This window comes from Aedes aegypti, unplaced genomic scaffold, assembly GCF_002204515.2.
Source record: "Aedes aegypti strain LVP_AGWG unplaced genomic scaffold, AaegL5.0 Primary Assembly AGWG_AaegL5_hic_scaff_929_PBJ_arrow, whole genome shotgun sequence".
NCBI classification, from domain to species: domain Eukaryota; kingdom Metazoa; phylum Arthropoda; class Insecta; order Diptera; family Culicidae; genus Aedes; species Aedes aegypti.
The window spans coordinates 336-72,424 of NW_018736633.1; the positions used below are offsets into that span (position 1 = coordinate 336).

General features: G+C 37.9%; 2 long non-coding RNA genes across 2 annotated transcripts; both read right to left on the reverse strand.

The window, feature by feature from the left end:
• Positions 1 to 3,674: 3,674 nt before the first annotated feature.
• Positions 3,675 to 14,083, reverse strand: LOC110681447. The gene is made up of 2 exons (XR_002503203.1): positions 13,329 to 14,083; positions 3,675 to 3,899 (listed from the first exon to the last, which is right to left on the reverse strand). It is a non-coding gene; the product is annotated as an uncharacterized LOC110681447 (long non-coding RNA).
• Positions 14,084 to 64,333: 50,250 nt separating this feature from the next.
• On the reverse strand, positions 64,334 to 64,958 carry LOC110681448. The gene is made up of 2 exons (XR_002503204.1): positions 64,887 to 64,958; positions 64,334 to 64,825 (listed from the first exon to the last, which is right to left on the reverse strand). It is a non-coding gene; the product is annotated as an uncharacterized LOC110681448 (long non-coding RNA).
• Positions 64,959 to 72,089: the final 7,131 nt, after the last annotated feature.

Genomic DNA, 72,089 nt, shown 5'->3' on the forward strand with positions numbered 1-72,089 from the left:
CACATGCTCCGTGAAGCAATTTTGAAAGTGTAGCTCCCACTATCGCTCTTTGACTCTGTAGCTTTTACACGTACTCTTTGTTTCTCTTGCTCCTGCTATAGCTCTTTGACTCTCTAGAGCTCTCTAACTCTAACTTTCATTTTTTGCCTCTTTAGCTCTCACTTTCGCTTTGTATCCAGCTCTCTCTCTCTCTCTATGATTTAACTCTCCTTTTTTCTCTTTAGCTCTATAGCTCTCGCTTTCGCGCTGACCCTCTAGCTCTCACTCCTACTCATTAGATCATGCTCCCGCTCTTTGTCTAATTATCTTCTTTGAATCTAGCTCTCGTTATAAAACATTGGGTCACTAGCTTTCATTCTCGCTCTTTTCCTCTCTATATCTTGTTATGGCTCTTTGGCACTCTAGCTTGCAATCTCACTCTCTGCTTCTCTAGTCCCTCTCACTCTTTGAAGCTCTCGCTGTTTTTTCTCTCTAGCTCTCAGTCTCGTTCTTTGCTTTCGTGCTTTACACTCACTCTTTAGCCCTCTATTCCTCACTATCGTTCTTTGTCTGTCTCTCTGCCTCCTGCTGTCACTTTTCGACCATCTAGTCTTAGCTATCACTCTATGATGCTCTCGCTGTTTTTCGCTCTAGCTCTCTAGTCTAGAGTTTTGCTATCGTGCTCTCGCACTTGCTCAATGACCCTCTGTCTCTCACTATCGCTCTTTGTCTGTCTGGCTCTCATTTTCCTTCTTTTTCTTTCTGGATCCCGTTCTAGCTCCTTGGCTATTAGCTTTTAATCAGGCTAGACAATTGTCACCGTCAAATGGAAACTAATAGAGGCATCGTCATCGTCATTCAACCAGCGTCGGATGACGATTCACCGCAGAAATCCGATCACATAGGCTCGGCGTCATGACGAACAAATACGATTCCTTCGTTACGGGCGAATCGAAGTTCGGGAGCACTGAGCCAACTTAGAATATGAAAAAAATTGAAAATAATAATAAAAAACCAAAAACAACAAAACACGTCTGAATTCGAACCAACGATTCTCGGAATCGTCAACTCCACGCGCTTACCAACAGAGCTTTTGTAGAATCATGAGGAGAATGAATTCATTTTCCAATACAAGCAATTAGGGAAGATTCAAATATGACGTCCATCGTTTTTCGAGATTTCCTCCCCCCTATGTTACGCTTTTTCCAATACTAATACATGCACTGTCACACTTTCGTAGACACCCCCCCCCCTCCCCCAAATGATGGACGTCATATTTGAAATGACCCCTTATGTGATGACATTCATTGGTTGGTGCAAAGCAAGTGAATATACAGTAAACGCCTTATCCTAATGGGTAATGGTAGACGCGATATGCGAAGCGAAGCGAAAATTGCACGGGAAGGAATAAATTATTGATAATGAAATGTCAAACTCCAAAGAATTTTTGCGTCGCTTCGTCTACGCTGGCCGACAACTAAGGGTAGCAAGCGGAATGAAAAAAAAAATGCTCGTTGCGATTTTAGATTGAAGTTAGTCGTGCACTCTTTCGTCGATGACGAGACGACGACCTGCCAGAGCTATTATACTGGATGACGATGACGTGACGGATGACGTCACCAAACTGTGAGAATCTGACGATTGTCTGCCCTGCATTTAATCTCGCTCTTTATATCTCTAGATTTCCCTCTCGCCTTTTGGCTCTTTACCTCGTGCTCTCGTGTTCTCAGCTTCTCAGTCTTTTTGACTTTCTAGCTCTCACTGTTCGACCATCTAGCTCTCAATTTGCTGTTCTCTATCCCTCGCTCTCTGTGTGTGTTTCCCAAGTTCTCGTCCTTCTTATATATTTCACTTCCGTTTTCTTTTTTTGCTCTCGTGCTCTTGCACCCAATCTTTGATCCTACACAAGTAACTATCTGCTCCAACCGCAGGCACTATGTCAGCACCGCTTTTCAAGTTCCCCCAGCTCTTCCGAGCTCGTTCTAGCTATTTCGCTCTCTAGCCTTCAATCTCGCTCTTAGACTCTCTACCTCTTTTTTTTGAGAAAATTTGACTTTTTCTGCATTTTGTTTTAAAGATTTTTATTTTAAATTAAAAAAAAACTAGTACTGATATCTTAGACTGCATAACGAATAACTTTGAATGTGCTTGTAATTTTTCATATAATCGAAAGCCTATTTTCGGTTTTGGGGTAACTTTGATAACGGGTATGTAAACATATGGAAATCCTCGACCAAACTCCTGACTGACATCATTGTGCTTGGAACTGGATCGGGTATGGTGATAGAGAAAATAGAATCCGTTTATTGTATTAAAATACTGTTTTAAGTGTTTTAAGTTGAAACAAGCATAGTTCTATAAGAATTTGCATAAAATTATATTTTTGAAAAGATATTGATTGATTTTCGTGTTTCGACATTGAATTCAATATAAATCAATCGATTTTGGAATATAAATACAGTCACCCCACAGTTATGGATCAGCTAAGGGTCAGTTTTTAGAATAAAATATGATTACAAATCATGGTGACCTTGTACAAAACAAATTTATCCGCCTTACAATGCCGAACATAATTGTTTTCGAGAATACATATAAAAAATCGCGTTTTTTTTACGAAAAAGTGTCGATTTCGAAAGAAATTTCAAACGGATCAGTGGAACACGAGGGTTCTTATTATGGATCAAATCGACTCATATTATGGATCAGAACACTATAAAAGCAATTTATCTGTGAAGCAAACGAATAGAAGAGTGCATGGTGACGTCACGAAAAATTCTCCTTCTCTGTCCCTCTTTCATCACGCTCAATTGACTGTCCTGCTCTTTGACACTCACTGCTGGAATTGTTTAGATTTGTTTTATATGGAGTTGACATTCACTGCTGGAATTGTTGACATTTTTTTTATATGGAGTTTCGAGGTTAGGTCAGGCGTGCAACGATCTATAAGCCATTTTATGAGACGTTTCGAATCATACACGGAGACGGAATTCAACTCAATTTTGGGTTGTTTCAACGCAATACCGTAGTTGAGCCCAATAACTCAATTTTGGCTAAATTTCCAAGGTCCCCACTAGGTAGTTTGGCTTTAATTCCATTAGAAAAATATACTCAATTTTGGGTTGATTTAACGCAAAATTGAGTTCTTTCGACCCAAACATAAGAAAAGTTGCATTTACCCAAATTTGACTTATTGGGCCAAAGTACCCCCATTGGGTAGATGCAGCTTTCTCTATTTTTGACAACATTCGTGTGGGAGAAAGAGAAAACCTAGAGATTTTGGGTTGAAACTATAATCGATATACTTACACAGCAAAAAAAGTTGTTGAATATTACATCGAAACTGCTGCAACCAAGTCATTCCCTCGGTTGTGTGATATTACACAGCCCGACGTACTCGCGGGCTATTGGTGTAATGAAAGCGACCGATGTAATTTTCCCGATGTAATATATTCGATGTACAAAATACGATGTAATCGATGCGGTGTAATATGAAAACTATGTAATCTTAGCGATCCCGAATCCCCCGTGCGAAATAAAGCGATCCCAAATTCTGCTCAATGGTTGATTAAATTGCTTTTTAATCTTTTTTCGCTTTTTAATAATGTTTATGATGTTAAATCGGGTTCAAAATTTTTGGAATCGATTAAAGCAATTTAATCAACCATTGAAGGGAATTTGATGGTAGTAAGATAAGATATGTTTCAAACAAAAAAATAAGTTTACATTATTTATTCTATTTTTATTGAATTAAAAACGTTTAAATAATGCAGTATAACGACTGGAGCGCTTCAGGTGATAGTCCGAGAACCCGCAGTGGACAGAGATTAAATTCAAGCCTGCAGGCTCTTCAGGTAGAGATTAGTTTCCTTCAGCCAACAGTGAAATAAATCGCAGAGCTCGTTCAACTTTTTCGTGCCGATCTAAAAAAAAACAAAATAATATATTATTGAATTGTACATATACATATATAAAATTAAATATACTACAATAGATCGATATATAATAAACATTCGAGGTAGTTGTTTAAACGGAAGTTCTATTCGAATGTTTTACGGAAATATGAGTTTTCAAAGTTTTTTCTTTGCTTTGGGGGACTCTTAGATGCAAAGATTCAACAAACCCTCTGGCAAATTTAAAAATTCTCCTGGTGTTTTGGAAATTCTTGAATTTCGTCGTCTACTTGCAGGTATTTCGCAAGGGATTTATCTTTTGGGCATTTGGTTGAAATCTGTTCCAGGTTATTTTTTTCTTGAAAAACACTTCGGGAACTCTACTACATTTCTCTTCCTTCTTCTCCTGAAATTCTAAATCTAAAAATAATTTTAATATTCTCAAAGACTCTCAAAAATTCCTAGAAATCTTTAGTTTTCACCGTAAATGTATAACAACTTTTAATATTTTAAAAAGACGCAAATGTTAATCTAGAAATATTCAGTCTTCTCGCATGATTCGTAAAAGCTTTGAAATTAATGTTTGGTTTTCTACGACAGTTTTTTTAAATCTGCAGTCTTCATTAACTATTTTAAATGTTCTAAATTCATTTGATAAGTATAAAGATACTGGTGTTAAGGAGTTGTTTTTTTATATTTATCATAAAGATCCTCGTGAATTTCCCAAAGGAATACCTTATAGCTTTTATCGGGAGATTGTGCTTTTTCCATGAGCTTCTTATAAAATTACATGATGGTTTTTCCTGACATTATAGAATTCCTTCAATATTTTCCACAAAACTTGCTTTTGACTTTTTCCCTCAATTCTTTCAGAAACTTTTCTAGATGTTCCACGAGTTTCTCATATATTTTTAATGTACTTTTATCAAATTGAATTTATATGAATATTAATTTATGAAACATTTCTGTTATTCATCCAATGTTTTTCTGGATTTAATTATGTAATTCGAACCTAAAGTTACTTTTAGAGTTGTTCTTCTAGAATTTATCTAAATTTTTTTAATGAAATTGTTCCACCTAGAATAAATAAAGTAGGGAAAGTGTACCAGTTATGACCATAGTTTTTCCCTATTTGGCCATATGTGAAATTTCGATGACTTTCGCATTTTTAATCTTTTTGAATGTTTTAACACCAAGATATATCTTATATCTTACTGCTAAAACACACAAAACTTTTCAAAATGTGGAGACATTCAAGTTATCACGTATAGCGAAATAGGGAACCACTATGGCCATAACTGGTACACCTACTCTATTTAGGATTTTTTTGTTTTCTCCATAATAGAATAGAGGAGTTTTTTTTCAATCCTGTCAAGCGTTCCTTTTGGAACCCATCCATGTGTTTGTTTCCTTTTCAGGTTGTATAGCGATTTAAAAATCACAGGTTTTCGTAGCTTGATCGAAAAAACAAATTTTTCTAAGTATAGCACAATTTCATTGCTTTTCAATATCTTAATTATCACTTTATAAATGATTATAGTTTATAAACTAACTCATGACTAAAACCAAGATCAGTTCAGCATCCTACAAAGTTTTTTAAGGATACAAAAACTATATGACAATTTATAGATATTAGAAATACGAATCCTTCAGAATATTTTATTTATAAATCTATATTCTTGAACATCCAGAAATAATGTTTTACGATTTCTCCAATAACACAATTTACTTTGAGGAGAGGAGAGTGTAGTCTGAAAAATATAAAAAATATGACCGCGTGGATTATGGACGGACAACTTATAATCTGCCACGAATATTACAAAACACAGATACTGGTGACTTACTGACCCAGGAATATGAATCAGCGAAATTAGAACTTTCCTCCAATTTCTCCTGTAATTACTTGAGAAGCTCCTTGTTAAATTTGTTCTAGAGATCTTGATGATTTTTCTTCAAGGAACTAATGAGACATGCTTTCTTTAATTATTCCGAAAGCATCTTCAAGATTTGTTTTTGGAATTTTTCAAGAATACCTTTAGGATTTCTTCTAAGAGTTCCTTATGAATTGCTTAAAAAGATTTTTTTGAATTTACTCAGAATTTGAGGATTTTTTCAGGGATTCCCCAGGATTTTTACAAAGATTTTATTTTAATTTTTATTTTTTTTTATTTTTCCACAGGCTTCAGATTTTTTCTGGAGCTCGATGTAAAATTGCTTTCGAACTTGATCAAGATATTATATTTAATTTCTTTCTTTATCTTTATTTGAGTGGCTTTTCGCCCTTGGCGAGTTCGCCAAAAGGTTTTCGTTTATTAATTCTTCTCAAATTCCCAGCAATTCTTTCAGGAGTTCCTCTTGAAATTTTCCCTAGTAATTCCTTTTGGATTTTTTTTTTCACAATTCAATTAAGGATTTTTTTGAATACCTCCAGGAATCCATTCATAGTTTTTTTTTTTAATTCAAGATATAAGAAATTGTTTGAATAGGTTTTTCATACAATACCCTGCAAGTTTTTTTTATTTCTTCCAGGAGCAAGTCCATTACATATTTTGTATGAAAATTTTCTTGAAGTCTAATTGTTAATACCTTATGAAATTGGTTTTGGAGAATACGAACTAAAACTACTCATTATCAAATATTTTCAGAAATCCCAGAATATAATTCAGAAAATAAATATAATTCATGCTTTCAAAAAACGACCACACTGGACCCACATAAAAGAAGGAGAAACCAAACAAAGATATTTTTTTATAAACATTTCTCAGATAATCCAACTAGACGTTTCTGTAAAGATATTTCCTAGAGCTTTTTTAAATTCCTCTTGACATAACGATAAGTATTACAATATGTTTTTGCATGATCTTTTCTTATTTCACCATCGGGTATTTGACCTAAGATTCGTTCAGATATTACCTCGAAAATTTCTTCAGGAGATCATTCAATGTTTTTATTTACAGAGCTCCCAAGCAAATCCTTCAAAATTTTCGTTCAAGATACCTTTGGGAATTAAGATCCTTCTTTAGAGCAGTGATGATGTGCTATAGCCATGCTGAAGGTAACTGGGTTTGATTCCCGGTTGGTCCAGAATCTATTCTTAACGGTAATTTTTTTTACTTTCTAGGGTATCTTCGTACCTGTTATGAAACTTTGGAAAATAAAGCTCTTAATAATAAACTTTGGAAGTACTCTTAGAGCGCTAAGCTGAGAAGCAAACTCTGTACCGTAGGGATGTTATGTCAAGAAGAAATCCTTTAAGAATCAAACCTGGTGCTTAGGAATAATTCCAGAAATCCTACAACAGGAATTTCTTCAGGAAGCCTTCCATGAACTATTTCAAAAAATTCTCAAGAAAATCACAAGCCCTTCAGGAACTCATCCGTTGATTTTCCTAAGATTTCTTCCAAGATTTTTTGAAATAATTCTTCTACAAATACGATTTCTTAGAATTTCCTTTACAATTTTCGTTATGGTTTTCTTTAAGATTTTAACCAAGAATTTCTCTAAAAATACCTTCAGATTATGTTTCACATAATTTATCCAGGAATTGTTCCAAAAATGTCTCAGATATTTCTGAAGGAAATCCTAATTTAATATCTGTTGAAACTTCTGAAGAATTCCTAATGAACTCCTGCAAGAACCTCATAAAGAAATCCTGGATTCTTGAGGAAGTTTGGAGGATTTTCGAGAGCTTTCTAAGATAATTATTGAAAATAATCAATCAAATATCTGGATTTAATGTATCCAACTGGATTGTCTGAAGGAACTCCTTGAAAAATATCGGACGGAATACCTGAAGAATTATTAACAATTTCTGTATTGTTTGCTGGCATAAAGTCTTTTGAAGAATCCATGGGAGCTTTACTAATCAATACACATTTGAAAGTACCCGGGAGTAATTTCTTCATGAAATGCTGAAGAAATTCCTAGAGAAATATCTGAAGGAACTTCATGCGGAATTCTTGGGCCGCAAAATGGTGAGTCGACAATCAGGAAGGAGCGTCCAACACAGCTCTGGTCCTCACAAGTTCCTACCTCGCGCTTCCACGGGTCAAATGATGACAAAGACCGCCAGCTAAGGGTTGCGTACTTAGCTGGTAGTGCAGCCTGGGCACTGTTGTCCTTCTGAATCAGCTAGAGTGAGGAGGTGCGTTTTGAGCGTCTGTACACCAGGAGGTGCGGCTCAAACAGCGTCTGTTCTGGTATCCAGCGGCTGAGTACGAAACGCTGTATCACGTCAGCTACACCTAAGATGGCAGTCCCATCAACATGATGTAGGTAGCGCGACCCCGGTAAGGTAGCATACCGAAGTCATTATCCACCACGAAAATGGAGAAAGAAGAAGAAACGAACGTTATTTTTGGCAACCGACCTGGCAACGAAATAAGGACTATGATTGGAAACTCGGTACCTGGAACGTCAGGACCTTAAATGAACCTGGACGAGTGAGCCTTTTGGCTCGTGAATTGCGAAAAGTTGGCGTGTGCGTGGCTGCTATTCAGGAAGTGCGTTGGCTAAGATCTGGAGAACGTGAATTCAGAGCGGTAGACCCCGTCGCTAACACCGCTTTCAAATACAACATCTACCACAGCGATGGCGAAAGCTAATGGGGATTTTGACGGTTCGATTGGCGGCTTACCGCCTACTCGCATTTCTACCTTTCAACAATAATTATTTAACACAAAACTAATATCAGATGGGCCGCCATTCTGTGGAGTGGTGTGGCCCCTTCCTTTCCTTGTTTTCTTATCTTTCCAGAACAACCGAAATGAAGAAGGAAACCTCCAAGCCATTGTGGAGAACATTTTGATTTTTTGATTACATTTTGATTACATGGATAATAATAACTACTTACACCCTGACAGAACTGCCTATCTCAAAAATAGGTAGAAGGGCGGGACGATGGTGCGAGCCTACCCACTCTGTCATCGGTGTGCCATTAAAGTAAATCCAATACAAGAATGCAGTGCAGAACCTCATAACGCCTTTTTCGGTAAACGTGGGGTTTATAGGGATGTTTGTGTAAACAACGCAGATTGGCCATGGCTAGGGGGTGCGTTGATATTAGCAGATTAGCAGATTAGCAGAAATGCTGAAGAAATTCCTAGAGAAATATCTGAAGGAACTTCATGCGGAATTCTTGGTATAATGTTGTATAATCCTGTATAATGTTGAAGAACTTCTGGAAGAGTTCCTAATAGGTTTCGTAGAATAATCCCTCGAGAATTTTTGAAGCAACTCGTGGAAGAAACTGTAAATGAATGTTTAACGAAATGATTACGAAATGGCGGTATTATTATACGCAATTAGGGTTGTTATGTATATTATTATAATTTTTATTATTAGGAGAATTCTAAGCTCAGGCTGATTCAACTGCAATGAAATATCCAAAAGAATTTCTAAAAAAATCCGATTTTTGATAGAATACCTGCATAAATCTTTGGAATATTACCTAGTCTCTTAAAAAAACTTTACACAAAATCGAACTCTTTTGTGTTATTTTCACACATTCTGAAATTCTGCTTATTTTTTTTCGAACTTCACGACGCACAGAGGTCGTTTTTGACAGTCATCAACTCATTTTTTTATATAACCGATCTGAGTGTAGAGCATCAACTAAGAAGCAGTAAGAATATCTGGAAAAATAACTAGAGGATGATCCCTAGAAAAGTGTTTAGAAGTAATCACTGTGAAAGTTTCTAAATTAAGCGTTGGAATGTTAAATAATTCTAGGAGCAATTTTTTTCTAAGCAATTCTTAAGAAAATGGAAACAAACAGAAATAGAATATGAAAACGAATTCCTGGGACAAATGGTGGAGAACGCCAAGCTGAGGGTTATGGGTTTGAATCCCACCAATCGAGGATGTTTACGTAAACGAAATTTTCTCGACTCACCAAATGGTAATCTTACAAAGGAAGCTTTGAGTTATTAACTGTCTGTGGAAGTGATCATAGGAACACTAATCTGAGAAGCAAGTTCTGTCTTTGTCGGTACGTACACACTTAAATTATTTTACGGATTCCTGTAAAATCTCAACAGCTGAACAGTTCGGTGAAATAAATTAACGGAGTACGGTAAATTTTTACAGTATTCCGTGAAAAATCACCGGAATCCGTAAAACTTCGACGGAACTACGGTGTTTTATTTCACCGAACTGTTCAGCTGTTGAGATTACGGTGAAATTCACCGTAAGAGCTTAGTGTGTAGCGTCAGAAAAAAGTAGACCTTTTTTCTATAACATTTCAAGAATAATATCAGTAATAACAAACCGTCAAACATTTCCAGAATTACTCAGTTTTAGCAGAATTTTGAGAAGTTTCAAAACATGCCTCAGCGTTCTCTAATAATTCATACCTTATTTTTATTTCTTTTAACATCTCACATTTTTGGAATTCATCCACTTTAGCCAATAATTTCTAACAACTTTAAAATGTTCATGGCCGATTCAAATATTTCAATAATCACTCAATAACAACATCAATAATCAATGTTGTCAAAAATTTCAAACATTTTTTTTATATTTCTAAAGTATTTGTTCTACTAACTATGTTTGAATATTCCGAAGAGATGTAAATATTTGTTCTTCTAGATATTTTGGACCAAGAAATGATAAAAACTCAACAATCAGTTTATTTTTTCCTAAAATTCAAAAATTTTTAAAACTTAATAAAAAATCGTCAAACATTCTTAGAAACAATTCCTTCAGTAATTACTAAGAATATATGTTTTTCATAGTAACTCTACACTGCCAGTAACTGCATATTTGTCACATTCGACATTTTCGTCAATTTGGAGTTAATATCGTGGAGAGGCATCAAATAATAAAGACTTTCGATCAACTTACAGAAATCTGTGAGATTGTTCTAGAAAATTCGAAAAATATACCAAGTTGTATTGTCACAATGTAAATTGTAACCGCATAACAGTCACATTGAGATTATTGATGAGTCTCGTAATGTAATAGCAATGAAACTTCTATCAGTACCCGTAACGCGGATAGATCAACTTTTCGTGATGCGTTACGGGGTAAGATCTACCAATTTGAACCCTAGTCTCATCTTGTTTGTCGAGCTAGGTTAATATGTTCTGATAATTCAAGGATTCACGGTACAAAGTCCTTGTTACTGGCAACAGTTTCTGAAATTGAATCTGTTTTATCTAGCAGATGGCAGGGATAAGTAGGGGAAAGTGGGCAGTTTGGCCACCTTATGGTGAAGATGAATCGAAGCCAAACCTCAAATTTTCAAAAGCACGAATCTGGAGAACCGAATACCCATTTGAGCTGAAAGCTTAATCGATTGGTCACACCCAGCTAGTGACCAATCGATTAAGTTTTCAGTTTAAACGGATGTTTGGTTCTCCAGATTCGTGCTCTTGAAAATTTGAGGTTTGGCTTCGATTCATCTTCACCTTAAGTCGATAAAAGTGCTGGAAATATTATGAGTTTTTAGAATATTTGCATGATTTTCTACAATTTTTAGATTAATACACTAGATCCACATGCTTCCTTTGTCTTATGAAGTTCACGGATAAATGATTGATTTTTCAAAATTTGTCATTTTTCGAGTCGATTTTTTACTGATGGGGTGATATGAGCACCCAATTTTTGATTGCAAAATAATCTCATATAATCTAAAAATTCAATTATTTTATTACTACACTTGAAAGTTTTAGTATTTATAAACACTCCGTGCAAGAAAATATATTTTTAAGAACATTCTAACAGTCGAACATCATCATTCTGAAATGATGAAATTTCAAAGAGCCATTCGGGGCAATATGGGCAGTTTTTTCTAACATCATTTATTATTTTTTCTTTGAGTTTTGAACACTAACTTATAACATGCCTAATGCTTTATTTCCTCATCAGCTTTGGGGTTGCATGTTATTTCAGATGAAATTTCAAGAATTTATGCAGTTTTCAAGGGGTGCTCATTCCACCCCATTGGCCAAACCACCCCGACTACCCCTAATGGCCGAGAGACGAACCAGCCAAGGGCTGAAAGTCTCTTTAATAAAAAAAAATCATTCATTCCCTAATGGCCGTAATAGTCTATACGGACCGCTTGAACACCATCGGAAAGGATATGAAGGGTTGAGGTAGGGTATAGGGAATTGTAGAAGACTTGACAATCTAATGCGATTAATGCTGCAAAATGTAAATGTGATGAAAGCAATTTGATTTGAGTTTTGAAGTTTGATTTGACTTATCAAAATTCCAAATAGACCGACCATTGTACAAGTAAGAAAGAAAAAGCTGGTCTTCTAGAAATTTTATAAACAACAAAATAATAACAATACGAGAGGGCTGCTGATGGCACGATGCGATGCCTTTGGAGCTTTTGATAATGATTGAACATTACTATAAAGAACGCAATTCACTCGATAGTGACAAATTTACAAACTTTAACTGTTTTTATCATATACAGATATACAATGACATTTCAGTTCACTGATTGACGATGCTGATTTAAATAAAAATATTTGATATTATTAGTTCATTTGTTTGTGTAATGAAGGAGTTATTATTGAAAAAGTTTTACTTACTCTTGATGATAATACTTCCCCGACCAGAATTATTCTATTTTGAGCACCCTTTTCGAAGCTATTCTATCCAGGTATCCATTTACTGCTTACAATCCTGAAATTATTCTTATTGTGCATGCTCATGCATTATATTAGTAAAGACCATAATCATGCAACATATAAGAAGGTGAGAAAGAGAGAATATAGAAACAGTGATTAGTAATGAGTTAATTATGTAGTTTTGTAATAAGTTTTGGTGTAATGTAATTTTGTAACAATTGAACAGTACTAACAGATGCTATTGATCTCCCTTTGCTCCTATCCGCAATCCGGTGCACGCGCCCTGTTGGGTTTCGAAAACCTCGTAGAAGAACAAACCGTCAATGGCAATGGCGTCCCAATTACTACCCCACATTGCACATTCAAGGGTCTGACTGTGCTCCTAACCCACCCTCAGTTTGTAATCTTTTCGTCAGCTTGAAATTATATTTTCCCGAAGTGAAAGTAATTTTGACAAGTGATAGCCGTACTATGCAGTAGTTTAAACAGGATCTTTAGGTCAGAAGATAAAATCCGAATTTTATAATAAAAAGGTTGCCATTGCTTTGAAATTCACCCAACATCTAATCAAAACTACTAACAACAGCGACCAATTATAAAAACTCATCGCTCCCTGGAATGTATACTCCCAAGCCCAGGGTGCACGTGTATCGCTACGACTTATTGGGCCCAATCTATCAATCAATCAATCAATCCTTTAGGTACTTGAACTAAAAAGAATTTTTCAAATATTGCCGTTAATGCCGTTGAGGTAATCTTTCGCGGAATACTCCTCGATCAAAAACAAGTGTGATAAGTCCCCACACGCTGTCCAACACGAAGAGTTATAATCTTAGGCATTAAGAGCAATTTATCTACATTTATACATAGTTACCCGTTTCACCGTAGTCGCCAGTAGAGCGTTCCCGCTTTTGAAGCTCTACACCGTTGCAATGTACCTTGCGGCTGATCTGGTACATCGGTTACATGTCGTGTAAGTTGGTGAATGCAGGAGTTGAGGATTTTTCCACCCGGCAGCAGGATGAATTGGCTATCTCCAGTACCATTCGAAGTATGCTCACGGCACCGAAGAAACGACACTCCATTCCAAGCGGAGGCTGGGCAAATCTGGCGGAAAAAAACCTGGATCCTCTTCGCAACATCAATAGGGGTCAATGGGACCACCGGGAACGAACTGTTAATGGTGATTGCCTCAGCGATCCTCTTTCCGGATTGCAAGGATCATCATCACGATAACGGCTCTCGTACCATCGCATACTTATCACCTCGGTAGGACTCTCCTGTTACGGCCAGAAATTGCAAATTTTCTTGGGGGGTTTGTTCCACTTGAATTCGAAACATTATTGTTTTGCCACATCAATTGCACAGCTATTGAACTCGTCGGATGTAAAAGCATTTCTTTTCACTATACTTTAAGAGTTTTCCCGGAGTTTTAGCAACGAAAAATCGCGTAAGAATAAATCGCGATCGCGAACTTCTGCCACGCCGGCCATCTTTATCCACCGACCAAAACAAACTATGGGCAGTGTTGCGAGATGTATCATTGCATCAGTGTTGAATGCAAAATGACATCGAAATTGTGTAATATCACTCAAGTAGATTGGAACGACTTGGTTGCAGCTGTTTCGATGTAATATTGGATTAGTTGTAATGTGAATATTTCACAATTTCAATGTGATGAAAAATGGTAATGTTGATTCTGTGTAATATCAAGGCGATGTAATATAACATCGAAAAGATGCTATATTGCATATGAATTTCGCGGTTGCATCGGAATTGTTATACATCGACATGAATTACATCGATGCGGATTACATTATTTTTTGCTGTGTAATTTTGGGTAAAGTAAACTCAAAAATTAGGTAAAAATATTTCTCCGTGTATGGTTTCCGTTTGTTTACCACACTGAACGAAAACTCCCGCCATGAATTGAATGATTATTGCTTCATCCAAGCCCCATACCTATTTTCAGACACAATCAAGATGATTTTCATCTTCGTGGAAATCATCTGTTTACAAATCATACCGAATGAAAATCATCCAGTCTTGGAAGGATTTTTATCCTCGAAGCAGATGCGTCTGATTGAATGATTATCATACACACATGTAAACGACCCCAATTCCGTAATATTTCTTAATTCAAAAGAATTCAAATAAAAAACTAATAACTACGGTACGTTGTTGGTTTATGTACATTAATGTTTATTTACACAAAGGTAACAATTTCCAGCTTTCAGGAACAGATGGCTATATGTAGCGAACATGATGTTTGATGTGGCTCCTTGCAAATAAATTTGTTTCACAGCTTTGCTCCATCGAACCAAAACACTTGGATGTCAGCTATTGTAGTTGGTAGGTACCTTAAGGAATTTTAAATTAAATGCTACAAATAAGGATAATATTAGATTCAAAGTGTAATTACCTGTAAAATCCAAGCAGAAATGTTAGGCGTTCCACGTTGCCGCCGCCATATTTACGTTTGGATTTGTCAGAATGATTTGATATTTATGACCATTCTCTTTTCGTTCGATATTTCAGACAATATTTGAATGATTTTCGGTATGGGACATAGTAGGTATTAGAATCTGTCATAAGCTGCATGTTATTCATTCATGTTATCATAATTCAATTATCTGCCTTTTGTCATTAGAATATGATCTGAGATTCATAACTGAATTGGATGATTTTTGTTCAATATACTGTGGATGCATCATATTCTTTCAATGTCATTCAAAATGAGGAATATGAAGTTTTGTAAGCGTTTGAATTACAAATCATTCAATCTAGGACCGGAGTTTTCGTTCAGTGCAGCTTTGAAAGTTTCTGGCGGGCCGATTAATTTACGTTTCTTCTAGCGCCACATTTGGAAGGAGCATATTCAACAATGGCGCTGGTGGCAATGCAACAACGTTTTTAATGTTCGCATGTAAAATTTAAATCAGTAGGCGGGGAAGATATTTTTCATATACGTTACTTATAATACATGTAAACCGGGTAGAAACATGCGCTGAAAGAGACGGGGAAGTCATCGGCAACAAAAATGTGACCAGCGCCATTCAGATATCATGCTAGTTTTTTGAACAACAACAAAGAGCGGCCCGCCAGAAAACGTCATTCGAACGTCTCGTAAAATGGCTTATGGTGTGTTAGTGAGAGTATATGTTTCGGCGTTTCTTTCGGAATCGTCTTATCGTTGATTCATAACTGTGGTACGGGTTTCAATGCCCCACAGTTATGAATCAACGATTCTATGAATATGGATAACATTTTATTTTATGCGGACGAATAAAATATGCCAGAAGATGTTATGATTGATTGCAAGGCTGTACAGATTTATGGTTTACGTAGATAAAATGTATTCTGCGTAATTGCAACTCTATTTGATGAGATATTCTCCGTTCAAGCCAAGTTTGATCCATATGTGTGTGCTATCCAAAACTGTGGGATGACTGTAAGTTTATTTCGAAGAAAATCGAATAAATACGTAAAGTATATAGGACGTTGCATACCTCTAGGCGTCTAATGCTATATAGGAATTTCTGGCATTGATTATAAAAATGGCTGGCGCGGTAAATGGTTGGGCATGGCGTACCATTGGTACCTCGCGTACCTGCAGGAATAAAATAGACCCCTTTGTGCGGTCCCTAGCCTCTTGCCCAGCAACTCCTATCCTACCTCCTCGTGGTACTGGCCGGGGTACGAGTAACCTTGGGGAAGGTCGGATAACCAAACCCCGGTGGGAACTTTGGTCGTATGCTGACAGGGAAGGGGGGGTTTGCTTTTGCTTTTGCAAACCTGGAGCGTCTGTACTCCATGTTAGGAGCGGCTCACAACAGCGTCTGTTCCCCATGTCAGGGGCGGCTGATCATCGTCCGAGTGCCAAAGAAGGACTCTAAGCTAAACTGCGCACTATGGCCCTCCGAACATTTAGGGGGAATGGTCCTCCGGAAATCTAGGGGGTTGGTGTCAGGCCCTGCAAGCCAACCGTAAAAACACATCAGCACAGGAACGTCAACGAGAGAATACGGACCGGAACAATCGGCAAAGACCACAGCGACGAAAATGGACTAGCGATTGGAAACTCGGTACGTGGAACTGCAAATCTCTCAACTTCATTGGAAGTACTCGCATACTCTCCGATGTACTGAAGACCCGCGGTTTCGACATCGTAGCGCTGCAGGAGGTGTGCTGGACAGGAGCATTGGTGCGAACGTTTAGAGGTAATCATACCATCTACCAGAGCTGCGGCAACACACGTGAGCTGGGAACAGCTTTCATAGTGATGGGTGTTATGCAAAGGCGCGTGATCGGGTGATGGCCGATCAATGAACGAATGTGCAAGTTAAGAATCAAAGGCCGATTCTTCAACTTCGGCATAATCAACGTGCATAGCCCACACTCCGGAAGCACTGATGATGACAAGGACGCATTTTACGCGCAGCTCGAACGCGAGTACGACCACTGCCCAAGCCACGACGTCAAGATCATCATAGGAGATTTGAACGCTCAGGTTGGCCAGGAGGAGGAGTTCAGACCGACGATTGGAAAGTTCAGCGCCCACCGGCTGACGAACGAGAACGGCCTACGACTGATAGATTTTGCCGCCTCCAAGAATATGGCCATTCGTAGCACCTATTTCCAGCACAGCCTCTCGTATCCTCGAGATCACCTCAGCAGACAGAATCGCAAATCGAGCACGTTTTGATCAATGGACGGCACTTCTCCGACATAACCGACTTCAGAATCTATCGTGGCGCTAACATTGACTCCGACCACTACCTGGTGATGGTGAAACTATGCCCAAAACTATCCGTCATCAATGATGTACGGTACCGACGCCCGCCCCGGTACAATCTCGAGCGGCTGAAACAACCGGATGTCGCCAATGCGTACGCGCAGCATCTTGAGGCAGCGTTGCCGGATGAGGGCGAGCTCGATAGGGCCCCTCTTGAGGACTGCTGGAGGACAGCCAAAGCAGCCATTAACGACGCTGCCGAAAGCATGGTCGGATATGTGGAACGGAGCTCAAGAAACGATTGGTTCGACGAGGAGTGCCAGGAGGTTTTAGAGGAGAAGAATGCAGCGCGGGCTGCAATGCTGCAGCATGGTACGCGGCAAAACGTGGAACGATACAGACTGAAGTGGAAACAGCAAACCCGCCTATTCCGGGACAAAAAGCGCCGCCTGGAAGAGGTGGAATGCAAAAAGATGGAGTTGCTGTACCGTTCTCAAGAAACGCGGAAGTTCTATCAGAAGCTCAACACATCCCGCAAAGGCTTCGTGCCGCGAGCTGAGATGTGCCGGGATAAGGATGGGAGCATCTTGACGGACGGACGCGAGGTGATCGAAAGGTGGAAGCAGCACTGCGATGAACACCTGAATGGCGCAGAGAACACAGGCACAGAAGGTCAGGACATCGAAGGCGATGGCTACGTCAGCACAGCGGACAGCGGAAACCAACCAGCTCCCACGATGGGGGAAGTTAAGGATGCCATTCAACAGCTCAAGAACAACAAGGCCGCTGGCAAGGATGGTATCGGAGCCGAACTCATCAAGATGGGCCCGGACAGGTTGGCCGCTTGTCTGCATCGGCTGATAGTCAGAATCTGGGAAACGGAACAGCTACCGGAGGAGTGGAAGCAAGGCGTTATATGCCCTATCTACAAAAAGGGCGACAAACTGGAGTGTGAAAATTATCGTGCAATCACCGCCTACAAAGTGCTATCCCAGATTCTCTTCCGTCGTCTATCACCTATAGCAAACGAGTTCGTGGGAAGTTATCAAGCAGGTTTCATCGACGGCCGCTCGACAACGAACCAGATCTTTTCCGTGCGGCAAATCCTCCAGAAATGTCGTGAGTACCAGGTCCCTACGCACCATTTGTTCATCGATTTCAAGGCGGCATACGATAGTATCGACCGCGTAGAGCTATGGAAAATCATGGACGAGAACAGCTTTCCCGGGAAGCGCACAAGATTGATCAGAGCAACGATGGACGGTGTGCAAAACTGCGTGAAGATCTCGGGCGAACACTCCAGTTCGTTCGTGCCTGTTGTTCAGTATTGCGCTTGAAGGTGTTATGCGGAGAGCCGGACTTAACAGTCGAGGCACGATTTTCAAGAGATCCGGACAATTTGCTTGGTGGACGAGTTCGTCTACCTCGGATCCTTGTTGACGGCTGACAACAATGTTAGTCGGGAAATACGAAGGCGCATCGTCAGCGGAAGTCGTGCCTACTATGGGCTCCAGAAGAACCTGCGGTCAAGAAATATTCACCCCCGCACCAAATGTACGATGTACAAAACGCTCATAAGACCGGTAGTCCTCTATGGGCATGAGACGTGGACTATGCTCAAGGAGGACTTACAAGCTTTTGGGGTTTTCGTATGCCGAGTGCTAAGGACGATCTTCGGCGGCGTACAGGAGAACGGCGTGTGGCGGCGAAGGATGAACCACGAGCTCGCTCAACTCTACGGCGAACCCAGTATCGTGAAGGTAGCTAAAGCTGGAAGGATACGCTGGGCAGGGCATGTTGCAAGAATGCCGGACAACCACCCTGTAAAGATGGTGTTCGCTACGAATCTGGAATGGAAGCGGAGCGCAGCGAGCTAGGTGGATTGACCAGGTGCACCAGGATTTGGAGAGCGTGGGTCACAGTCGAGGATGGAGAGAAGCGGCCATGAATCGAGTGAATTGGCGAATTATTGTTGGCGAGGCTTTATCAAGATGATTGATGTAAAGCCAAATAAAAAATAAAAATAAAAATGGCTCTAAGGCTGTCAAGGATAAGTGATGAACTCTTTAAAACTTTAACAAATTTTGAACGTTGAACAGATTGTTTGTAAGCTAAAGAAGTTCTGTTCTCAGAACTTTTGTATTTTTCCATGTTCAATACAAGTCAACAGGTTATAGGTGAACGAAAATAAAAACGTTCCTGTTATAGTTTTGTGCCAAAATATCCCATTGCCCCAAGAATCAAATCACCGAGATTGAACTGACAAATAGTGCCGCCTTGCCAACGGTGGCATTGTCTCATTTTTTGGAAGAACCTGAATCAACGAAAAAAAAAAACTTCAACTCTGTGGCATATTCAGGTTATCCGAGATCGTCGAAGGAGCGAAAAAACAGGAGGTGCACGTACAGCTAACTGCACTGAGCATCAATACACAGATAGGTCCTGATGGGCTTGGCACATGTTCCATAGATAACAGACGTTCGCTATTATCATCGAAAACAAATCGATGATTCACTGACACATTATCATGCTTTGCACTGACTTTTGAATTAACGGGGATGTCTCGATTTTCAAGGGATCGTCAATATCCTAGTCAAAGTTGGCTTCAAACTGAATTCGCACGTCTAGGTCCCATCTCTGTGCATACACGGGGCAGTCGTTTTCCCTTTATTTGGTGCACAACCGAACACAGTTGTTCCATTTTCCCAAAGCTCCCATTTCCCGGGATCGTTTTGGACTTTTTTTTCCCCACAGAATCGAGTGACTGTGAGCATCGCCGGTTTCCAGTTTTTACCGCCCTGTTATCCGCTTGTCAGGTTTCGGTTGAAAATTGCATTCCCTGTCATTTGTAGAACGGCACTGTTGCATCGGGTGATGGCCGTCTTTGGGCGTCATCGAAGAAGTGTTTAGGCTCCCATGGGGAGGACCACCAGACCCCGTTTCGGAACCAGTTCTCGGTATTTCGTCCATCACGTTGCCGCTGTTTGACTTTCTCCGCAGTGCAGTCCCCACAATTGGCGTTCATTTCCTACAAAAGTTTTTTTTACTCATTCTGGCGGTTTCAAATTCGCCGACACATGTTTCGTGACTTTGGTTTGTGATGTGATTGGTTTGGGTATTGTATTCGAAACGTGCGGGAGCGACAGTAGTAGGACAGCATTCCCGGTCTATGATTGCAGCCTAACCAGGTAAAGACTGTCGTATCAGACATGATTTTTTTCGCTTAGTCAAAGAGAGAACGTTATTCAATGTTAGTTGGAACAACTCTATTGTAAGAAATTCGATCAAGTATTTTGGGATTTTTGGCGGCCAAGTGAAATCCAGTGTTGAACTGGACATCATGCAATTCTCGCGGAACATTACTAAAGGACCTATCTAACATTGAGAGGCTCTCTTTGTTTACTTTCTCTTTGTTGTGTTTTTTGTATGAAACGCTAGTCAAGGAAATTGACTTTCGATCTATAGTGAAAAACTTCCCAAAATCTTTAGTATTCCACTGTTATAATCGAAAGAGAACGAGAGAGGAGAGAATCTCTCATTTGTACATAGGTCCTTTAGTAATGTTCCGCGAGAATTTTTCAGTTTCGGCGTTAAGTCAGAGGGGACCAAGTACAAAACTTGGTAAAATTGGATTATTCTTCCATTAGATGCGAATTTATCTTACCTTCATTACACTTTGATCAGATTTGATGAATGTTGTAAACTGCGAGAGATATGTAATAAATTTACTTTGGATGATCAATAAAAATCGATAAACGTATGCAGTCAGAGTGGACTAAGTGCTTTTTACCATAATAGCGAAAATGATCAGCTCGCTGAGGAATGTGGGGAAATGGAAAACATTTCAAGAGATTTGTCAAATCTTTCGACATTGAATGATTCTTCTATTCATCCATCACAGAAACTCATAAATATTACTTAACTTGATGCATTTGATTTTGATTTTTTACCATTTACCATATTTGGATGGGTGGTCAGGAATTGCAACAATTTCTGTGTAGGCTGACCATAAGCTTATCGGATAAAAACGGGACAAATGAAAAACAAAAAGGGGCAATCTTAAAAGATGAAGATAATGCTCTCCTAGAGAAATCTCTACGTGAATTATTGAAACATTTATGAGAACTGCCTAGAAATGTATTCAATTATTTATGGTTAATATCTATATTTAAAAGTTTGACTTTAAAAATCGTTACAATTCTCAATGCAATTTTTTTGTTATTCCGGATTGGTAGAATTTGCCCTTGAGAAAAGATAGACGAAAATGTTTTTGTTAGGCCCTGATGGATGCGGTCTCCGACATTTTGGTCTTTCAATTTGAACACATTTTTTTCCACCAGTGCTAAGGGACCGCCCATAAATGACGTAGCATTTTTTCACTGACTTTTTATACCCCCTCCCCCCTCGTAGCATTTAGTCACAACCCTGGGAAAATACGTAGCATTTCAAGCAGCAACACCCCGCATCTCCCTATTATTTATTATTTGTTTTCCTTGGCGATTGGGCTAAAACGAAACATTAAAATCCAGAAATTCTAAGCAAAGTTTGATATTAATTGATATTATTACTTATTAAAAAGTCAGGATAATGGAACGAATAAAATAGTTTGAACAAAATTATTTCTTGTTTAAGTTACATAATTTTGGTTTAGTATTTTTGATGTCGTTACAGACGGATTCCATGTAAAATCGGTCAGTCACAGAACTCGACCATCTTCGATTTAGATTAAATTTTGCACATGTTTTTGGTATGGTAGAATAAGTGTTTTCCATAGAAAAATTGATCATTTTGACTCAAGTGTAACTTCTGAAAATAGCCTATAAATTATTGCATGTAACTTATTTGAAAAATTCTAACTCCGAAACTGTTCATTTTAGAGAAAAATGTTCTATGAAGAAGTTGTAGTGAACCGTTTGGACTATAAGAAGAAAATATACACTGAAAAAATATTTTATTTATTTTCATAGAAAAATCAAATATTAAACTTAAATTTTAAATTACACAAAAAACCCATTTTTAATTTTTTTTTTAAATTTTGACCATAGAATCTTGATAGTTAAAAGATGTTTAGGACAAAGTTTCATGATGGAGAAATGTTTAATAAAAAAGTTTTTCTAAGAACAACTTTTGGTCGATTTTCAAAAATTTGATTTTTTGTCAAAATAAATACGTTCTGATGATACAGTAAGCATCTTGAAATGATTCCAAGCCATAATGATTATATGGATAATTTCTCTAGAAGTAGCCATTTTCGAATTATATCGAGTTTAATGCAAAAAATATTGTTTAAATATTAAAATAGGCCATTTTCATTAGTTGTTCGTGATTCTTTATCAAGGAAAATAAGTAAGTGAAAAGAAATATGGTCTTAACTCTCAAAAACGTATTATTATTAATGGAGAAACGCGAATAACTAATAAAAATGGCCTATTTTAATATTTAAACAATATTTTTTGCATTAAACTCCATATAATTCGAAAATAAGTACTTCTAGAGAAATTATCCATATAATCATTATGGCTTAGAATCATTTCAAGATGCTTACTGTATCATCAGAACGTATTTATTTTGACAAAAAATCAAAATTTTGAAAATCGACCAAAAGTTGTTCTTAGAAAAACTTTTTTATTAAACATTTCTCCATCATGAAACTTTGTCCTAAACATCTTTTAACTATCAAGATTCTATGGTCAAAATTAAAAAAAAAAAAATAAAAATGGGGTTTTTGTGTAATTTAAAATTTAAGTTTAATATTTGATTTTTCTATGAAAATAAATAAAATATTTTTTCAGTGTATATTTTCTTCTTATAGTCCAAACGGTTCACTACAACTTCTTCATAGAACATTTTTCTCTAAAATCAACAGTTTAGGAGTTAGAATTTTTCAAATAAGTTGCATGCAATAATTTATAGGCCATTTTCAAAAGTTACACTTGAGTCAAAATGATCAATTTTTCTATGGAAAACACTTATTCTACCATACCAAAAACATGTGCAAAATTTAATCCAAATCGAAGACTATCGAGCTCGATTTCTATTTTTTTCGACTCATTCTGGATGGAATTCGTCTACAGTGAAAATCTAGAACAAGTTTACAGCTGTATATTTACAAAAAAAAAAAACAAAGTAAAAATCTTCATTCGGATTGACAAAGCTAACAGTAATGATAGGGTTCAAAATATTTTATAATGTACAAATCACAGAATTTTTGTTAAATCATTTGTGGTTAAGAACCAGATTTCAGTGAACATGGTCAACAAAATACCTTAATTTGGAATGGATCTTCATCATTATCATCTAAATTAAAATCCATTTAGCAAACAGTGGCTAGACAGAAAAAGTAAAACAGTTGTAATATTAGGAATCTTTTGAAAATCCTAGCGAATTGTATGCAACCACCTTTATTGATATTTCAACTAATCTTCTTACATATTGAAACATTGAAATAATAAAAATGGAAATATCATTATAATGGAAATATCAATTATCGAGAAATGTAGAAAACTGAACAATAGGGCAATTTTGATAACACACGAATTCGATGTCCTCATTATTATTCGGATTGTTCGATCAAGAACGTTGACATATAAAAAAAATGAGTTGATCTTCTGCAACATATGCTTGATTCATTGAATAAGTGTCTTGTTTTACTATAATATATTGTTATAATAACGTTAATATTTGCGTAAATGAGCTATTGTGTTTTTTTTGAAGAATTAAAGCTCCATTAAAACATGAATAAACGATTGATTCTATGTCTTGTTAATATATAAGAAAACAATGTTTTCCAAGTCGATATAGCATTGATTTAAAATTATCTTACTAAGATTTTAATTTGATTATTTATAAATGAAAAATTTAATACGAGTACAATTCAATATTTACATAATTGTTTGAAGCTAAACAATCCATTTGATTGCATTTATCAAGAAGATTTCAAATTTCTTAGAAAATGTTGAATCTTGTATATATATGTTTTGAAGCTGAATCATGATTCAATAACTGAAGTTTATTAAGTCAAACAAAGAAGGTTGATAAGAAACAGTTTGTCAATTTTTTCAGCGTTGCTCTTTTCACTGACATGACTCAAAATGCTACGTCCGCTTGTTGGGTACCATCCCTCCCCCTCGTCACACATCGTCACAAATTTGTAAAGAGCCCCCCCCTCCCCCCAAAAATGCTACGTCATTTATGGATGACCCCTAACAATTGTTTGTTTGCTTGTCTCGCAGGAAGCAATTTTTCAAGATGCACACTTAAAATATTTCACACAAATAGAGAAACTTTAAAGTAGATGGAGTACCGTGTACCTTTTAATTCCGCTCCTAAATGCTTATCTTTGACAGATACGCGTATTTCGACTACCACTTGCAGTCTTCTTCAGTCGTCAGTTACTTTAAAGGTACACGGTACTCCATCTACTTTAAAGTTTCTCTATTTGAGATTCTGCTCAGAGGATTCGAACATTCATTAAAGATTTCACACAAAGATTTTACAGTTTGATGCAGACAATAAGTCCTATAAACCAGCTGAATCGGATAGTTTCTGATCGTATTTTAGTTTAAAATATATTTCACAAATATCTGAAAAAAAGACGGGGTTGGTGGTCTGATGGCTACCGCTTCTGCTTCATATGCAGAAGGTCATGGGTTCAATCCCAGGCCCGTCCATTTCCTCGTACTTTGTAGTTGTATATCTCTCACTTGCTTCTGTCTTCCATTCTAAATATATCACACTCCGTTCTGTCTTCCATTCTAAATATATCACACTCAAACTATTCGTTCATAGCAAACGCTAGAACCAGAGACGGACGAGAAACCGTTTCCCTAACGCTTCCTACTTCCACGCGCACGCCTGATACATAGGTAGTCTGCTAACCACAAAAGCAAACCTCTCTGCCATGCCTTTCCCCCAATCCATACACTCCCGCATGAACTGGCGTGGATGCAGTGGAATATACGGTCTACGTGGGAGTCAGTTCAATGCATCATCAATTCCTCCCCCTTCCCCTCATTGGTCTGCATTCTGACGTGGCAGGTGCCATTGTTGCCTAAAAATAGAAGATCACCAGCACTTATACACTGAGGATGCCTGTTAGTCCCAAGCAGTCATTCGGTTGGTTCCTTGTGTAAGTGCAGCTGATCTGGCGATACTGGAGTGCATCCACGGGCGGCCAATCAAGCTCAAGCTCAAGCAAATATCTGAAAAAACATACGCATCAATAAGACCAAGTGGAACGTTCCTTCAACACTTTTAACAGTTTTTGTGTCACATAAAATGCATATTTTGTTTTAGCGTGACGAAGTAATGATCACACACTCCTAGGCATACTCGGATCATTTTGATGAAAATTTAGGCTTGACAGCAGCCTGGCAGCTTGTTGATATCCAGTTCGCATCCCCTAGGTTAGGCCTATCAAATCAGGCTTATCGTAAATTGTGCATGGAAAAATACACTCTTTTCAAATGAATTGCGTATCAGTAGTAAAAAAATCATTGCATAATTTATAAAAATGGAAAAAAAACCTGGAGACTTCCTAGCAATTCATTGAATGATTTCTCAAGAATTCGATCTATAAAAAATCCAATCATGAACGTTATTTCAATCGGTTTTCAATTTACTTATATATATTTTACTAAACAGTTCATATATTCATTATCTTAAAAGTTTTCACTGCAAAAACATGATTCTGGATTAGTAGAACCAGCCCACAAGAAAAAGTAAGACGATATGATGATCAAATCATTAAACGTATTTTTTTTTCAACTTTATGTTTTTTTGATAAACTTTTTTCTGAAGATAAATTTAATCAATTGCGTATTAAGTTAAGGTAGAATTGTTGCTCAATATAATTTATTTTTAAATACCATTGATACACAGCTCGATTTTGTTCAAAAAATGATCAATACAAATAGTTCAGCTAAAAATTTAAGCTCTCTTGTACCTAGAGTAAACCTGGGAGGGAGGCACAGATACTACACACAAAATATTGAACAACACTTTTCCAAATTGCAAGATAACTTCCACTCAATCAAACGACAATCAAGGCAGGCTTGGGAAAAATCGCTAGTTTTCTTTTGATGTGTACCTGCGATTTTTCTGGACAAACTTGGAAAAAGGGCCATAGTTTTATGTGCATTTAATTTTAATTTTGATTGAAAAAGAGTAAAAAGATGCGTGTTCCAGTACTTTATTTTCAATCAAATTAAAAGGTGCTATCGTGGCATTACTTTTGGGTGTGCTGGAATTTATTTTCAATCGATTGTTGTCAACTTTGTTGAGAGATCGCAGTAGGCAGTGCGCGCGAATGGATGTGTTGAAAATTTATCTGTCACGTTTTTATCGTCTCCATAAATTACTAAATTCGGCTGGTGAAAACAGTGAACCGACTGGTGCAGTTTGTGAAAAAAAATGTCTAGCGAAAATGAAACGGTTATTCTGCACGCGTTCTGTTGGGTTGTGTTTCGGTCTGGAGAGCCGGACAGCGGATCGGGCTGAGGGCTTGATCGAATGCTCGCTCGCTGGTGGTGACCAATCGATAAGGTTTTCTGCTTGAGAGGCTGTCTGGATCTCTAGATTTGTGTCTTGGGAGTTTGGGTTTTGGCTTCGTTCCATCTTCACTAGGTTCTCGCGTTGCCGGAATGATATTTTCGTTTTGTGAAACGAGCATGCTGATTAAATTAGCTACAGCTCCTCAATCAAGGGTGGATGAGGATAAATTTACTTAGCTCGTTTCATGCTTTTATTTTAAATGTAAAACATATTATGGAACATCTATATATTATGACAACGGTAGGAATGTTACTTAAATGAATTGACTTAACAAAATATGAACAGTTCGTCACTGCAAGTGTCGACATAGACTCTTGTACATTAACGAGTGCGTCAAGAAAGCCCGAGCAGTCGTCAGATGTTTTCCCTCTCGGGTCGCGCGCCTATTTTCTCTGTGTGTTTTTATATAGCCGAGCAAACGAGTGAAGCTGAAAGTGGATTGTTGCTGCTCAAGGATGACGGATCAATTGGTGAGCTCGTTTCATGCTACTATATCTAATCTATAAAATATGTATGATTGCACCTTTAATCGTTACAACGGTGAGACGTAAATATGATTTTTCAACAAACTATGAAAGGTTCGTCACTGTGAGTGTCGACATAAACTCTGATTCATAAATTATTTACGCCCAATTTTTTTTTCTCAAAACACCTTTTTCCTTTTACTTTTATTTTTGTAATTAAAAAAAAACTTTGAATGGTTAGACACTACGAGTGTAGACTTGCGAAAGGTTCACTTTATTCAACAAACTTTGATAGGTTCGTTACCTCAAGTGTCGGCATAATTTTTCTCTACATAGATATTGTTCACACCAAATGAAAATATTATATTTACATATAAGCATATTTATAGCTCACAAATAATTATTTATCATGGTCTAATCGCTTATCAAAGTGAATCCTGTGACCCAACGATCCTCCCCATTAACAAACATTCCTCCCAGTAACCTTTGTGGAGATGCAGAGGCAAACACGGTCTCCAAATAGCAAAGGTTACACACTAACATTCCTTCCCCCAATCCCACCTGACTGCAAGGACGTGGCCGGCGCCGTTATTGACCATGTATAAATAGAGGCACTGAATTATGCACACTGAAGAAGATTATGGCCAATCCCAGCCGATCTTCTAGTTGATTCTTTGTGCATTTTCACTGACCTCGGTCAATCACGGAATAGCAACCATTGATATGTGTAGTCAGCTAAGATTGTTGTCAACTTTGTTGAAATGCAAAAATATGTTTTGATCAATTACGCACTTTTCATGTTTGTCCATTCTTTAAGATCTGGGCTCACAGTGACAATTCGTGACAGCAGAATCTCGGCTCACTATGACGTACATAAATTTTGTATCGGTTTCTCCCTCCCAGGAGTAAACTTATTGTTCCAATGGTAGCACTGCTAAGAGAAGCTAATTCTATTTAACAACATAATTGATGAAATAAGAACTTTTTACACCAATTGAAAGCACATGAAGAAAAATGAAAAAGTTTTGTAAAACTTAAAATAGTGGTACAAGCGATAATAAATACTAAAATATGATTTTTCGAAAGTTTCATATTTTTTCAACAAAGCTAAGATAAATAGCTTTTAAATGATGTAAAGATAGTGCCGCTGGCTCTATTATCCGATTTTATATGAATATTTGTTTTTAGCTATGCGGCTATTGGTACATCGACCCTACATTATATCGATAAATGACCACAATTGGACAAATAATATAAATAAGCGTTTCAAGAAAAAAAAAGTTTAAAAATAAATTTTGTAAAACAAATTCTGGAAAGAGATTGAAAATAAGTTCATTCGCTGGACTTATCTACAAAATAAGTCTTCCCAAATTTAGCCTCAATTATAAATTGAGAGGGACCCAGATAGCCGTTGCGATAAACGCGCAGTTATTCAGCATGACCATGCTGAGGGTCGTGGGTTCGAATCCCGCTGGTCGAGGATCTTTTCGTAAAGGAAATTTTCTCGATTCCCAGGGCATAGAGTATCTTCATACCTGCCACACGATATGCCACATGCAAAAATGGTCAATCGGCAAAGAAAGCTCTCAGTTAATAACTGTGGAAGTGCTCATAAGAACACTAATCTGAGAAGCAGGCTTTGTCCCAGTTGGGACGTAACGCCAGAAAGAAGAAGAAGAAGACAGATTGATTTTAGAAAATGATGCTGTTTCATATGTAATATTAACAATACCGCAACAACATCCTTGAACTGTCTTTAATTTTTGTTTCCTATATAAACAAAAATTAGCTAAATGAGACCCAATCATTATTTGAAAATCTACTAAAATTGGCATATGTATGAGCAAAACAAATACATAAAGATAATCAGAAGCATATGTTGTCTACAAATTAGTTCAACTTTGAATGAGAAACTGATAACTATTGAAAAAATATTAGGACATGAAACACTGAAATCGAACTCTATATTAATATTATAGTATAATATTAAACTATATATTACTTATTTTCCGTTTTTACTGTTGTGTAATACGCAGTGTTGATTCTAATTATCAAAAAAACGGAACATTTTGAGCATTTTTAATAATACGACGGGACAGCTCGTCAAGGCGATGAAAACGGTACTGGCCCGTTAAATACGGGACGTATGGTCAGCCTATTTCTGTGCAGACAGAGCGGACCAAGTGTTAAAAAGCAATAAACTGCTTGATTGTTGCATTTTTTCGAGTCAATTTCAAAGTCCGATAGAAGTTTGTGGTAGTTCTATGGTGTATGTATGAAATGCCATACTGCCGCTTATTGGACCAGTATATTTTGGCCAGTACTCAAGATTTTCACTTGGTCCACTCTGACTGAACGCATATTTCAATATTTCTGGTCTTGAAGGCCCTGACCCTGCAAAACCTTAAATTACAAGCAATCGTAATGCCACTGATTTCGGGATTGACGATAAGGATTATTGAAGAATTTGCGGTACTGATGTCGAAGAATGTTGGAAATCTGTTTATCTTAGAGATATGCACTCAGTTGGGCCATGCAAGCATTAAATGATTGTTATTTTCCTAGAAACTGTTCAGTCAGAGTGAACCAAGTACACATAGTCCATCAAAAAATCGTTCTATCAGAGGTTTGGATTATGGTTTTTCATGATTATCACTTCACGTTATATTGTTTGAAGATAACACAAAGATGTGTGGAAATATTGAACCAAAATTTGAACGAGTTCAAAAATAATAAAGCGTTAGACTTTAAGCCCATTTTTCTCAAAATATGAAAAATGTCACTTGGTCCACTCTGATTTAACGCCGACCAATTGAACACTAAAATAGTCGCAAGTCAAAAATGAACTTAAACGAGAGCAGGAGCATGAGAAACAAAGAGTAAGTGTAAAAGTTGCAGAGTCAAAGCAGTTCACAGTTAGCTGTATTTGAACTAAGTTTTGAACGTTTTGGCTAAATGATTCATTCGGCCTTGGACTGAAGTACTTCGGCCTAACGACCCGACACTAATCGATATGGAGAGAAAGGTTATACATAGTAAGAACTCAAAATCACGAAAAAGAAGTGAAAGGAATTGTACAAAAAGAAGAATAAAAGGTAAAGGAAAGAAAAGAAGAAGTGAAAAGAAATGAAGAAGAACATGCGATAGCTTAGCAAATTAAAAAAAAAAGAGCGGATTAACATTCAAATTGTGTAATCTGTGACAGACGGACGATAATGAACAATAATGGTTACAATATTCATTGCTGGGGCATAATTGTGTGTCGGTCGATGTTGCTAGATGTATGAATTGAGATGATGTTCAGAAATCGCACTCGGATACCAACTTTGGGTGGGAGTACAAAATACATCGCGAATAAATGTGTTGACCGTTACATTCGAGGGAAGGGTTTTTTTTTGGGATTACTACATATAACGAAAGGGTTGTCTTGTGTTGCCATTCCAATACCGTGGAGCACTTGCGGGTGGGAATTTATTGGGGAATCGCTTCCTGATGACGACATGAGGATGGTCGAGATTCCAGATGCGATGCGGTACGCCGAAAACATACCCATGTTGGGAGGTTTTGTTTGGTTCTGCGAAGTTGCCCGAGCAGGCGGAAAAAGCTGCATAAGATCATATTTTATTGTTATAACTGACGATCATAATCAGATATTGGTCTGTTGGAGAAAAGACATAGTAGATCAAAAATAATTTAAAAAAATAATGTGGAGGAGCTTGTTTCGAGATATGATTCTGATATTCCCGTCTGTCCGGGACATGAGGAAGGGACACCGATTTCGCGACGTGGAGGTAAATATTTAAAATCGTCCTTTTTTCTCCGTACTTGTTCCATAGCATACAGAACGGAATGGGTTCAGGTCAGGCATGTGTGATAATGTTTTTCCCCCCGAGGTGGGTTATTGTAATTAATATTGCTGTCGTGTTCGTTTTGGGATTTCGTCCTGAAAATGATGGCGGCGATGATGACCATTGGGGAACCGACGAAATAAGGAAATAATTTATGCAAAATACACTTTTTACTGTAGGATTACGTGTTGGTCAATATAACCCGAATGGAAGCGGATGAGATTAGTGTTCACACGTGATTTAACAAGTGTGATTCGAAAAAAGACCCCCGTATGGGGACATGGTTAAAGGTGCGAACTTTGGAAATTAGTTCTCTGTTGTACTTCTAATGAATGTCTTTATTATGTGGTGATTGGGTAAAACTTCATACAAACTGATGGTTTTAACAGTTATTGACAAGAACCAATGAGAATATATACCTCATTGGACAACAACAACTAGTGTGTTCTTGTTGAACATACATTACTCAAAGCTGGATGGCATCACTCTCTATGGCGGGATCTGCTTGAGGGCTGATCTTCTTCTTCGAGCGCCAGTTCTGGTTGATTGATCTGGATATGAACGCATCCGACCAGTGGCGTAGCTAGGGTTTTAGGGGCCCGGTGCGGAGGTAGATTTGGGGGCCCCTCAAAAATAGGTTTGCAAAAAATGTCTTATTAGCTTACACATACCTACATATTTAAGTCAAAAACGTTTAATATTAAAAAAACGTGATTCAAAGGTCAAAATATATTCTGCTAGTAAACATTTACCCATACGAGGACTTAGCCAGGAAGTCCGTCAAGGAGTAATTTTTGATGTTATGTCTTGTGGAATCAAAAAATATCTATGAAGCAATTGCTGCAGAAGTTCCTATAAATTTATGTTTTAAAGGATCTTTAAAGATAAATATCTTTATTTAAGAGATTTGCAGCCCGAGGCTGGCTCATCACTTTTCTTGAAAAAAATCTTGGATTACTTTCTGTATGATGTACGGTGTTTAGTAGTTTGCTTACGGTTATACCTAGATAAACGCTTTAAAGGCTTGTAGAAAAATATCTCAATTCATAGGAAAATAGCTGATAAAACGGCTCTATTTTAGTATTACGCAAATCACTGAAATTGTTTTGTGGTTTTTGAAGCAGATCTAGGAGGCAATCAAGATTAAATATTGATAAAATTTTGGAATATACCATAAAAAACATGCAGGAATTCTTCTGAAGTAAAAATATTTTCCTGGAACTCTGTCAAAATTCCTTAAATTTGTGGATTTTTTTTTAATCTTGAGAAAAACTTCTTATAACAGAAGTCTTGTAGGAATATATAAAAAAAATCTTGAAGAAACTGGTAGAATCTCTTAGAAGTTTCTGGGAATATTACTGCTTTTATCACTTGAAGGACTTATTGTAGTAATGAATGAATCCATGAAGAGCTGTCTGGAAAAATGAGGGACGTGTTTAAAAGGATTTCAAATTATCTGAGGAATTCAAACTTCTGAGATAAATACCAGATGAAAATACTTAAGAAAACCACGGAATTTCTTGGCCAACGGTACGCCAAGAAATCCCTCCAGTGATTTTCAGAGGGCTCCTCAGTGGAATTTTTAGTTAAAACCTTGATAAATTCCGAGAATGATTTCTGTAGGAGTTCTTGAACGATCCTTGAGAAAATCCGGATATAAATTTTAGGATTTTCCGTGGCAATTTAATTAAAAATCCCTCAATGAATTTACACCCATACAGGAAAGATAGATAGATTATTACTAGCAATATGTGTATTTCTTTCAAAAATTATTAGAAAACTCCTACTGGCATTGTTTAGAATAGTATGTACAGTTTCTACATGAAAGCGCTGGAAAAAGTTCCTTGGATTTGTTGCTCATGTTTATTCCGAAGAAATAAGGATTTTCTGCAAAAATTCCTGAAAGAATTCCAAAATGAATAATTGAAAATATTTTCTCTTTTTTTTTCAACGAAATCTTAAAGAAATCTCTGGATACGTTTAATAAAAAATAATAAAAATTCCATGGCATAATTTTATATAAATTATCAGGAGAAATGTTTTAAGAAATGCCCTGATGAGTTGTCAATTGAGAATAAGTTTGGATGGTTTAAAAATAAAATCTGGAAAATTTCAATATACATTCAACGTTTAAAATGAAAAAATAAATTAAAATTAGTAATATTAACTTTTTGTATTTAATCTGTTTTTGACATTTTTGTTATTTGTTCGAAACGCAACAAAATAAAAAGTTGCCGTGAACTGTGAAAAACCGTGTATCTGCACCGAAAAAAAATCTTAGCAGTAAAGTATTTTTTTAAATTTCTTTATTAGTATCATTCCAAACATTACATTCATTTCTTATATCTAGGTATTCTGTGTTAGACAACACTATCATCCTAATTTGGTAAAAAATAAATTTAAGATTTTATTAACATTTTGGTAACAACATATTACATTTGATTTGCCGTAGCAGTTCAGATTATTTACAGGTGAGTTGATTTCACCTGCTTATAAGAAAAAAAAACACGTTTTTAATCTACTTAACCTAAATATTTAACGCATTAATCGTTTCAATAGAAGATTGTAACGATTTTTGCCTGAAATTATTAATTATTTTATTTGGCATTTGTTCCAATGTTTCAACATTGTATATTCTATGTAACTCATTGGTACTATACCAGGGGGGATTAATTTTTTTTAAATTCTCTGCAGAGCTTTCTTCCTGGTATTACAACAGCTAGTCCATATTGGTACAGCATGCAACATGGCTGGCCTGAATTTATGACATTTATGATACAAAACATAAGACAACAACAACCTTAAAGAAAAATATTTTGTATTGGTCTTAGAAAAGCAAAGAATTTTGTCTGTTTTTTTTAACGAATTTAATTTAATTTCATAAAATAAGAGCAATTTTTTTATATTTTTGAAGAATAATTCTGAAAAAAATAAATTGACTTGTTTTTCATATGAGAGTTAAAGTTAATTTGTTACATTATATATTTTTTCAAAAGATGAAGAGGGTGTGTGCCTCTGTGGAATAGATATTCATAGAATATAACTCAAAATTATTGTTTATCCTTAAAATTTTAATAAATGGACCCATGGTATTCATTTTTCAACATCATTTTTAAAAAATAAAATAAAGGTTGTTAGCATGATTGATAAGCTTGTTTTTGAATTTAATCCCAATATAAGGTAATTGTAATAAATTTATATGCAAAATATGTGCATTGAAAAATCCAAGAGCATTTCAACCCATTAATAAGTCCTCAAACAGCATGGAAAAGGTCGCTTAACATGCACAGCGAGCGGACAATATAGAGTTTTTGAAGGTATACTTTTAAAGGAATAATCAAACATTATCAAGAGAAGAAACCAAAATACTATTTCACATTCAATTCTTAACTCGTAAATTTTACCATTAGGTTTAAAAGTCAAAGATCTTTCAACCTTATTCGGAGTTAAAAAATACCTAGAGATTCTAACAAAAAATAATTTGAAACTAATTGATATCAAATTACTTATTCAATTAATTCGAAAGAGGAGGACGTTTTCAGCGCAAAGAGGACGGGGGGACATATGAACAAAAAGGAGGACATGTCCTTCTAAAGGATACCGTTTGAACGTGTTTTGAACAGAAAAACTGCTTTTGAAGTTTCGATGATCACGATGATTACGATGAAGGAGCGTTGACCGTTAATATTTTTCGCGCCCTCCGTAGTGGTCTCGGATTTAAAAGAAAATTGATATTTGCATCTGCCTAAATAGTCGACCTAAAGTCGTTGGCTTACTCATTCTACATGCTTCTAAGAATATCTCGAACATTGAAATTTGAACAAAATGTACACCTTTAGCATTTGACTCATGTATATACTATTGAGAAGGTATCTGTCAAATTTCTAAAATGAGTTATTAGAATTACATTTAGAATGGTTAATATCGTAAGAAAATATATACAGGGTCAAATTTCACCAATGCTCCAAATTTCTTGAGGCCTACAAACTTGGTTAGATTTGATTGGAAATCAGAATTCATGAAGTACCGTTTTGAATCATATTACGGACACTTAAGGCCTTAGTGAAGTATAACTCAGCATAGACCATACAAAATAAATCATTCTGTATGATTTCTCAGCGTTATCGAGCGTCGGATACCCTTAACTTTCGAGTGGTGGGTAAAGAATAAGCTTCTGCAACTTAAATAATTTTAAATAAATCGAAATGTGTGGCCTTTTCATGATTCTTATTCCGGACGCTTCCTCACTTTTGCCTCATATTCCGGACACTTTGATTCGAATTCCGGACAGCTCATGGAAATCATGATTAGAAAAGTCAAACCATCAGTTGAAGTCGTCAAGCCACTACAGAGACGTCTAAGGCAGGTGGACATTATAAGTTTGCATAGATTTCTTTAGAACAAGTTTATTAAAACGAACCTTGAAAATGAGAACTTTTGAACAGCAAAAATTGAAACATTTCGTGTGAAATGTTTCCCATACAAAGTGGAGTGTCCGGAATTTGAAGCTGTCCGTAATATGATTCAAAACGGTATTATATATTCCGGACACTCTTCTTTGTATGGGAAACATTTCACACGAAATGTTTCAATTTTTGCCGTTCAAAAGTTCGCACTTTCGAAGCTAGTTTTAATAAGCATTTTTCATAAATATTGATGCAAATTTTCAATGCCCAACTGCCTTAGACGTCTGTTAAGTGGTTTGGCGATTTCAATCGATTATTTGACTTATCTATTTATGATTTTCATGAGCTGTCCGGAATTCGAATCAAAGTGTCCGGAAATCAAGGCAAAAGTAAGGATGCGTCCGGAATAAGAATCATGGGGAGTCCACACATTTCCATTTATTTAAAATTACTCAAGTTGCGGAATCAAAATCTTCCAAACCATTCGAAAGCTAAGGGTTTTCAAGGCTCGATAACGCAAAGGAATCATACAAACTGATTTATTGTAAATGTTTTTTGATGAGTAACACTTCACTGAGGCCTTAAGTGTCCGTAATATGAATCAAAACGGTAAATATAAATAATTATGAATCCAAAGCCGTAATTAGACTCAACAACTTAAGTATCTACATCAGGGCCCCGTTTAGCTATTAGAAGACTCGGATTTCTCATGCGTGCTATCGATTGAACAACAACAGCCTGTTATACTACTTTGCAATCACCTGGACCTTTCTTCCGACAATGTCCACGTCGTCAGCGAAACAGATGAACTGATTGGATTTATTGAAGATCGTGATTCGGATGTTAGAGCTCGTCCGTTTCATAACTCCTTCTAGCACAATGTTGAACAGGACGCAGGAACGGTCATCATCTTGTTAAAGTCCTTTGAATGCTTCGAACGAATCCGAAAACGCACCCAATATCTTCACACAGCACTGTACGTTTCCACTCTTGTACATAACTGCAGGTCTTCCTCCAGAACGGGGAATTCTTCAAAATTTTTGTCGCTAATATGTTGTACTTCTAATGAATGTTCTTAGTCTAGGATGGTTGGGTACAAGCGGATGTGTTTTTACAGTTTTTGATTAGGGTTCATTCAAATATTACGTTACGCAAAATTTTCTAATTTTAGACCTCCTCCCTCCCCCACGGAACAGCTTTTGTATGGAAAATTTTAAATTTTTGTATGGGCCGTAACCAAGGCCGTAACACTATGTAAGACCCCCTCCCTCCCCCTGTTGCGTTACGTAATATTTGAACGATCCCTTACTTATAACAATCAGGTTGCTAAGATAAAAAAAAAACTAGTCGCTACAGTCTCCACTGATGGTAGCCATCGACTACTATGTTAGTGGCCAACATTTTCATGGCCTCCTTGATGGTCCCTTCAAGAAGACTCAACTGTTGTACCTATCAATTCTTATCCTGGGGACGGACCTGGTGTGGTGATTAGAACACACGCCTCTCATCCCGAGGACCTGGGATCGAATCCCATCCCCGAGATAGTGACAACAAAAAAAAATCCAGTGACGACTTCCTTCGGAAGGGAAGTAAAGCCGTTGGTCCCGAGATGAACTAGTCCAGGGCTAAAAATCTCGTTAATAAAGACAGAAAAAAAATTCTTATCCGAGATATTTATTGATTGAGTAATAGTATAAGCACTTTTAACATCAAAGCAACCTGCGTCATCATCGTCACTTTCTTCCTTTTATTCAATTGACACGACACACCAAAGCAAGCTGTCAAAAAGCCGAATTCTGCGAACGTGGGCTACTTTGATCGCATGTTTGACTTGTAGTTATCAGGTGATGATTCCTAATCGAGTTAGGAGGCCCTTTCAGCCCGGCAGCCTGTCGAGAGGACTCGAAACTCAACGGATGTCGAAAGCAAATATTAAATTATTTATTTCCACAGTGAGCTCCGCCCGAGCGATTGGCGGGCGGTACAAGAAAAGTTTCTCCATTGAAGGAAGAAGCTTATACCAATCGAACGGAAAAGACGACGAGGACGGTGCACACAGGGGGGACTGGGCCAAATTCCTGGTCATAAGGCAAATATTTGTTTTGGGGATTTTATATGTCTTCTTTATTTTTAACATACTTGAAAGTAAACTGCATTACGTATTTAAACATTTTTACCATGATATTGATCGCTTTACTCCGGTGTGTGACTTTGGCAGCGACAACTTCTGAAAGTGTGCTGATTTTAATGAAGCGATTCATTAGTTTGTAGAGTGAGAGAAAGCTGGTTCTTCAGGGAATAACGTCGTCGTCGTCCTCGTCTTCTGTCGTCGTCGGGGGGCCTATTTGGGTATCAAAGGATCTTGACGCCTGGTTGTCGTTTCCTGTACGACACCAAACTTATAATTACTATTCAAATGAGGCTGACATGGCCGCCGATGACTGTGACTGTGGGAAAGAACAGGAAACGCACAGTGGTGATGACGGTGGGGGGGTTGTTTCCGGAGAATCCCCGACCACTACTGGCAGGAAGCATGGCCATTTTGTTATAGATTTTAATCAAAAGTTTAATTAATTTGTACAATGACAAAAGCGGTTGGCCTTGAGGCATTTGTCGAACACTGTCAGTGATGAGATGTCTTCGGAAACGTGGTGCTGATGAGAAATAGATTAGGTACTCGTTTCTTGTTCAGAACGATTCAACGAAACAGGTGGTCTTGTGAGGAGATAATTGAAAATAAGAGTAGGAAATTGATAATTATGAAGTCTGGTGAGATTATACAAGATGTATGAACAATAGTGCACCTCAACCCCTTTTCGATTGTTCTTTTTACGACCACTTCATTATTACCAAAATTCAGATTGACAATCTTTTTTTATATTAAAAAAAAATAATGCAAATATCACTCTAAATGCTTCGGAATGACACAAATTTTGTGTTCAAGCAAAGTGCTTAGTGAACTTTCAACAAAATCGATATTTCCATGCCAAACTGAAGGTGGTTCGTCTTACCCCAGCGGGCGCTCTTACCCCGTCTTGCCTTAACTGAATGCAACACCCCGATATACCCCATTCCTTTTTTTAATAACAATCGAGCAGTGCTGCCATCTGCCAGAATTTGAAATATTAGATATCCATTCTGGACAGTTCTCGTCTAAACGTTGAAGTTTTCGAAAACGTTGTTATAATCTTCATTTGTTGGCTTCAATTTCAACTAGTCCTTATTTGAGCGGAAAATTGGCCGAAGTAGTTTAAACAATATGCTCTATCGTGGCAATAAGAAAACTAGATTTTATCAAACCAGTGAATAGCACGAAAAAGAATGATAATCATCACATCACAATCACCACCGCGTGAACCCAACCGTACAGTTGTTAGCTTGACTTGTCATTCTTGCAGTTCGCTCAAATATCATACAAATAAACGAAAACGTACTTGCACTTATTTTGCAAATTCTTTTCCAATGTACTGAGGCGATTATTCTTCGTAGCTGGGTGAGAAATACTTCCAACGGGTCACCGTTTGGTCTGATGTGTACCATTTCCAGTTTCTCTCCTCGGATGTCATCCAGAATCTTCGCAACGTTCACTCCAGTGCCAGTGCAAAGAAAGCACATGCACACGTACGATACGTTTGGTTCCATAACGAGGTGCAGTCAAGCTTATGGGAAGAACAAAAAAAAATCTGAACATTGGATAAATTTTCGAGTTATGTCAATAAACTTGTCGTGCAGAGTTCCAGCGAATGAAAATATTTGCACGATGCTTCATTTGACGGTGCCGATTTATCGTGGCGCAAATAATTGTGACAGGATATTGCAAACAGATGATAATTTTTTGTATGATGCTGGATGATCATACGCTTGAATGGTTTGTATTGTGTAGCGCTCTGCTCTGCTCTGCTTTTTTGGATTTTGGATTTTGGATTTAGATTTAGGATTTCCGATTTTGGGTTTTGGGATTTTCGATTTTCGATTTTGGATTTTCGATTTTGGATTTCCGATTTCCGATTTTCGATTTTGGATTTTGGATTATGGATTTTCGACTTTCAATTTTTTCGATTCGATTTTTTATTTTCGATTTCCGATTTCGGATTTTGGGTTTTTGATTTCCCATTTTCGGATTCGATTTTTGATTTTCGATTTCAGACTTCCGATTTCCAATTTCCGATTTCCGATTTTCGATGATTTCGGATTTTGTGTTTTTCGATTTTGGATTCTCGATTTTCGAGTTGGATTTTGGATTTTGTAGTCTGGATTTTCGATTTCCCATTTTCGGTTTCGATTTTCGATTTCAGATTTCCGATTTCTGATTACCAATTTCCGAATTCCGATATTGGATTTAGAATTTTCGATTTTGTATTTTCGAGTTTCCATTTCCGATTTCCAATTTCCGATATCCGATTTTGGATTTTGGATTTTGGATTTTGCTCTGCTCTGCTCTGCTCTGCTCTGCTCTGCTCTGATTTTGGATTTTGGATTTTGGATTTTGGATTTTGGATTTTGGATTTTGGATTTTGGATTTTGGATTTTGGATTTTGGATTTTGGATTTTGGATTTTGGATTTTGGATTTTGGATTTTGGATTTTGGATTTTGGATTTTGGATTTGGATTTTGGATTTGATTTGGATTTTGGATTTTGGATTTTGGATTTTGGATTTTGGATTTTGGATTTTGGATTTTGGATTTTGGATTTTGGATTTTGGATTTGGATTTGGATTTTGGATTTTGGATTTGGATTTTGGATTTTGGATTTTGGATTTTGGATTTTGGATTTTGGATTTTGGATTTTGGATTTTGGATTTTGGATTTGGATTTTGGATTTTGGATTTTGGATTTTGGATTTTGGATTTTGGATTTTGGATTTTGGATTTTGGATTTTGGATTTTGGATTTTGGATTTTGGATTTTGGATTTTGGATTTTGGATTTTGGATTTTGGATTTTGGATTTTGGATTTTGGATTTTGGATTTTGGATTTTGGATTTTGGATTTTGGATTTTGGATTTTGGATTTTGGATTTTGGATTTTGGATTTTGGATTTTGGATTTTGGATTTTGGATTTTGGATTTTGGATTTTGGATTTTGGATTTTGGATTTTGGATTTTGGATTTTGGATTTTGGATTTTGGATTTTGGATTTTGGATTTTGGATTTTGGATTTTGGATTTTGGATTTTGGATTTTGGATTTTGGATTTTGGATTTTGGATTTTGGATTTGGATTTTGGATTTTGGATTTGGATTTTGGATTTTGGATTTTGGATTTTGGATTTTGGATTTTGGATTTTGGATTTTGGATTTTGGATTTTGGATTTTGGATTTGGATTTTGGATTTTGGATTTTGGATTTTGGATTTTGGATTTTGGATTTTGGATTTTGGATTTTGGATTTTGGATTTTGGATTTTGGATTTTGGATTTTGGATTTTGGATTTTGGATTTTTGGATTTTGGATTTTGGATTTTGGATTTTGGATTTTGGATTTGGATTTTGGATTTTGGATTTTGGATTTTGGATTTTGGATTTTGGATTTTGGATTTTGGATTTTGGATTTTGGATTTTGGATTTTGGATTTTGGATTTTGGATTTTGGATTTTGGATTTTGGATTTTGGATTTTGGATTTTGGATTTTGGATTTTGGATTTTGGATTTTGGATTTGGATTTTGGATTTTGGATTTTGGATTTTGGATTTTGGATTTTGGATTTTGGATTTTGGATTTTGGATTTTGGATTTTGGATTTTGGAGTTTGGATTTTGGATTTTGGATTTTGGATTTTGGATTTTGGATTTTGGATTTTGGATTTTGGATTTTGGATTTTGGATTTTGGATTTTGGATTTTGGATTTTGGATTTTGGATTTTGGATTTTGAATTCTGGATTCTGGATTTTGGATTTTGGATTTTGGATTTTGGATTTTGGATTTTGGATTTTGGATTTTGGATTTTGGATTTTGGATTTTGGAGTTTAAATTTTGGATTTGGAATTTTCATTTTTGAATTTGGATTTTTGATTTTCGATTGGGATTGCTGTATGTTTCTCACCAACTGCAGCAGTATGAATTACGCATGCATAAAAGTACCCAGCATCGGACAATTTGAATCCGGCTTGATAAATCTTCTCCAGCTCCACTATTCATACAAATAATGACTGTTGCCACAACTGAATGCAACCAATGCCACAAATTTGTGGCTGTTTCACCGTTCGCCCATTCAGCGATCCATTTCCTGAAGACGGAGATGCACCGCCGTTCACCCAAAAATTCCGCAAATCAGTTGTAGGCGGCAGAAAGCGATGGTGGGGGCGGACGGATTTTCCCAGAAATTGTCGCTAATGGATCTCGATTGAAATTCATATCTGAAAGGCAACATGATGGCGTCGACGATGCGGTGCAGAAATGCAAATTGATCGACATTTGCGAGTTGGATGCTTCCCCGCTGCTTCTGGCTTGACGGTGTTCACGCTGGTACCTCAGACATACAGACACTTGACTGGCGAAATTCCCATCGACCACCATCTCAAATTTCCTTTTTTTTGTCTTTACAACCAGAGGTGCTCTTATCGCTTTCCTACGTGTTTGACGTTCTCACTAACGCCTTTTGAAGGCTTCCAGGTGATGGTGGTGTGAACTGGGCGATGGATTTTGAAGAAATATGTTCTAAGTGTTACGCCTGTTTGCCTGTGGCCACCAGATGATGATTGTGAGAAGTGAGTGATGGATTTAAAATAAAATCGTTCTAAGTGTAACGTCTGTATGTCCGTGGTGGCATTCGCCACCAGACACCAACTGTGGATAACTGGAAGTTTCAAGTGACAATTTGGAGGTGAGAAAGGGACACACTGCCCTTCGATGGTTCGGAGAGGATGGTTCAAAACGTAATCAGGTTTTAGATGGTCTTTAATATTACAAACATTGATCATTATCATTTCGCGGTTTGTACCTTGAGAGATTTAAATTTTGAAGAGGTAAAGCTCTGAACATGCCTACAATGTGCATTTTATGTCCCTTTCCCCCATTGGACTATTCTGTGGGAATGCAACGAGCATCCGCTCGGTGTCAATAAGGATTCGAAAGAAGAAAATGCTAGAAGCGGAAAGAACTGCACTAAAGACTTTTTTCAGATAGCGCAATTTTAATTCGAATTGATTCGCTTTTCATTTGCATTTGTGATTGCGTGCATCCGGTGTTAACCCTCTAATACCCAACCCCGCCTTTAGACGGGGTACACTTTGGAATTTTGTGTATTTTTTCGTAGCTCGGAAATCAAAATGATTTTATGTTTGGCTTATACCTTGACTCATAACACGCATATAAGAAAAGTTTTTTATGACTTTTGAAACTTTTTTGTATTTTTAGAAATTGTTTGAAAAATTGCATTCTTATATAACCTATAAATGCCTGGGCTTCATTTAACGTGTAATATGAAAAATCGTACCTTTTATATTTTTCTACGATTAACCTATCACAAAAGAAGAGCCTGGAGGTATTAAAATCATTTCAAACCTGTTTTTCCGTTAGTTACACGGAAAATAAAAAACGCTCCGGAAAAAAATTAAAAATTTAATATTTTTAAAAATACCATAACAATTTAATTTTTTATTATTGCCAAAAATCAACAACTAGAAAAGACTTCAAGAAAAAATGAAAAAAGCTAGGGATGTTCAAAAATAAAAATTATAAAAATCAAAAACCAAAATTTAAAAATTTGCGAATGAAAATAAATAAATGCCCATAACATGTTTAGAACGATTTTAGATAACGAAAAATAATACTTAAATAGAAAATAAAAATTTGGGTATTAGAGGGTTAATGTTGACATGCGACTCCGTCTGTGACGTTGGTAGGGGAGGATATGCGTATCCTTGTATGCAACTGAAGATGAGACTTTTGTTTTGTGAAAAATGATTGCAATGATTGAAACCGAAACTTTATTGACGTTAACTACGTCTTACGGCAATGGCGGTGTCAATTGAAAAATCGGCGACCGTCACGATATTATGTTAGGTTTTGAACGGTAGTAACTCAGCAGTTGTTGGCAACGAGCCCTGTACCTATCGATCGAGTCATCAAAGCGCTCCTCAAGTGTCTTGATCTCGGCCAGACGGTGGACCTCGGTTGTCCTCAAACTCGACTGTTTGAGGATCATTCGAAGGCATTTATTTTTAGTCCTCTGGAGCCTCAGATGGTGGATTTTGACGCAACTCTCCCAGATTGGAACGCTATATTCAATGACCGGAAGAATGACCTGTTTGTAAACAGCAAGATAGTTCTTCATAGACAAGGTTGATTTACGGTAGATCAGTGGATAGAGTGCTTTACGCAAGATATTGCATTTGGTGACCGTTTAGTCAACCTGCTGTCTGAAGAGAAGCTTGCTGTCAATCGTTAAACCAAGGTAGTCGGCTACATCAGACCTGGGAGGGAGAAACCGATACAAAATTTCTGTACGTCAAGGTGAGCCGAGATTTCTGCTGTCACGAACTGTCACTGTGATCTTAAAGAGTGGACAAACATGAAAGAGCGCGTAATTTATCAAAACATATTTTTGCATTTTATCCAAGTTGACAACAATCGGTTGAAATTCAATTCCTGCAAGTCCAAAAGCAATGTCACGATAGCATCTTTCATTTTGATAGAGCGTAAGTATTTAAACACGCATCTTTTTACTCTTTACAAATAAAAATGAAAAATAAAAGCACAGAAAACTATGGCCTTTTTCCCATGTTTGTCCAGAAAGATCGAAGGTGCACAACAAATGAAAACTAGCGATTTTCCCCAAGCCTGCCTTGATTGTCGGTAGGGAGCTGGAGTTATCTTGCAGTTTAGAACAGTTTTGTTTCATTTTTCGTGTGTAGTATCGGTGCCTCCCTCCCAGCATCAGACCATTCCACCGTTGAGCCACCGAGGGCGATTTTACAATCCTCAGCCGGAACAAGTCTGGAGGGTTTGGAATAGGGGAAGAGGATGACCTGGGTCTCCGCCGCGTTGATACAGATCTTCCAGCTGTTCAAATAATCTGACAAGACATTCAAGCCTCTCTGGAGTCGAGAAGTCAACGCTCTTGTGTATCTGCCGCTGTAGACGGCTTAGGTGTCGTCAGCGAACAGCGATAGAGAGCCGCCTTCAGGGAGCTGACGGACTACCCTGTGGAACACCTGCGGGAATGTTGAGTGTGTCTGAGTTTACTCCATTGAGGGAAACCATGAACGCCCTGTCAAACATATAGTTTTTGGTGATTTTCACCAAATAGGTGGGAATATTGTATCGGTGCAGCTTGTACACCAGGCCGTCATGTCAGACGTTGTTGAATGCTTTTTCAACATCGAGCAACGCCATGGCGGAGGATTTGGCAAGGGAATTGTTCCGCCTGAGAATGTTGGTTACTCGAGTCGGTTGAACGACCGCGTCGAAAGCCAAACTGTTCCTCGAGTAAGATGTTGTTTTGATCAGATGCCGAAAGCAGCCATCTTTTGATCGCTTTTTCAAAAAGCTTTGATAACCCTGAGAAAAGGATGATGGGTCGATAGCTTTTGGGGAGGAAGGATCCTTCCCAGGTTTCCTGATGGGGATGACTTTTGCTGACTTCCACGACGAGGGGAAGTAGCTAAGTCGGAGGCCCTGATTGAAAATCAGTGCCAGATGTTGATAGAACTGGAGACTCAATTGCTTGAGCTCCAAGTTCAGGATGTTGTCGAAACCTGGGGCCTACATGTTTTTGGATGTTTTGAGATAGGCCAGCAATTCGTCAGCAGTGATCTCCAACTCCTCCGAGAAGTCGTTGGGAGATCGGTGTAGGTTAGCTGCGTTTTCGCAGACAGCAGCTTCGTGTGGGCAAGGAATGTCTAGCCCTAGATTGTGTGAGCTGACGAAATGCCGACTTATCTCAGCAGCCTTCACCGCAGGGGTTATCAAGCGATCCTTAGAGTCGGTGTTCTCTAATGGGATCAACGGTGGAATTGGTCTGGGTTTAGTTTTTAAAAATTTGGTTATCTTCCAAAATGGCCTGGCATAATCTGGGAGAGAGCGGATCTTTTTGGAAAAATCTTCGTTCCTGAGGTCCACCATTCTGGCCTTGATTATTTTGGATATGCGATTAACTTCGCTTTTTAACGCTGGCAGACCAGTGCGTTGGTACTGCCTGCGTTTGGTGTTGCGTAAGCGAATGAGATCTTTGGTAATACGATCGATAGGAAGGGTGTTGCTTACCTGACCAGATGCTGGCAAGTGCTGCTCTCGGGCCACGGAGATGGCCTCTTCGACGCTCTGCAGCTGCCGGTCGATATCTTCAGCGGACGCCAGAGGAGCCTCGTACCGGATGCTGGCGTCGACATACCGCTGGAATTGACCCCAGTCGACACGGTAGTAGTTGCGCCGGGTGACCCAATGACGATTGACCAGGGAACCAACTTCTGCCACCACCGGGTAATGGTCCGAGCTGAGGTCCTGATGAACGACCGGTTGGGAGATGTTGTCGTACATGTTGGTCACGATGACATCGATAGTTGAGTGAGCCCCGGACCGGCTCAGGGGGTGGGTGAATCCGGATTCAGGATGGTGTAGTGGCCCTCCTCCAGGTCCTGTTGTAGGATGAGGCCATTCCTGTTTCGCCGGATGTTTCCCCATGTCTCGTACCTTGCGTTCAGGTCGCCAGCCAGGATGAACTGCTCCAGCCACCGTGTCAGCTTGGTTAGGTCTTGCTTTAGGGCCGCCGATGTTCCGTCGTTGATGGTAGCTTGCTTCGGACAGTACGCCACGATGATCTTGATGGGGGTGATGGGTCGATGGAGGTTTCCACCAGAACATTAACGGCACGGTGCAGTTTACGTTGCTCCGCAGAGCAATCGCAACGCCTCCTCCTTGAGTGCCGCACCGGTCAAGCCGCACAAGCCGGAAGTCGGGGACGAAGACGTTAACTTCTCGCTTCAGGTGCGTCTCCGTGATCACGGCTATATCGATGCCTTCCTGGTTTGTTCCCGGGTTTTGCTCCACAGGGAGCTAGCGTCCCAATTGGCGATCTTGGTGATGGCCTCACGGGCCGTATTTTGCGAGGAATGCAAGTACCACCGAGTTGGCGGCGTTGATTTGTTCCGCCTTGGAACGGCAGGCGCGCAACCGTTGAACAAGTCTCTGGTGTACTCCAACGTTTGCTCCGGTGTGTCGTCGGAAGGAGGAGTGCCGGGGGCACTGGGTCCAGGATTCCCCTCTCCAGGAGGGGGCGCATTCTGCACCGGTGGAGCAGCAGCGGCGGCCGCGAGGCGATGCTGAACGGAATAGGCTGGCTGGCGGGATGCCTGCCGATGGGTTGGTGGAAGCGGTGGCAGATTGGGCACCTAGTAGAAGGGCGTTGGAAAGTGCTCCTCAGTCAGCGGTGGTAGTGGTTGGCGCTGGCGTTGCCGTCCCTGCTTCTTGGCGGATGCTTGTCGGTGGATTGCCACACTGCGTCACGTCTCTTTTCTTCGGGCAGTAGCGCTCCCATTCAACGACAATGTTGAAGAGCGCTCTCACCTTCGTTAGGCTTCTCCAGGTGGGCCAGGTAGAGCTGGTCCCGATGTCCTCCTCCTTGCGCTCGCTTGATGGGGAACACATTCGTTGGCTTCAGTCCAGCCGCCTTCATCTCGTCAACGATGGCGTCCGGGGTATATTCCGGCAGCCCTCGAACGAAAACCTTCATCGGCTTGCTACCGGGGGCATCGTGGGTGTAAAATTCCACCCCCTTTGCCTTCAGTAGCTTGGCGGCCTTGGCGTAGTCGGCGCCATAAGCAAAGACAAAATAAAGACCTCCATGTCCCTTGCAGTTGCCCAAAATTTTATGGCTCACAAGGTAATCTAGAATGCCGTGAAAAGTGTACTGCGATCTGTCAAACTTGGGTACCTTTTGCACTACCGAGGGACCAAATGCAGTACTAGAAGTGGTACCCAATCTGAGCCCGAGTGTGACGGACCTGCCATAAGCGCACATGATCTTTGTGCCGATGTGGCACAGCTTGAATAGTGGCCTGATATTGTTGGCCGCTAATTCGGACCGCAGCGCCGAGATGTTCTTCGACGCCGTGAACAGGGGGGCAACCTTCGCGCTCTGGGGGACTTGGTCCACAGGCAGGGAGGCAAACTGGTTGTTTGCCAGCAACCTGCTGTACCCCGCCGGGTTGGCATCTTCATTCCTTGCGCGTTTCGGCACGCTTGTCTGCCCCGTTGTCGGCCAGCGGGGCAGGGATCTAGGCGGAATCCGCCTTTTGTTTGCGGTTACGACCCATCGCTATGGGCCGCGGTTGCTCTGCTGCTGCTTGCTGCAGGGAGGCTTTCTCGCTAGCCACACTAAGCAGGTATGCTAGCGCCGGGGAGCAGTCGTGGGAACGGGAAATCGCGAAAGAGTGCACTTCGCACACGAAAGAATAATCGAACTTGCAAAAACGAACTCATCGAAAAAACACGTCCGCTCTGAACGGAAGTTCGAACCAGAATGATGCTTCTTTTGCGTTCTGCTTCTCACTATAAAAGCGATAAAAGCAGACCGATTCCTGCTTCTTCACTCATTCTTCTTTTTGCCGCCGGACTGTGAACACTACAACAGCATTTACGCCACGTGCTTAATGGAGTATGGTCAGAGCATTAGTTTAGGCGATTTTACGATCATTAGTATCATGTGTGTCGATGTCGAGTCATAGGGACAGTCCATGAATGACGTAGCATTTTAGGAGGGTTGGTAGTCTACGATGTTGTGACGAACCATGTATTAGGTATAGACCAATCCAATTGCCTGCGTAGTAGTGCAATGTTGACAAAATTTTCTTTGTTTGCTGTGAGAACTGTCACAACATTGCTTTTGTTTGCTTTGTGAAAGGAAACATAAACAGAATGGCTGCCGAGCATTCACTTCCTTGTTGGACAGACGTTGACCGAAAGCTCGAATGACGTCAAATAAACATCGATACGTTTTTATTCTAAGGAAATCGACTTGTGTAAGATTGATCGTGCGTTAGTGTTCGCGGCAGTTTACTGGTAGACCTCTATAAGAAAATAGGCTACAATAGGGGTGTCAAAAGCCTGCCAAAAAATACTACGCCATTTGTGGGCGTTCTCCTAATTAAAATGCCTGCATATCAGCTTATTATTCCAACAGCACTTTCACAATTATTAACAGAAAAAAATTCTATGTCTTTGTTGTAATTTTGCAGTTGAACAAAGACACATGACTCCATATTGAATTGCAGAACCATTTGAGTTGGTTTTCATGGCTACCTCGATGATCCCCTGAATCGTGCTTGCGCTGAGTTTGTGTTTCAACTCGATGCCTCCTCAACTCAATCGTCTCTTCGATATCAAGTGATGGAGAGCTGACTGTATAATGGTCTCGCATTGTATTGATTGTCGAGTTAGTGTGACGTCACGCAAAATCAGTGCAAATATGCTTCAAGGGACTGTTCCCGCGGATACGATCCGGTATTGAAATTTACTATACGAAGAGATGCCATTAAGTTCACGGTTTATTTCCAACTGATTTTGTACATTCGATTTCGCTCAATTTATACTGCATTATACCTCGATATCTAGTTGGAGAGCCAAAGTAAAAGTTGGTTTTCATGGCTACCTTGATGGTCCCTTGGATTGTATTTGCACTGGTTTTGTGTTCCATAACTCACTACCTCCTTAACTCGATGGTCTATTCGATATCGAGTTAGGGGGAGTTGACTATACACGGTGCTCCCTTGGCCGTTATTATCAGAAAAAAAATCTCTGGGCAAAATTTAAAAAATCGTATGGCTCGTTTTAATGTTACGCCCTTTTGATTGTCCACAATTGCAAAGGAAATCTGAAATATTTAAATGAGTTTTCTTTGGCCATGTTTATCAGAATAAACATCATATTAAAATTTGAATCAAAGTTAATTTATATAGTTACTTGTAACTTATGGGCGAAGTTTTGAATGAGAAAATTGACAAAATTTGGAGTTACGTCTTTTTGGAGGTGTAACCATTCAAAACACTACTGTGAAATAGAATAATTAGGGATGATTCCAATTTTACGTAACGCAAAATTTTAGACTTCCTCCCTCCTCCACGTAACAGCTTTTGTAAGAAAAATTTAAAATCTTAGTATGGACCGTAAGATTACGGAAAATCCCCTCCCTCCCCCTATTGCGTTACAAAATATTTGAACTATCCATTGGGCATTCTAAAACCGTTAAGCATGTTCAAATGTTTTCAATGACACATTGTGCTTATTGTATATGGCAAAAGTCTTTCACAATTGATTGATTTTTCTTAGTCTCAAGTGCTATAAGGCATTACGGAGCTAATTTCATAATGTTCACGTGTTCCAGTAGTTGCGCTAGTGCTCCAGTAGTAGACGTTGGAATATGATACAAGAGATTTTAAACAAAATAGTTATAATAGATCTTCGAGCTGTTTAGTAGAATACCTATAAGTAGATGAAAAAACCGAATTTAGTACTATACCATTTAATTCCACTAGAGTTTGTATCCTTTGACAGATACGCGTATTTCGACCTCAACTGTAAGGCCGTCTTCAGTGTCGTGTACTAGACTCGACTAGTACACGACACTGAAGACGGCCTTACAGTTGAGGTCGAAATACGCGTATCTGTCAAAGGATACAAACTCTAGTGGAATTAAATGGTATAGTACTAAATTCGGTTTTTTCATCTACTCAAAATAGTTAACTTTTAAATAGGTTAAGCATTTTTCCCTCAGAGCAGCAACTAAAATCTTCCGAATGAAGCATAAAAGTCATCTATACTGTACCTTATTCATGATTACAAACAATGTTCTTGTTACCTACTTATTGTAGGCCATATTGTGAAGGTATTGTATTGTATGCTTTTGACTGATTTTTCATTAACTGTCAATGTCATAACACGGAGAAAACGAAGTACTCAAATTTGAGTTCTTTGTGCCCAACTTGGCACCTTTGTGCGTTACCCCAAATTTGAGTAAATAGCCTAGTACTCAAATTTGGGTTATCGCACAAAATTATCTTAGTGGGTGATTTTTACCTAATGTCACCTCGGATATCAAAACTCAAAAATAGGTAATTTTTAATGGGTTCAAAATGCAACCTAAAAAATATTCATAAATGCAATATGCATAAGCTATATTTTTATGATTCATGGAAATAAACTAAACTCAACTTGAACGATACAACCATTCATTTTATTTTATATCAAGAAGGGAACAATGCAATGAAATTACATCTAGAATAATATTAAAAACCGATATTTTTGGGATACATCACGAAATTCAGCCAAGGGCGTGGGTGGCAGGAATGACGACATCATTGCAGGACACAATTCGGATTCGTGATCAAACGTCAACATCCCACCGAAAAATCGCTAGTGTTTGGAGGTGATTTGAACCTCCAAATTGCGAAATCATCACCTCCAAGTTAGTTCTCATACTCTCCGTTATATGAATTATGGTGGAGCGTCGATCGTCGGAAGTTTCTCGTTACACAGTCAATCGGGTGAGAATACTTGCAGCATAGGATGGCAGGAACAGCATGTAGTGGGTAGGCAACAAACGACACATATTGGGTACAGCATCCAGCTTCTCACTTACAACAATTGTTAATCGGTAACGATTCCGGGAATCTTGAACGATTGCTGGCTGGAACGGCAATCAGTAGTTCGAAGAGGGTGGTAGTCATCCACACTTAATCACGATTTGCTTGTTCGGTAATTTGTTATACTGGGTACGAATTGTAAACCATAAAAACTACCGAACTTTCAGCTTTTTGGTTGAATACTTCTGAGGTTCAGTAATAATTTTTACTTTTTACTGAACTTCGGTAGCAGTCAGACCCAATATTGCAACATTACCGAACAGGCCGAAAAGTCAGTAAAAACAATTACCGACTATTCAGTAGTTGATGTTTTTTACTGACTTGTCGTCAAAATCAAATCAAAACAAACAGATGCGCGTGCGGGAATGTGTCAAATGAGAATCTTCTGCTGTAAAATCATCCGGCCGGCACCAGGAGACACGTCCACGGCAACCAAACTTTTCCTGCACCTATTTTGCGCTTTCACGTGGTAAGTAGTCGACATTTAGTGACAAACTCAACTATTTTAAGCAACCAAAAAGGCTCAGCACGATTTTAACTGCTCTTACGTTGGTAAATTCGGTTGGTTTCCATACAAGAGGTAAATTCATCTGCATCATTGAGTTTGCCTCTTGCATGCAAACCAACCAAATAATAATGATTTTGTCACACATTTTTTGATTACTGCCACCGAGATACAAGCGTACCGTAGATGTTTATTCATATGAAAAATGCTTAATAAGGAATATGTCCATGTCCCTTGGGTTTTCATTTGTACAGCTTATGCTCGATAACTGGGCTGAGAGAACCTTCCAGTTAGCGAGCAGTGCTCGATAACTGGACTGCCATTCCAACGCACACACACATTCAAATAAAAATCGAGGGGGACAAAGCAAAGTTTTGGTTGGCGTCATTCGGTTTGGAATCGCGTCGTGTTCGTGTCATTCCGTCATTGAATTCGCGTTTTAATCGTACCGTCTTGTAAATTTTGAGGTGAATTAAACAGTTTTCGTTCCTGCAATGGACATCCCACCGGGCACCAACCGCAAACGGAAACAAAAAACCCTTACGTTGGTGGAAAAAGTTAAAACTATCGACGATTTCGAAAGAGGAGGTGGATCGCACGAGTCGCTCGCCAGAAAATATGGCGTAGGATCTTCCTCGGTGACTCGCTTCCTAAAACACCGAAAATAATGCCGAAACCTTATTTTGCATTTGCACGCCCCTCGTCAGTTACGGGATGGTGAAAGTTTTTGACGTTTAACTGTTTTTTAACTGGGCTACAGCCCAGTTAGCGAGCACCCAGTTAAAAAGCAGCCCAGTTAAATAGCACCCAGTTATCGAGCATTAGCTGTATTGTTTTTGGAGAAGAAAAAAAAACAGAATCCCGAGAAGCAAAGCATGAAGCATGGGAAACTGGAAAGCCAGTAAAAACGCTCTACAATTTTACTGACTAAGTCAGTAATTTCCATCAATTAAAACATGTTTTGGTTTACTGGGTTTTTTCGGTAATCGTAAAAATTACCGAAAAAACCGTAGTTCCAAAACCCAGTAAAATTTTACTGGGGTCGGTAATCTGGATTGGCTGTGTCGAGAGCAGAGCACTAACTTCATAGGAATCCGACACTTTTCCTGGAAAAAACAGAAAGGGACCATTCTACATTTCTGCACACTGATCTGTACGTCGGGAAATAAATCAAGCATAATATTATTTACCTTTAGTAGATCCGGATTCCGGAATATTCACTGGCCGATTGCATACATTTTTTAGAATTGAAAAAACAATAACTAATTTTGACGATTACGTCTTACACCGACGACGACTAAGCTGGAATGAACAGTGTTGACGTTTCATTATGGCTGTCACATTTTTTCATCCAAAATTGAGTTAAAACTACCCAACGGAAAGTACGCAACTTAAATGCCATAAGTTGAGTCATTTTTACTCAACATTTTGTTTTTTGAGTGTTTGGCAATTGAATGATCGATTAACATATTTATGTGTCTAGCCATTTTGACTGCGTTTTGTGGCATAATAAAATACGTTAAGTGACAATTCGAGCGATGCAACTAGTTTTGCTCAGAAAGCAGGCAAGTTCAAATATGACAATAATTGTCAACTATTGTATGGTCAAAGGCGCAATAATTTGCATAAGTTATTTTTACTCAAATTTGGGTTTTCGTCCAACTACTCAAAAGTTGGGTATTCGACAGAATGTAAATCACCCATTTCTTGAGTTCAACCGTCTTTACTTAATTTTGAGTTTAAAAAAACTTATTTTTAAGTACTTCGTTTTCTCCGTGAAGAAGGACAGTGTAAACTACACAGTTAAAAATAATGAATATTACACGTCATGTAAACTTCATTTATGCGATGTAAACAGGACGTCATGTAAATTTAAGTCTGAAATCATGTAAAAATGTGTTATATGTCATGTAATCACACAGAATCCTGCTGGATTACATGACATATACTTGAAGTTTACATGACATATTATGTAAATACCCATGATATTCCACGCTCCAATTATGTGCATTATATGTCTCAGAAATTTACACGTTTCGTTCGAACTGTGTATATTAAATAAAAGATATAGTAATGGAGTGATGCTATACAAGAAGAGGTAAGTATTTACGACAAAATAATACGTTTGTCTACTTCTAGGTCGGTTTTAAGAGCTTTGCTGTACTGTGCAACTTATGCTGTACAAGGAGAACGTAAGTAGAGAAATGTTTTTTGTGCACTGTTTGTGGCCATGTTCGTCCACTGGTGTGGTGCGGTATGATGCACTCCGGTGGCTGGTTGCCCATAACAGGGACCATAGAGATCAACCATGAAGATTTTTTTTATACGAAATATAGCGAGTTGACTGCCATAGATGTACAGTGATCCTAATAGAAAGCTCATAATAATTTCGCAAGATTAGTTGGGATTGAAGGGTTTTTCTGTTTAATGACTCTTCGCGATCTGGCGCAGGGCATTACCCTCGGAAGGCGAAAGGCAATAAATTTTTCTTAAAGGTTTATTTTATTGGCAACTCATCTGGTGAGTTACAAAGGAAGAATTCTCGCATATCTTCTCAAAAGATCTAATAAACAATACGATATACTCTTTTCTCTTAAATTATTTAGAAAACCACGAATTTGCATAGTATAAATAACATATTCTGCAAAAAGTATATCACAAACCGAAACTTCGAACATCTAAAAACCATTCTCATCCTTTTCAAAAGTTGATTCAGAGTTTTCAATTTCATTACTATGTAGAGGCAAAGCTAACTCCATAGCTACTCTTGGAATTTTATCCTCAAAGGCAAACGCGCTGTCAGCAAATGAACATCATGCTTACACAATTGCATCGACTCTAAACCCACCATCGTAAAATTATGTTGCGCAGCAGATACTGTTCACACGTTTAAACAAAAGACAACTCCAACCGACGACGGTTCGCATCTCGAGATATCATCATCATTTTGATTGCACTTTTATTGGCCGTCCCCTTGGTTGTGGATATTCTTTCCAAGAGTTTTACAAGGTAATTAAAATGCTGGCACGTTCGTTGCCTTTGCGTTGGCCTTTATCGTGTCCTGCTCCAGTAGAGAAGCACACGCGCGCGCTTACACTCTTCAATCCCTGCCTGCAGGGGTCAGACACAATTGGGATGGATGCTAGTGCTTCAACTTGTACATCACGACTTTTTATGAACTTTTCTCCACAGTCCGCCCCATCTGGTGAAACCCTCGAGCTTGCCACCCTGCAGTAGCCATCGAAGGCAGCTGTTTTAAATTCCGAGGTTGCCATGGCTGTCAGTCTCGTGTTCCCTTCCCACACTTATCCATCTACCCGATCAGAAAGGAATAACACAATCATAACAAACAGAGATAATATATCAAACCATGCTTTATTACATAAGGTGTTATAAACAACAAAAACGTAAAGCAAATATGTGAAATAATATTACAAATATAACAGGTTTTAAGTTAATTTTATCTAAAAAAAAAGATTACATGTTTCTTAAAAATGCGTTAGGAAATATTCAGATATTGCTTAAGTAATTCCTATAGATTTCATCAAGGGATTTCTCCAAGAATATATCTAAGAATTTCTCATGGTGTTGTGCTGGAATTCCTCCATGGATTCCATCTAGAACTAGTAATCACAAAAAAAATAATGATTCGACACAAAACTTGTAGACCTTTTCTTTGAAGACTGAACGAAGACTCTCCGAATGATTCGTCACCACAAGTGTCAACATATTTTGTGTTCAGATGAACACAATAGAACAACACTATGTGAATTGTGTGGCTTCTGAATCCATCCCACTAACAGAATTTCATTCCTGTGATAACTATGAAGATGCAGAGGTATATTCAGTCTTCAGTAACAATGGTTGTCACACTAATATTTCTTCCCTTCTCCGAAAGCCGTAACCCAACAAACAATTTTGCTGAATTAGATTTGAACTAATCACTCTTAAGCTTATTTCAGTTTAACAAACTATTGTTCAGCTACTAATGTTACTTGGGAAGGATGTGGCCGACGCCGTTATTGACTTAATAATATTTGGAATTCCCGAAATTATACAAAGAAGATGATAGGCACCTCAAGAGTTCCGTCTGTTGATTCCTTGTACAATTTTCCCAAGTAAAATTCGTAGCTGAATAACAGTTTAATCATTTGAAAGGTAAGCAAGAGTGACTTGATCAACAGTTATTCAGCAAAATTGTTTGTTGGATTATCCTCCCATAGCCCAAATACTTTCTCTAGGAATTTCTCCATAGAAAAAATAAATAAAAAAATAAAATAAAACTAAGATAAGTAATCAAAACCTACACGGAGAAATCAGACTACCCAAAAATAAGTTCTTTTTACTCAAATTTGTGTAAACTGCATTTAGTTTTTACCCACGGTTGGGTTGTTTTGCCTCTCACGCAACAACAATGTTGTCAAAACAGAGAGAGACGCACCGACCCAGCGTCGAAGTTCAATGAAATAATCCAAATTTGGGTTCATTCGAGTTTACCTAACGTTAAGTTGTTTTAACCCATCACGGAGACTTCGAAAGTCAACGCTGGGTAGATTTGTTTTTGCACTGAGTTGTTTTTTTTCGCCGCTATCAAAGGGAAACAACCTAATGATAGGTATATATCAGTTAACCCAAATTTGGGTTATCCCACGGAAGAGCCGAATTGCGTCAGAAGTAGTCGAAGTTGGGTTGATTTACGACTCCTTGTAGGACAGGACGTGACAGCTCAACTTGGACTGCCCCGTTGTTTTTCAGTCGATAACCTTGACGATACAAAAGCCAGTGTTACCAGTATCTTTTTATGCAAATCTTGTGAACAAATTCAAAGATCAAAATTGATAATTTGATTGTGCCTTGCGCGCTTCATTCATTAAGTGCAATAGAGGACACTGTGTTTTTGAAATATCAGGTTAAAATTCAAAACCGGCGAAGCATTTAGAGAAAATCGACACAATTTCCATTATATTGGTCTCAATTAGGTATTTTTTATTAGTTTAGCATTGTAGCAGCACATGCTTTGAACTTAACATCGGATTTAAATAGTTCTGAATGGAAAAGATTTAATGAAAAATTTCCAAACTTTTGATAAAAATTCTAGTTCTTGGACTAGCAACACAGCAGTGCTAGCAACAAAGTGCCATGTTGCAATCTAACTCAACGATGTGAAAGTAGGCCTTAGCCAAAACAACCAATAAGAATTGGTCTTTTTTGACAGGACATTGGTTTCGTTTTTGTACTTTGAGCTGTCACGTCTTGTCCTAGATCAAAACAAATGAAAAGTTCGATGGTAGAAATCAGTGGAAGTTTATTAGAATAGCGAATGGAATTTATCGGTTTGGTTTTGTGAAGCTAGGATAAAGATAGAATAATTAGAGTTGGTAGCAGGGTAGACAATCGTCACCGTCAAATGGAAAAAGTCGTCGACGAAACTAAAAAAAGAATCGTCATCGTCACTCAACCATCGTTGAATGACGATTTGCTGCAGTGGTCCACCACAAAGGCTCGGCGTCATGACGAAAAAATAAGCCTCCTTCGTTATAGTCGAATCTTCGTTCGGGAGCTCTGAGCCGACTAAAAATATGAAGCGAGGCGTCGATAGATTTTGAGCCTTTTTTGAAAAAAAAAAAAAAATAAAATAAAAAAAAAAACGTTTCCGGACTTGAACAAACGATCTCTGCATCGTCAATGTCACGCGCTTACCAACAGAGCTATTGTTGAAACTTGAGGAGTACGGATTAAATTGCCAATACAAGCAATTCTAGGATGGCATTCGCCGTTTTGTGCATAGCAAGCGAATATACAATAAACGCCTCCTTCGTTTGAGAGAGGGGAGCGAACGGAATGAAGACAAAGTTGTTCGTTGACGATTTTAGATTGAAGTTCGTCGTGCATTCTTTCGTCGATGACGAGACGACGACCTGCAAGAGTTATTATACTGGATGACGATGTCTTTTTTTATTTCGTCATCGCACTGTGACGAAGCTGACGATTGCCTGCCCTGGTTGGTAGTCGAAACAATTCACAATTGGTAGTCGAAAGCGTTTAGTTCGTGGGTCGTGCGATTAATACCTAGTTTCCATGTATAAATGGAAAGTTGTTTAGACACAAATTGTTAATAAGTTTCTTTGGTATACAGCATACAGTTAGCAATCGATGGATCGCTTTATGCTTTATGATATATTTTAATTTTAATTTACAAACGATTCTCTTTTTGCGCGTGTCATAATTTCTTGATAAGAATTGGAAACTTGAAACATCGCATTTTTCGCAAGGCCATTCATAAACCGTGTAAAAAAAAGAATCGAATATAATTCAATATTAACATGTAGAGTTGGGGAAATTCCTTGCAAATCAATCGATCGAACTTTGATTATCTTAATTAATTGGGAAAAGGTCAAAATAAGTTTTCATCTCTTTCCAGAGGGCGAGCAAAGGCGCTTAAACCAAGGCTCTAAAGCCATGGCATGAGGAAGAAATGCCTATGTCAGGGCTGGTAGCAAGAATTGGTACCGAAAAAAGTTATTTTAGTGACCGAATTTGAGAAATAAGTGACTAAAAAGTGACTTTCTATTCTCGAAAAAGTGACTAAAAGTGACTCGAAAAGCAAGCCGTAATCAATTTTATTTCAATTCTAGTATACTGTTTTACGATCAATATCAATCATGATAGGGAATATTCCATATGATCTTCTGCAGGTAGTAGGTCTAGTTGAGTACCATATTTGGACATTTTTATTGTGCTTCCAAATTTACAAGATATCGCCTAGAATTTTCTCAAACAGGTTATTTTATATTTACGTAAATAATCCTTTTTAGTAGATTTTAAATATTTTCAAAATGTTGTGTCTTTTATATTACCAAAGTATTTTATATTGTAAATTTTAATAAGAATTTGGAACATTTGTAAAATTAAAATTTTTGTCATTTCACATTTCCATTTAAACTCCAACTCTTCTACCTAATAAGGTCAATATTTTTATACATTAATCGATATTTCAAATAAAAAATGATGACAGAAGATCGAATTTGATTGGAATACTGCTTAAATCGCGTCCTTTAAAAGCCGACTAAGGAATAAATTTGCCATCAGTAAGTTTAATGGAAGGTATTCACATTCTGAGACTTCCTCGTAAAATTACGACAAGTAACTTTTCGTTTTGCCGTAAATTATATACCTTCATGTATTCAATCTGTTTTTTTTAAAGAAAAACCACGAACGAAAAAAAATATAAAAAAAAAAAACATATTTTTTGTGAGAAATTTTGAAAAATTTTCGAGGAATTTCTAAAAAAATCCTAGTGTAATTTCTGATGAAACTTGTGTGAGTTATAATGATGAATACCTACAAGGATAACCGAAAGATCTCTCGAATTCTTGATGAATATATTTCTTGATAAATTGCTATGATAAAAGCATATTAATCCATCAATGGTCGGAGCAATAACTGTAATAATTGCTGTAGTATTAACTAGTGTGGAACCTTGAATGAAATTTTAAAGAATCTATGCAGGTCTTGTATTTAAAAAAAATATCAGTGAAGTGTTTGAGCCGCAGTAATAATATTTTGAAGAAATGCTGGACAAATTTCTAGAGGAATCCCAGATGCAATTCATCGAGCAATTCTTGGAGAACATTTGATCCAATAATACCTTAAGTAAGTTTTGAGAAATTCCGGAGAGTAATTATGGATGAATTTTTGAGAGAATCCTTATAAAAAGGCCTCGATTAAATGAAAAATGCGTAGGAATTATTGTAGGGTTTCTTGTAAAAGTGTCGATTTTTTTTTCCGAAAACTCTATAATAAACCTTTGGGTAAAAACTTCTGTAGGGCATGCGGGAAGAATCCTAGAAGTAGCGATTGAAGAAATCTGTGAAAGAATCAGTGATCTGAAGGAAATACTGAGATTTTTTCTTCAGAGTAATCTTTGTGAAAATTACTGTAGGTAGTAGCGTGGGAATGCTCTAAAATTTTTAGTATAAAATTGAGAAGAAATTCCTCTGAGCTTCTATTGAAAAATTGCTGGTGACATTCTTGAAAGTATTCCAGAAGGAATCTCTGGATAAATAGTTACGTAATAGTCTCTGAAGGTTTCTCTAGAGCCTCTAAGGACTGTTCATTTTATAAAGTGGACACCTTGTGCATGCTGTATCTTTTTAATTTATCAATGAAATTTCAATCGGTTTTCTGCACATCGTTTGACTAGTATTGTACAATGTTGTGATAATACAAATTCTCAAAAATTAATTAAATTTCACACGAATATGGAACAACGATTAGAACGGTCGGTTTTTGGAGGTTATCAAAGTCAATGATTGTTAGAAATTGGCTGGAAAGTTCGACAATTTATATTTTTTATTTTCAAAAAGGGCTTGTTCTTCGAAAGTATCATCAACTAGAAGCCTGATGGAAAAAATCAAGTTATTTTTGGAACAACAATTTTACAGATATAATAACATCATTTTCCCCCTATATTTTTAGAGAAAACTATTTTAAAATTGAAGGGGATCGGTATGAGTAGAATTTTTTGGTTAAAAGTACGTCCTGACGGAAGTCCTAATATAGTATTAATATGAAAAATGACTTACGCCTTCAAAGAGTTACTTATTAAGTCCCAGGTGACATTTAAAGCACAATAGATACACAATTGCTTTATTCTTAGAAGACCTTTCAAAGTACATTGACAATCATCAAAATTGGCAACACTGCTGTAATAAAATCGACTTCATTTTGCACCTATTATTTTTGTAATATGTTATTCTGCGATTACCAATTGAAATTTTCGGAGAAAACCATTTACAATTTGCTGCAGATCGATAAATATGCGTACACGATTTTAAAAGTATGAGACTTTTTAGTAAAACTACCATAAGCAGTATAATTTGTGCTTAGGACTGTGGTTTAAACGCACGATTTGGCTCTCGTTTGCACAAATATAGTTTATTTAGTAAACCAGACCAGTTTTGAACACGCTTTTTACTTTCCTCTTTTGCTGGGAGTGAAAGGATGGTGTATCAGCAAATTTGGCCATAAATGGGTGCATCACTAAAGTTACCTAATGTCAGAGAATGGTGGAATATAGTTGATTTTTTCAAAGCTATACCTTTTGTAGAATAGTAAAGGATACAAATATACAATATGTTCATAAAAATTAGGATTTTTGTTTTGCGAAAAATAATGTTAAACTTTGACGAACAGCTTTTCTTAGGAGATTTTGGAAAAATTATTTGGCTCTTCAACCAAAAGCATTTTCTAAGATCTTATATTTTAATAGTATCGTAGAATAATAGTTGAACGATGCACAGAAAACCGATTACGATTTTATCAATAAATAAAAAAGATATAGCAAAAACAAAGTGTCCACTTTATAAAATGAACAGTCCTTAGAATATCGACCCAGAATTCATTGCAAGCAGATTAACCATCTATTTCCGACGACTTTAATCGACAGTTTCTTTATGAAAAAGCGTTTTTATAAAAGGTAATTCAAAAAACAATATTTCAAAGGGTCTACTTTTTTCAAAATCAGTTTAAAATGTGTTGGTTGTTTTACAATAGTAAACTGATTGCTTACCTTTACTATTCAAAAAGTTAGTTGACTTTTGGATTAATTTGATAAGTATAGAATCATAATCTACTGTTAACTCTCCCTTACTCGATATTTCGTATCTCGATATCGAGTTAGAGAACCACAGTAAAAGTTGGTTTTCATGGCTACTGCGATGGTCCCTCGGATCGCATTTGCACTGGTTTTGTGTTTCATAATTCGATGCCTCCCTTACTCGATGGCCCCTTCAATATCGAGTTATGGAGAGTTGACTGTAGAAACTAATGCATAGTATTCCTCTGGTTCGGTTTGCCTCAAGTTCGTCAAAAATAATTGAGCTCTGGAGCTACCATGGGAAAGAGAGAGTTATGGCAAAAAAGTGACTGTAGATACCATATTGATTATAATGTCTTTAGAGACCTTAACTAAAAATAAACACTTTTTAGAGATATGCATTAAAAAAGTATCCAAGCCTTTAAAAAAGATCTGCTTACCTGAAAATATACTATTTTTACTAGCTTTAATCTTTTCCTACAAATATTATTTATTTCATATGCTCATGAAAGATACCCAACTAGAACTGGGAATCGTTTTTGCCTTTCCCATTTTAGCAATCCTAAGCCCTACTTCCTTATTTAAACAAGTTATTCGGAATATTAAAAATAATTTAAAGTGAATTGACTGAAAACCTCAAGTTGTAACAGCGGCGCAGCCGAATTTTTTTTTGATTGAAGAAATGTTTTGTTACAAAAAGGACATATGCTGCCATGCCATAATAATTACTGGTTCGAGGTTTTTTTTCCTGCGTATAGCCGAAATCCTCTGATAATTCCAGTTTTTTCCAGTTTGAATAAAATTCCCTGACAATTCCAGGTTTTCCAGGATTTTTTAGGTAGTAGACACCCTGCTAACATAAAACTTAGCCTAAATTAAGAAGGCCGATTCAAAATTTTCTCTTTTAGCTCAAAATAGTTGAAAAAAGTGACTTATTGACGAAAAAAGTGACTTTAGTTGAAATGGCTTCAAAAAAGAGACTTTAAAGTGACTGGCCTCAAAAAAGTGACCAAGTCACTAAAAAGTGACTCGCTACCAGCCTTGCTATGTCCCATCCCAGGAGAACTAGAGCTACAACAATAGAGTTTGTATTAACTTTCTTAGCAACGCCATTCCCAATGATTTGACCTGTAACATTGAATCGAAATGGTTGGTACGGTTGTCCCCGTTTCTTCCATTCTTAATTCGTGAAAAACTTGATCGTTGTGATTTTTCAATTATCTTCAACCCCGAGGACTGCACAGTAGGCCTGGCCATTTTAATATTTGTATCATATCGCTGATATTCTGCAAATATTAATGCTGACAAGAAAATTCCTTGAATAAATTTATGTATTTCTAGAATGCTTTCCAATATTGGCTGTGCAAGCACTTAGAATAGAATAGAATATACAGCATACAGTTAGCAATCGTGAAAGGCACAGTCAATCCTTGACATACGCGGACGAAAGAAGGTGCAAATTAAGTAAGAATATTAGAAAAGCTGGGATTCTAAGCTGAAGAAGAAAGGGTCTGGAAAGGAGAAGACTAAAACTGCAAACTAAAAGTATAAGTTGACTAATTGTACATTTGAATTGTATAAAGTTTTACACACGCATTTGTTTGAAATTTACAGCTTTGAGCACTCTTCAATAAAATGTTGATTTACAACGATCGTTTGCATCGTAACAGACAGAATGCTCCCAATACCTGCCATCAATCTACGAAATGTCAGAATCAGGGAGGAGGCAGTTCCAAGCTTCCTGTCCAAATCGCTTCATTCTGGTGCCCTGATGGTCCCTACCCAATTTAAAATATTTACACATCATAATAGAAATATAATCTAAAAAAAGATCTCACTGGTTTTGTTTATAGTTGTGCAGTTTTTGGTTGCTAGGATCAATCTACACGCAAATCGAAAAAAAAAAAAAATCACTTTGGCGACGCGAAAACGAAAAAATAATCTCGCTTGTTTGGCTATTCATGAATCACTACCAATCAAAAAACGCGCTGATCGTAAAAAAAATATTCCGACGACGCCAAAACGAAAAACGGCCTCGCTTGCTTGATTATTCACTAATCAGTACCAAGCAAAAGAAGCGCAGACAAAAAAGCACTCAGGAGATGCGAAAACAAAGAACGGTCTGAAGTGTTCGAATATTCACGAATCAATACCAAGCAAAAGACGCGCAGACCGAATAAAAACGCACTCCGTCGACGCGAAAATCATGATGGGATATTTCAGTTTTTGTAGCAAAACTAAATATTCCACCTCTCAATCTTCCTGATTTTTTCAGCATTTAACCCATATCACGTAATAATGAGTGGTTCTGTGTGGCCATTGAATACAGCAATGACGACTGGAGAAATCCGTATTGAAAGAGATTTCAGTTTTCGTATCGAACCCAGTTATTCGACGACTGATTTCCAATAATTCCACGAAGAATTATACTCAGCAATGCTCTTAGGCATCATCCCTGGACTCCTTTAATCATGATTTAAATAATACTCGCAATAGATGTTCATAGATCTTTTCTGGAATTTCTCTTGGGATTTCTTTAAAAATTTCCAGTAACCAGAGGTTCATCGAAAAACCCGCATAAATTAGAACCGTACGAGTACTGTTTCCCGTAGTGTCTGCAACCATTTGCAACCGCATCTGAATAATTTGTCGTAATATGCAAAATAACAATAAACCACCCTTACGGCGAACGATATTGACAGTTTGGGGAACGGTAAATGGACAAATAACAATGTGGGTAATAGGCGGTTAAGTTATGTAACCATTTCAAAACGAAGATTTTCTTGAACAAAATTTTTCGTGGCCAATTTGCCAAAAGGTACATATACTATCCATTTTTTGCCAAATCCATTATAAGTGAAACAGTTAAGAAACATTAAAACCATAAATTTGAGAAAAAACGAATAATGTATGGGTTATTGTTAGTTTTTGGTGCTTTATATTTATTTTCACCCTATATTGTACTGTTCTTTTGTGATTATACCGTAAAGGAAAAAAATAAGCTAGGAAATGATGAAGACATCCAATAAGAAATAATGAAACAATAAACAATAGTACACAATTTACTTCAATTGATACATTTACAAGCACTTTGCCGAGTAGAAAAAATTGTACTTATAAAACAGAAGTCGTTATTGCTTGAATTTGAAGTAAATTGAGACTGCACATATTTTGTCTCATTATTTCTCATCATAAAAAAGGTTCAATTTTCAGTTTTATTATTCACTACTTTTCCTTACCAACTATTTAACATTTTTTCTTAAACACTGTGGGCGTTGATTGAATGTTTTCCCAGGTTGTAACGTTCGGCAACTTCCGGAAGTATCAGCTTCCGAAAATGTTCTCACCGGTAATAATCCTGCTGGTTTGGCTGTTCTGGTTTTGTTAGTCAACTTAGTCCCGGTTATATTACTGATAATTGATCGGTTGCGCTGCTGAAAACTCAAGGAGCCGGCTGTCACGTCTGGCCATACTCGTAACTACGACCGTTGAAATGGATCCACTGTCCAACATCGATGGTATCTGCATCTTGTCACGTATATGGCAACTCCAATCCCACCTAATGGATTTGACAGCAGCCAAGATCATTTGAGTATCCACATTGAAATGCATTTGAGTATCCAACGATTGCTTAGAACATGTTGGATTCGGAAAGATGGCGGCGCCGCATACTGCTGGCATCTTGTCCTATATCTTTAAAGAAAATGAAATAAATTAATCCATTTGTAATACTTAGATTGGATTAATTACTTACCAGCACTCGATATTTTTTACGATTTTCTGTTCAAACTGAAGAAAAACAAGCAAAGAAATTTATTCTTTTGTTTTTTTTCGATGGACATTGCAAAAACAAACACGCTAAAAAAACATACAGCCACTTTTTCGGTTCCACATAAATATAAAAATAATTCTATGTTTTGGATCCCTGTTGTCACACAAATCGTTCAAATATATATTATTTTTTATGTCAAGTTGCGTAACCAGAAAAAAATAAAAATAAAAAAATAATATATAAAATTGATCGCTGCAAAGATTTGCAAAGCTGTTGAAAGAAGTTTTCAGGAGTGTATATAATGTTTCAACTGTTTGCCGAACTGTTAGGCTGAGGTAACATATGGTGAAATGCTCATATGTATAAGTGTGTTGTGCAAGTAGAAGCACGAACCGTTCGACAAACGGTAATTTTATATTTTTACTGTTTCCCACAATTTTTCATTCCCGTATAGTTTTACAATTTCTGGACACTTTCCAATATTGTCACTGTTTGTTGTTCGTTACACAAATAATTTGAAATGGTTTAATGCTCTACCACTGATATTGTTTAACAAAGAAGCAACTGTTTCCGATATATTAACCTTACCGGTTAGAAGAATCTTATTGTTTGGAAAACAAGGCAAACTTTATTTTTCCATGCGGGAAGTGTTTTGTGGATTTCTGCATATTTTCCTTGATTTTTTTTCAGGACAGGGGTTTCTGAAAGTATTTTCAGGAATTTCTTCCGAGCAAACTTGCAAAAACCTTCTTCAAAATATTGATGTAATCAATATATATACATGATTGAAATCTTTATACTAACTTGACGATTCTTTTACTTGGCTGAATACAATACCTACTTCTTCAAAAAATCAAAAAATGTCTTTGTAATAAAAGAATTGCCTACTATAAACTTCGTTAAATCGTAATCTTTAACACATAGATTTCTGTAGTACATTAAGCACAAAAATCAACTTAAAAGCTGGTAAATTTGCATACAAGCGGATCAAAATCGATATATAATGTAAATTAAGGGCCCTATTTTATAAGTCGATTCGATCAAAATGACTCGACTGGAGTCACTGTCGACCAAAAATTGCACTGGACACAGCCCTGTCACTCGAGTTTTTCGACAGTTGTCACTTTATGTGACTGGAGAGTTGTGTTTGATCCTTCGACCTTAACGCTTGCTCCTGCGGGGGCCGGCGATGAGGACAGGATCAAACATGTCGCGCGTCGGTCGAGTGAAGTGAAAAAGTGGCGTGATCGCTTAGTTGTGTTTGATCCTTCGACCTTGATGCTTGCTCCTGCGGGGGCCGGCGATGAGGGCAGGATCAAACATGTCGCGCGTCGGTCGAGTGAAAGTGAAAAAGTGGCGTGATCGCTTAGTTGTGGTTGATCCTTCGACCTTGACGTTTGCTCCTGCGGGGGCCGGCGATGAGGGCAGGATCAAACATGTCGCGCATCGGTCGAGTAAAGTGAAAAAGTGGCGTGATCGCTTAGTTGTGTTTGATCCTTCGACCTTGATGCTTGCTCCTGCGGGGGCCGGCGATGAGGGCAGGATCAAACATGTCGCGCGTCGGTCGAGTGAAAGTGAAAAAGTGGCGTGATCGCTTAGTTGTGTTTGATCCTTCGACCTTGATGCTTGCTCCTGCGGGGGCCGGCGATGAGGACAGGATCAAACATGTCGCGCGTCGGTCGAGTGAAAGTGAAAAAGTGGCGTGATCGCTTAGTTGTGTTTGATCCTTCGACCTTGATGCTTGCTCCTGCGGGGGCCGGCGATGAGGGCAGGATCAAACATGTCGCGCGTCGGTCGAGTGAAAGTGAAAAAGTGGCGTGATCGCTTAGTTGTGGTTGATCCTTCGACCTTGACGTTTGCTCCTGCGGGGGCCGGCGATGAGGGCAGGATCAAACATGTCGCGCATCGGTCGAGTAAAGTGAAAAAGTGGCGTGATCGCTTAGTTGTGTTTGATCCTTCGACCTTGATGCTTGCTCCTGCGGGGGCCGGCGATGAGGGCAGGATCAAACATGTCGCGCGTCGGTCGAGTGAAAGTGAAAAAGTGGCGTGATCGCTTAGTTGTGTTTGATCCTTCGACCTTGATGCTTGCTCCTGCGGGGGCCGGCGATGAGGACAGGATCAAACATGTCGCGCGTCGGTCGAGTGAAAGTGAAAAAGTGGCGTGATCGCTTAGTTGTGTTTGATCCTTCGACCTTGATGCTTGCTCCTGCGGGGGCCGGCGATGAGGGCAGGATCAAACATGTCGCGCATCGGTCGAGTAAAGTGAAAAAGTGCCGCGTTCGATAAGTTCTTTTTGATCTTTCGACGTTGACGCTTGCTCCTTGGCAGTGCGTCAAGAAAGCCCGAGCAGTCGTCAGTTGTTTTCCCTCTCGGGACGCGCGCCTATTTTCTCTGTGTGTTTTCATATAGCCGAGCAAACGAGTGAAGCTGAAAGTGGATTGTTGCTGCTCAAGGATGACGGATCAATTGGTGAGCTCGTTTCATGCTACTATATCTAATCTATAAAATATGTATGATTGCACCTTTAATAATTTTTAAACAAACTATGAAATGTTCGTCACTGTGAGTGTCGACATAAACTCTGATTCATAATTATTTACGTCAAATTTTTTTTACTCAAAACACCTTTTTCCTTTTACTTTTATTTTTGTAATTAAAAAAAAACTTTGAAATGGTTCGACACTACGAGTGTAGACTTGCGAAAGGTTCACTTTATTCAACAAACTTTGATAAGTTCGTCACCTCAAGTGTCGGCATAATTTTTCTCTACATAGATATTGTTCACACCAAATAGAAAATTTTATATTTACATATAAGCATATTTATAGCTCACAAATAATTATTTATCATGGTCTAATCACTTATCAAAGTGAATCCTGTGACCCAACGATCCTCCCCATTAACAAACATCCCTCCCAGTAACCTTTGTGGAGATGCAGAGGCAAACACGGTCTCCAAATAGCAAAGGTTACACACTAACATTCCTTCCCCCAATCCCACCTGACTGCAAGGACGTGGCCGGCGCCGTTATTGACCATGTATAAATAGAGGCACTGAATTATGCACACTGAAGAAGATTTTGGCCAATCCCAGCCGATCTTCTAGTTGATTCTTTGTGCATTTTCACTGACCTCGGTCAATCACGGAATAGCAACCATTGATATGTGTAGTCAGTCTAAGCTAAGCTAAGCTAAGCTAAGTTGTCACTTTATGTGACTGGATTACTATGGGAGTCGACGGGTGACATCTGAAATATGCATGCTTACTTTGATCGACAGTGACCACAGATGAGTCACATGAATCTGCTCGATTTACAAAATAGACCCCTAAAAATCCAATATCTGACGTGTTTTAATATTTATGGGATATAAAGTAATTTGGTATAACGTAGCTAAAATAAAAATTGAGATACGTGATATTGATACGTATATTATTTTCATAAATGCATTTCTTATAAACAACAATTGTTGCTATTATTTAGTTATTTTTCCGTTATCTTTTCCGATCGGGCATCTTTCCCAGCGCTTGCTTTCAGAAAGGAAGATGATCAGATGAAAGTGCCCTCCTAATCGTCATCCGTGCGTCTCTCTGGAGTCCAGCTCCGGAGGGGAGCTGAGGAAGGCACCGTCGAAAAGTCCCTCCGAGGACGAAAATGAAAATGAGCTGTGAAAAAGCTGTCGACAGCGGGGGCCAAAAGTGTTGAAAGAAATGGGCGATGAAATGCAGGGATTTGTTGGGTTTTGGTCGGAATTTTACGTAGGTAGGGTGGAATGCTTCATTCGTGTCGAGAGAACACTAAACGTAACGTTCAGCGATTGGTGGCCACCACTGGAGGAGAGCGTTCAAATTTTATTACGCCATTCAATTTGGGACGTGCGGTTCGATCAAGTTGATGGAGGATGATACAATTTTAGAAGGAGAGGGATGTTGAAGAGATGTAATTGAGTTAATAAAGTTTTCAATGAACTATGGCCCAAATAGCAGATTTACGATCAAAGATGGATTTACAGTTCTTAATCAAGTTGTTTTCTCTAAAAAAAGTAATGAAATTCTTTGATCAAAATGGAGTGAGAAATTTTCTACAGCAAAATCCATACAAAAAGTAATTTCTGTCGAAATCGAAAAGGACTATAAAATTTTGGATTTTGGGAAATTACTCCATTTGTGTTTAAATTCCTGTTTTTTGGAGGTGGAAAATGGAAAAGCGTCTACTTTGTTTTCAAAGCTCTGTATTTTACAACTTTGTTGCAAACTTTTTTCGTCAATACAAATGTATCTAATGATGAAGACCTGACTCGAAGTAGGAAATATTCCTTAATGAGCAGTGAATTATATGCCTCCTCATGCCGTGATGCCTCGCAGTCATTTCATTCAATTCATCGCCGACCACACTCCCACATCAATAAAATTGATCGTTTTATCCTTCCGGCTGGGGCTACTCGGAAGTCTCCCAGGTCCCTCCTGGAATGATAAAAAAATCCTAACTCAATAAGACCGCACACGCATTCACTTTGTCATTTCGAATCCCATCCTACGCTCACTTGCGTTTCCGATGGCCAGATTGGTCGAAAATACCTCCCGAAAAGCTTCTCATTCACCAGGCAACCAGAGGCCATTTTCGGTCCGTTTTGGCTTCCAGTACACATCGCCTATGGCTCTCTTCCTATGCCATCACTGGGCTAGTGGCCAGAGTGCGGATTGTCCGATCCGCTTTCGAAGAACGTTTCGGGCTATAGCGACCAATAATTGTTTCATTTCGAAGCAATCCGCTTGGGATGGCCTCACCGATTGCCATTAGGCTGGACCGGAATGGCATTCCGGAACAATGGAAACCACTCCCGAAATTTGCGGCCACCTAATTTTCCTGCCTAGGGGGAACTCCTCTAGGGACAGGAAACCATTATCTAAGATATCTGTCGGAGGGTGATTGTTATTGGGTTCGTTCAATACATTTTATTCGCCCTTGCGATTTAGTAATTTGAATCACTGGTTGATTATAATTTGTGCAAATGGCATGATAAGGAATTAATAACATTATTTTGTTTTTTTTTTTCATTCAATTTCCATTTGATTTTGATTCGATTTCGATTCGATTTCGATTCAATTTCGATTCATTTCGATTCGATTTTCATTCGATTCGATTTCGATTCGATTTCGATTCGATTTCGATTCGATTTCGATTCGATTTCGATTCGATTTCGATTCGATTTCGATTCGATTTCGATTCGATTTCGATTCGATTTCGATTCGATTTCGATTCGATTTCGATTCGATTTCGATTCGATTTCGATTCGATTTCGATTCGATTTCGATTCGATTTCGATCGATTTCGATTCGATTTCGATTCGATTTCGATTCGATTTCGATTCGATTTCGATTCGATTCGATTCGATTTCGATTCGATTTCGATTCGATTTCGATACGATTTCGATTCGATTTCGATTCGAATTTCGATTCGATTTCGATTCGATTTCGATTCGATTTCGATTCGATTTCGATTCGATTTCGATTCGATTTCGATTCGATTTCGATTCGATTTCGATTCGATTTCGATTCGATTTTGATTCGATTTCGATTCGATTTCGATTCGATTTCGATTCGATTTCGATTCGATTTCGATTTCGATTTCGATTCGATTTCGATTCGATTTCGATTCGATTTCGATTCGATTTCGATTCGATTTCGATTCGATTTCGATTCGATTTCGATTCGATTTCGATTCGATTTCGATTCGATTTCGATCGATTTCGATTCGATTTCGATTATTTCGATTCGATTTCGATTCGATTTCGATTCGATTTCGATTCGATTTCGATTCGATTTCGATTCGATTTCGATTCGATTTCGATTCGATTTCGATTCGATTTCGATTCGATTTCGAATACGATTTCGATTCGATTTCGATTCGATTTCGATTCGATTTCGATTCGATTCGATTCGATTCGATTCGATTTCGATTCGATTTCGATTCGATTTCGATTCGATTTCGATTCGATTTCGATTCGATTTCGATTCGATTTTGATTCGATTCGATTCGATTTCGATTCGATTTCGATTCGATTTCGATTCGATTTCGATTCGATTTCGATTCGATTTCGATTCGATTTCGATTCGATTTCGATTCGATTCGATTCGATTTCGATTCGATTTCGATTCGATTTCGATTCGATTTCGATTCGATTTCGATTCGATTTCGATTCGATTTCGATTCGATTTCGATTCGATTTCGATTCGATTTCGATTCGATTTCGATTCGATTTTGATTCGATTTCGATTCGATTTTCGATTCGATTTCGATTCGATTTCGATTCGATTTCGATTCGATTTCGATTCGATTTCGATTCGATTTCGATTCGATTTCGATTCGATTTCGATTCGATTTCGATTCGATTTCGATTCGATTTCGATTCGATTTCGATTCGATTTCGATTCGATTTCGATTCGATTTCGATCGATTTCGATTCGATTTCGATTCGATTTCGATTCGATTTCGATTCGATTTCGATTCGATTTTGATTCGATTTCGATTCGATTTCGATTCGATTTTGATTCGATTTCGATTCGATTTCGATTCGATTTCGATTCGATTTCGATTCGATTTCGATTCGATTTCGATTCGATTTCGATTCGATTTCGATTCGATTTCGATTCGATTTCGATTCGATTTCGATTCGATTTCGATTCGATTTCGATTCGATTTCGATTCGATTTCGATTCGATTTTGATTCGATTTCGATTCGATTTCGATTCGATTTCGATTCGATTTCGATTCGATTTCGATTCGATTTCGATTCGATTCGATTCGATTTCGATTCGATTTCGATTCGATTTCGATTCGATTTCGATTCGATTTCGATTCGATTTCGATTCGATTTCGATTCGATTTCGATTCGATTTCGATTCGATTTCGATTCGATTTCGATTCGATTTCGATTCGATTTCGATTCGATTTCGATTCGATTTCGATTCGATTTCGATTCGATTTTGATTCGATTTCGATTCGATTTCGATTCGATTTCGATTCGATTTCGATTCGATTTTCGATTCGATTTCGATTCGATTTCGATTCGATTTCGATTCGATTTTCGATTCGATTTCGATTCGATTTCGATTCGATTTCGATTCGATTTCGATCGATTTCGATTCGATTTCGATTCGATTTCGATTCGATTTCGATTCGATTTC